Source organism: Daucus carota, chromosome 6 (assembly GCF_001625215.2).
Source record: "Daucus carota subsp. sativus chromosome 6, DH1 v3.0, whole genome shotgun sequence".
NCBI classification, from domain to species: domain Eukaryota; kingdom Viridiplantae; phylum Streptophyta; class Magnoliopsida; order Apiales; family Apiaceae; genus Daucus; species Daucus carota.
Window position 1 is genome coordinate 32554063 of NC_030386.2, and position 57824 is coordinate 32611886.

General features: G+C 34.3%; 8 protein-coding genes across 15 annotated transcripts; 2 read left to right on the forward strand and 6 right to left on the reverse strand.

Annotated features, from left to right (window-relative positions):
- The first annotated feature begins 2103 nt into the window (after window positions 1-2103).
- LOC108227482 (protein BIC1) lies at window positions 2104-5731 on the forward strand. Of its 6 annotated transcripts, XR_010284030.1 has the most exons (4): window positions 2108-2953; window positions 3208-3283; window positions 3463-3572; window positions 3902-5731. XR_010284030.1 is itself a non-coding variant. In XM_064078844.1 (2 exons), the coding sequence occupies exons 1-2, from the start codon at window positions 2442-2444 to the stop codon at window positions 3975-3977; spliced, it is 588 nt and encodes a 195-aa protein (XP_063934914.1). In that variant the 5' UTR covers window positions 2104-2441; the 3' UTR covers window positions 3978-5731. The 6 variants fall into 6 exon arrangements, 1 of the variants encoding a protein (XP_063934914.1); XR_010284029.1 differs by lacking the exons at window positions 3208-3283; window positions 3463-3572 and having other exon boundaries at window positions 2104-2953; window positions 3902-4165; window positions 4391-5731; XR_001807970.2 differs by lacking the exon at window positions 3463-3572.
- LOC108227480 (protein CIA1) lies at window positions 3660-11215 on the reverse strand. Of its 2 annotated transcripts, XM_017402636.2 has the most exons (12): window positions 10803-11214; window positions 9753-9905; window positions 8949-9161; window positions 8786-8844; window positions 8437-8502; window positions 8212-8271; window positions 6782-6844; window positions 6541-6607; window positions 5082-5171; window positions 4870-4935; window positions 4637-4729; window positions 3660-4032 (listed from the first exon to the last, which is right to left on the reverse strand). In XM_017402636.2, exons 1-12 carry the CDS (start codon window positions 11025-11027, stop codon window positions 3961-3963), a joined length of 1227 nt encoding a protein of 408 aa, XP_017258125.2. In that variant the 5' UTR covers window positions 11028-11214; the 3' UTR covers window positions 3660-3960. The 2 variants fall into 2 exon arrangements, with proteins under 2 accessions (XP_017258125.2, XP_063934911.1); XM_064078841.1 differs by lacking the exon at window positions 8437-8502 and having other exon boundaries at window positions 10803-11215.
- Window positions 11216-14426: 3211 nt separating this feature from the next.
- LOC108227481 (protein CIA1) lies at window positions 14427-19309 on the reverse strand. The gene is made up of 7 exons (XM_064080187.1): window positions 19085-19309; window positions 17995-18150; window positions 17407-17528; window positions 16860-16925; window positions 16620-16694; window positions 14711-14780; window positions 14427-14459 (listed from the first exon to the last, which is right to left on the reverse strand). The coding sequence occupies exons 1-7, from the start codon at window positions 19307-19309 to the stop codon at window positions 14427-14429; spliced, it is 747 nt and encodes a 248-aa protein (XP_063936257.1).
- Window positions 19310-27374: 8065 nt separating this feature from the next.
- LOC108225440 (protein CIA1) lies at window positions 27375-34932 on the reverse strand. Its single transcript, XM_017400296.2, has 10 exons — window positions 34644-34932; window positions 33984-34127; window positions 33259-33480; window positions 33094-33158; window positions 32768-32833; window positions 32524-32589; window positions 30558-30620; window positions 30167-30236; window positions 28290-28373; window positions 27375-27688 (listed from the first exon to the last, which is right to left on the reverse strand). The coding sequence occupies exons 1-10, from the start codon at window positions 34830-34832 to the stop codon at window positions 27617-27619; spliced, it is 1041 nt and encodes a 346-aa protein (XP_017255785.1). The 5' UTR covers window positions 34833-34932; the 3' UTR covers window positions 27375-27616.
- Window positions 34933-36500: 1568 nt separating this feature from the next.
- On the reverse strand, window positions 36501-39254 carry LOC108226936 (iron-sulfur assembly protein IscA-like 2, mitochondrial). Its single transcript, XM_017401929.2, is given in 6 exon segments — window positions 36501-36906; window positions 37701-37784; window positions 37787-37817; window positions 38015-38139; window positions 38878-38909; window positions 38912-39254. Coding segments are annotated over 6 exon segments (471 nt in total). The 5' UTR covers window positions 39048-39254; the 3' UTR covers window positions 36501-36843.
- Window positions 39255-39512: 258 nt separating this feature from the next.
- Window positions 39513-46325, reverse strand: LOC108225472 (uncharacterized protein At5g03900, chloroplastic). Its single transcript, XM_017400341.2, has 13 exons — window positions 45789-46325; window positions 45322-45429; window positions 45134-45234; window positions 44912-44992; window positions 44067-44124; window positions 43915-43980; window positions 43564-43650; window positions 43162-43227; window positions 42675-42808; window positions 42501-42587; window positions 42351-42414; window positions 40882-41025; window positions 39513-40117 (listed from the first exon to the last, which is right to left on the reverse strand). The coding sequence occupies exons 1-13, from the start codon at window positions 46179-46181 to the stop codon at window positions 39848-39850; spliced, it is 1659 nt and encodes a 552-aa protein (XP_017255830.1). The 5' UTR covers window positions 46182-46325; the 3' UTR covers window positions 39513-39847.
- An 853-nt stretch (window positions 46326-47178) lies between these two features.
- LOC108224692 (uncharacterized) lies at window positions 47179-51746 on the forward strand. 2 transcript variants are annotated; one of them, XM_064079703.1, is made up of 13 exons: window positions 47179-47585; window positions 48163-48227; window positions 48629-48701; window positions 48906-48924; window positions 49114-49233; window positions 49591-49660; window positions 50017-50060; window positions 50155-50196; window positions 50511-50570; window positions 50741-50808; window positions 51129-51186; window positions 51277-51375; window positions 51493-51746. In XM_064079703.1, exons 1-12 carry the CDS (start codon window positions 47299-47301, stop codon window positions 51364-51366), a joined length of 996 nt encoding a protein of 331 aa, XP_063935773.1. In that variant the 5' UTR covers window positions 47179-47298; the 3' UTR covers window positions 51367-51375; window positions 51493-51746. The 2 variants fall into 2 exon arrangements, with proteins under 2 accessions (XP_063935773.1, XP_017254872.2); XM_017399383.2 differs by having other exon boundaries at window positions 47180-47585; window positions 51488-51746.
- A 400-nt stretch (window positions 51747-52146) lies between these two features.
- Window positions 52147-53154, reverse strand: LOC108225471 (uncharacterized). Its single transcript, XM_017400340.2, has one exon. It carries the CDS (start codon window positions 53097-53099, stop codon window positions 52341-52343), a length of 759 nt encoding a protein of 252 aa, XP_017255829.1. The 5' UTR covers window positions 53100-53154; the 3' UTR covers window positions 52147-52340.
- Window positions 53155-57824: the final 4670 nt, after the last annotated feature.

Genomic DNA, 57824 nt, shown 5'->3' on the forward strand with positions numbered 1-57824 from the left:
ACCCGGCAAACCAGACTGGGGCACTTTTACATATTTGTAACAATTATAAAAATAGGAAAAAACAGACCGAAGTAGAGCAGCTCTCTCTCAAATTACGGGTTTTGAGAGTCGATTCCCAAAACTAGCCGTCACTTTTTCATTCTTCACCTTCATCCACCAAATTCTTTTCGCTCTCTCATCTTCTCGACTATTTACTAGTTTTTTGTTTTTCAATAAAATCGAGTGTTTGCTTAAACCTCGAAAATTCCAATCGAGTTTTATTCTCGGATCTGTTTCGGATTTGAGCTTGGACTTGATTGTTTTCTGAATAAATCAGATCTTTTGAAATCAAATGTCCGATTGTGTTTTCCCGTCTCGCCTTTTGGCGTGTGTTGATTTAGTACCCAATTTTTGGGTGATCTGCGTTATTATATTTGTGGTTATGTCTTTCTGTGTTATTAATGAGAATGATTGGGATGGAGTTTTGGGAGATCTGACTTATCGCATCATTAATACTTTCGGTATATTTATAGCTGGCTCCCGGCATGTAGATAGCTGGGGTATGATCGGAACGGTGACGATCGCATGTGCTCACCTTTCACAAATTACAGTTGTTCATTATTCGAGGACTCTTGTTCCTCATTACTTAGTTTTTACAACTGAGTCGCCTGAACACCGCAACAGCCATGAAACTATTGTGAAGGTCAATTGTGAAGCTATCATTTTTGGGATTGATGTAGGCTGGATTACTCGAGAAGCCTTTGTACTCATTTTCAGTTTCAAGATTTAGTGTGTTAAGCAGTCTGGAAACAATGCGGCTATTTGTTTAGCTCGTTTTATTGTTTATCAACTTGATTGCATTGTCAATTGGGGATTTTTCCCGACTAGACTTGTTTTAATTTAATGGAATGAATTTGCATTTTGTCAAAAAAAAAAAAAAGGAAAAAACAAACAATATTTTCAGAAGAATACGCTGTAATCTTTTTCTGAGTAAGCCACAATGCAGCGACATAAGCATCTAATCTTGGGTGAGGAAGAAGCAGAATTATTAACATGGTCATTGGGCGGCCTAACTGATGGTCATGGTGCATTGCTTGCCAACATAAAAAAGCAGAGCCAGAGAGTAGTTGGACCCAGATTGATTCATTATGTTTTACTTCATCTTTATTGCTTAGCTACATGTCATCATATTACACCCACTCAGACTATTATATATCTCAAAGACTCCCGGTCGACAAATGTTTAGCCCTGCTTTCATTACTCCATTTTGTATTCAACTTGATTAGAAACGACGCTTGCCTAACAGACTTACGCTTACACATGTTAACATGTAGGCCTACCTTGAAAGCTTCACTAATCAGACAATCAGACTAATTAACCTATTCTTTCTTAGATCTACTTATCTACACAAACACTGTTATCATCAATTTATCACCATCACAGAGGCCATAAATTCGGGAGAGAGATGTTTCAACGCCATGAAAAGATAGATTTATTTAAGGAGAGTAGAATATGAGGGCGATCTCACATGCCGAATGATAGCAATAAGTGCTATACTATCAAATTTTCAAAATATCTGGTAGACCCCTTAGTTTTCCAAACAAGTCTTCATCATACATTGTATACGGGATTAACGAGTGCGGTATCAAATATGTGAATCCAGCTCAGTGAATACATTTTGGTATGAGAGAGCATGCAAGTAATTGTTCAACGCTCTCCATAGTCGTAAAAATGTCAAACAATTTAACTTGAAAAAAATTGCAAAATGGTTGTGGGTACAGTTTTCAGGTTGAAAATTGTTTTCAGTTTGAACTATGCACTTCTATAAGCATATTTCTTATTTGGTACTCCCTTCGTCCCCTTGAGTTATATATGGAGGGAGAGCGACTCTAAAGTATAGTTTTATAATTTAGTTTCCTGGAAGTTTAAGAAAATTGTAAAATTTAAAATTTGAATAATTAGATTAGATTAGATTTGATGTAACCTAGACATAGGCTGTATGTAGGACAGTGATTGGGCAAGGTCGCAACTGGCAAGACCTAACATTCACAAAGAGGAAGACTAGCAAGTGAATGATATCAACCTCAGAAATGTTAGTAGTAACAAGGAGAAGAGGCGGCCCTTTGATTTTTTGTGTTTCCTCGAAAAGCAAGAATGTAAGGAAAAGAAAAGAGACACCACACATCTTACAAAAGACACGTACTCTTGTCACTTACCATACAAAAAGTGCAGCTCTTGTAAAGCCTTGACGTGTTAACTACCATCCCATTCATTTCCTCTCTTTTTATTTATACACCACTCCCATTCTTTCTCTACACTCCACATATTATCATTCTTATTATTATTTCTACTTGCATTCTCTTAGCCTAAGCTAGCTAGCATCAAGATTATACATACAGATCAAAGAAAAGCTACTTAGTTTGGCCCCAGACATACATACATTTTGATACATATATTTATATATGACATTACCATCTGCAAGAATGGCCACGTCTGAACATTCACCGAAAAAATCTCCTTCCAAAGATGATGGTGGTGATCAAGAAATCCGACTGGAGAAGCTTGAAGAACAAGAAGAATCCTCATTAAAGAAGATCGACGATATCGAAAGCGAGGTTGCCAAGGCTAGTGATGAAATTACAAAGCCGAGCACAGCTGTGGCATCAGAAGAAGAAACCGCATTGAATACAGTGACAGCTGATACCACGGTGGTGGGTGGTGGTGACAGCGTGGCGGCGGAGGAGGAGAGTGGAAGAGAGAGACTGAGGAAACACCGGTTGGAGATGGCGGGTCGGGTTTGGATACCGGATACATGGGGTCAAGAAGATCTACTAAAAGATTGGATAGATTGCAGTGCATTTGATGGATCATTGGTGAACAACACTATACTCTCAGCTAGGGCAGCTTTGATACAACAACGTTCTACAACAAGTCCTGCTAATAATCCTACGCTTCTAACAGCTATAGACAACAGGTGTTAGTTTAGTCTTTATTTTATTTATTTATTATAATAATTAATAATTATAACTTGTTCACTCTTTCTCTGTTTAGATTCTATATTTTACTATTTTAGGCCATAGCTACCTATCTGTGGACTGGTAGTATTATTATCTTAATTGTTGTTGATATTACAGGAATTAATAAAGCAATTATGGAATATAATTGCAAACTTTTAAGAACATATGTTCAGAACTGATTGTTTTTTTTTTCATCTTTTTAATATTCTAGCGATGAGACTTCAAACTAGCTAGAAGATTGACAAACGAAGTAGAAGAAGTGACGGAAGAACTCAAAATCGGACCAAGTATGTCACTTCCCAAACTAAAACTAATGATCACCAACATACAGTTACGTACTAATTGTGAAACTACTTAGCATTACTGATTTAAAATGACTTTATATACCAAGTTTTCACTTCATATTACTATATCTTCCCAACCATTATCACTCTAAACATTTGTTTCAAACTTAATATAATAACAGGCATGTATATAGAGGCACTTTACTTTGGGGGCAGTACCTTTGTTTCCATCCCAAGCTGCTAGAAACAATAATACAGCTCACCAGATAGAGAAGCTCTGGGATTCGTAAAGGTCAGGAAGGTTCCGATTTTTATAAAATTCTTGACGCCAACTCCTGGACCACCCGAAACACTTTCATTTCCTACTGCACTTTAAAACTGGATATATTAAACCATTCGCCATAGTAATCAATGTGTGAACGTTGATGGAAACAAAATAAAGGTTGCGAAGAACAGAATTCTGTTACCGTGATCCAATTAAAATTTACAAATCCACCGTATGCTATTTGCTCTCATTCTGTCTGTCGCAAAATAACAAGTAACCAACATGTTTAACCGTGAGATGCACAAAATTACTTTCCTGTCACTTGCATTAAAATCTATAGCTGCGGAATCTTGCAGATTACATATGTCAATATCGCGCAACAACGAATGTACGGTGTATTCTCAACATGTATATGTCACTGGCGAGGAGTAAACTCCCAGATCTTGATGGTGCCATTATCACTGGACGAGGCAAGCAGCCTACTCCCCTGGAAAAACAACCAATAAACTGAACAGATATTCTAACAGAGATTTTGGACCCCAATTGAAAAGTGCCAGGACCCACAAAGTTATCAAAATCAACTTTAACCCTGATCCACAAGGTAAACCATAGCAGACCAGGTATACCTACACTTGTTTCGAGCTTTCATGAAGCCAGCTTAGTACGTTATTAGTGAAATACAACATAAAAATCAAAATTTATCATATCTTGAAAAGTTCGGAGTTGAGAATTAATATTGTAGTCAAATTACTCCCAAATGTCACTCTCTTAGTTTCCAATAGAAAGTTTAATCATTAAAATCCAACCTATTTGATTTCGGACAAGTGAACATGAAATGCCATTAGGAATAGCAGAACACTTCATCTTTAAAAATGTAGTACCACCGATGAATTAACTAGCTTATAGATCTTAGAAATGGGCGAAATTTCGACTCCTAGGTATGAGCAACATATAGAACATAGATCATGTACTTCCGCCAATAATATGAGCGGGCATGTAATGTGGAGATAATATTACTTGTCAGATCTCAGATTTTAACGAAGACCATGGAGCACGTTTGGGGGATGGGGGCGGGGACGGAGGGAAATTACCTTGGGGCTCCACTGCACCGCGGTGACCTCCACTTTACGAGCCTCCTTCTTTGGAAAAAGATATTGCATCATTTCATCTTGTCTTTCCCGTAACTAAAAGGACAGTGAAGATTTCTTGTTACTAAAAGTCAGTTAAATGAGAGCAAACATGTTAACAATCATCCTTTAGAAGCAGAAACTTGAGTAAATCATCTCTTTGATGGATGATCACCTCAGGGACCTGCTGCACTTACATTCATTACATCCATCCTCTTCTTTGCCAATGGCATTTCAAGCATGGGTTCACTTTTATCCTGTGACTAGAAAGACAGTAAAGATTTGTTGTTACTAGAAGTCAGTTGAGTGAGAGCAAATTACAAGAAGTCAGTTGAATGAAAGCAAGTATGTTAACAATTATCTTATAGAAACAGAAGCTTGAGTAGATCATATCTTAATGGATGGTCACCTTGGGGTCCAACTGCCCCGAGTTAACATCCGCCTCATGAGCCTTCTCCTTTCTCAAAAGCAATTTCATAGCTCCTCCTCTTTCCTGTGACTAGAAAGACAGTAAAGATCCATTGTTACTTAAAGACAGCTGAATGAGAGCAAAGATGTTAACAATTATCTTTTAGAAGCAGAAACTTTAGTAGATCATCTCTTTGATTGACCAGTATATTTGGCCCTTGTATGCGTAACAGAGAACACAGCAACCTCTACCAGCTTTTCCAGATAATCAAGTTTGAGTAGCAGAACAGACAGATGTTAAACTGCTTTGTTTAACAAGTTTTGAAACAGCCTGCATTGTGACACTACGACTGAAGTCAAGATTCAAGAATAATACAAAATCCGCTATTCGATTATATATACCACTGCTTAGTATTTAGTCCTTTGTAGTTTTTAGAATAAGACTTGAATCTTTGTGTAGATCTTAGAGTTCATCTTTACAGGAAGGACTACATTTCAACTAGCTTATGTAATATCTAACAAATATTTGTACTGGAATATGACTTTGTCATCTTCAACAGTATAAGCTAGTATCTGGAGTTCTTCTGTAATGATGAATGATAGTTTAATCATTTCTTGCAAATTTAATACATAAACTTCATTCATTCCATCCATTCCTTTATCAGTTTCTCCCATTCATCAAATATCATTCCATTTACTTTTCTTGCACCGTAACTTCCCTGAATTGTTTTTGTCTGAGTTTTGGCATCTGCTTAGCTAATATAATAATTCTGCTTAACCTACACCTTACTAAAAAAGTTAATTTAGGCTCTTAAAATTGTTTTCACTACCAATATACTAGAAGATTGCTCCGAGAACTCGATGGTAATACCCTTAAAAAATTAAACCACAATCCCCTTCTATTATTGAAGTCCATAGGACTTCTAAACTCCGTGCGAATTCAAAAAAATAAAATCAGAAGCATAGTAATGAGAGACCATGGTACTGGCTTGCAGTCACAGGACATATGAGCCAACAACAAAGATTCTGTTTCCTATGGCTTGTGCCTAGAGAGAAAATTATCTTTTAATCCCATAAGGAATGGTTTATAAACACATAAAATGAATGCATATGTCCGTGTATAACTTCAGTTATGCAGTATGGGTGTATGATATTATGAACCATAATATCCTCAAAAATTACAGCTCCGGAAGGACTGCACTGAGACATTAACTCAAATTGAGAAGTATGACTTCCTTGTATAATGTAAGCGAAGGGGAAACACATGATCACAATGTACAAGAAGAAGGAATACTATAGCTACTAATCTACTATACTTCCAGATGGTAAAGAAAGGACAAAAGAACACCTTGTAAGTAGAATTAGAAAGAGGAATAACCAAACCAAACCATCCTTAAGAAGGAACGTGCAAAGATAATGGAAGAACATGCAAGGAGAATGAGATAGACGTAAAAACATACCCCCTCCTGATTTTCTACAAATAAACAAATTGCGCCATCAGCAGCTCCACTAGCAATTATTCCTTCGCTGGCAAAAGTCGCATGTGAAAGATACAAAAATCAAAACAGGAAGTAAAAAGGAGATGCAAAGTTACATTTACTGAGATCTGAATGGCCAGTGCAGTTGCCAAAGATACTCATCCAGTCATCCTACACATTCACAAACTTACAATACATTAAAAGCTTGCTATTGATCCAGTACCTTGACCAATGGACTGAGTAAATTGGAAACTCATGATAGCCACGTAGAGAGTGAATATTTTTCCTGTAAACCCCAAACACACATATTTCATCAGCATTTGTATCGTCAGAAGTTAATCAAGTAGTGATGCTACCAAAAAAATGATCTCTACCTCTCTCTCTTTTTATTTGCTAAATTATTTCTACCTTTACCTGGCTTTAACCAAATACTGTGTGCTTAGGGCTTCTTCAAATAGAAAATGGGCAAATTTCAAGTATCCAGTTTCAGATAATTAACTTGTGTGATGATCTCAAAAAGGGGAGAAGCATGTATTTCAAGAATAAAGGTAAACGTTTAGTAGAATGTCTACCCCAGTAACAGAAGCATTTAATTTGGCCGATGATATACTCCTACAAGGTGTTCGTGGTATTTCAGACATTATCACCGTATTATTACTTGGATAACTTGTTCAAAAGGGCTAACATTAAGCACTGAAAATTTCAGTCTCTAACCCCACGCCACACTTCAGAAGCTAGGCTACGTTAACATAAAATTATAATCCATCTATATTTATGCTGTTTGAAACTGGCATCTCTTTTAATTTTCCTTCGTTAGTTGCATTGTATATTGTAATTGACAATCACCTAATGTATGACATAGCAAGTAAATTGTTTAAGGTGATGATGGGCTGGATTATGAATGAAGATCTTTTTTAATACAGGCAAATGCTTTATAGCTTACCCATCGCGCAATTGATTGCCATAGTTTGCTTATAAGTTTCTGATTTTATCCTTTTAATGGAAAATTCTAGATTTATACATTAATATTTTTTTAAATAATTTTGTGCCAGTGTAAGTGCCTGCCACACACCCTACTTTCATGATCACCTACCCCCATCTCGTATATCATACCACCATCCTCATCCACCCCCTGACTACCGGCTACAACCTTCCTCCACCACCTATATATTCACTAAATATAATAGTGATAATCATTGATTTCTAGTTTCCAGTGTAAATGGGTTTCTAACGAAGTAATAAGGCCATATATATTATCAAATATAAGATTTTGAAAATAGTAGATAGAATCAAAATACCTTGGATTGGTCAAAATATTCACACTTTATTATTTTTCATGGAGGATTAGATCCAATAACCTGGGGTGTATGGCTGACCGATAAAAACAATTAGAGAAAGAAAAGCTAACAGTAGCTATTACAGAGAGAAACATATAGTAAGACTACTCCATTTTACTGATTTATAACTTAATAAAAATGACAATTAATATCTATATATACACATAAATTCAACATTATCACGAATCATGGACATCCACCATGTAACCAGAACCTAGAACTAGAAGTCAAATTACTTGTGGAGATAAAGTATTTTAAGTTATGTCAAATTGTCAACAAAATAAGACTTGAGACCGTGAATAATCAAGTTCATTACCAAGTTACATAGTCATCATCAGGCCACGACCTCCCCCATACCTTTATGGTAAGATCAGCACTGCATAGGTAACAAGTACCATTCAGCCCAAGACAATTAGTATCATGATATTAGAAACTCATATGCAAGAATCATCTTTAGAGTACCATAAACACAGCAGGACAACACACAGTACTGGTTTAAACATTCAGAAAGCACAGTGAAAGAAAGCAAGAAGATTTGTACCTAGAAGTAACCATTTTGTCTCCAGTGGCATTAAAAGATATAGAGCAGACTTTAGACAAGTGTCCGCTACAGAAAGGGATGGTATAGCTTTATAAGACCAAATTATGAGTGCAATACACCGAAAAATCATCTTGATTCAGGTGTTGTAACTAATATATAGATTTATCTATTGGTATTCTGACTAGAATTTAAAGTTAGTGGGGAAATATTATATCAGTTTCGAGAAATCCGGAAAGACTAGTGGCAAAGCCTCATCCCCCACCTCTCCTTTTTACTCAAAAGACTAATTTCTAAATGAAGATATAATCTGCAAACTGATATTTACTAAGAGAAGGGTTTCAGGTTGTACCCCAAAGTTTGAGCACACTTAAACTTAAACTGATCATCTTCAAGTGATCCTTGCCAAACCTGCAGATATGCATGCAAAATTTTCATATGATTAATACTATTCCAATCAGTTTAATAAGAGCACCAAGTGCTGGAAGAACAAATTTTCATAGTATCAATTATACCTTAATAGTACTATCACAGCCACATGAGAACAAATTATTTTGGTTTGGGTGCCATTGGACCATTTCGACATCTTCTGTGTGTTCTTCTAACGCCGGCAAGCTTTCATATCCTTCAGACTCTGAAGAAGGTGACCAGATCCGTACACAATTTCCGCTGCAAGTGGCCAGATCCCAATGTGGATTCCAGGAAACACTTACAACTTCCTCGTCATCCTGTAGAAATGCATAAATACATAAAGAGTTCTGTACATTATAACGTCACTGTGGAAAAAGTTTATGTATAAAAAATCACAAGGTACATAAGAAGATGGACTCTAAGGCCATGTCTGTTTCGAGGTATTACCATCCCCGGACTATAATCTTGTCTGCTCATATTCATACTGTCTTTTATCTCTGAGTTATCCCATTGACTAAATTTGCAATCACTTTCTAGTTCATTTCTATTAGATTACTAAGGAAGAGGGTGAAACTAATAGCCTCCCCCCCCCCCCCCCCCCCCCCCAAAAAAAAAAAAAAAAACACATAAAATTTGGAAGATAAAAAAAATAGTCCATATATTGGGTCTGTTTAAGAGATTAAGTCTGACAAAATAAGTGCAAATAATAGATAGCCCCGGGAATAAAATGCTTCCAAGCATTTACGGCATATCATCCATTGCCATTCCTGTCAAAACTGGAAGCATTTCTTAAAACAGGTAGTTTTGCTTGCAAAAGAAATATATGAACAGAAATTGACTGAAGTGCTGACAAGACTTGCCTTTACAATTAACTGGTGATTGTGACAATAAACTTGCCGCTACAATACCTTTTCCTGTAAGATGCACGATTGCTCAAAGTCATCCTCAATCATTTTCCATATAGAAAAGCTACCATCATAGCTTGTAATTGCCAACATATCACCATCTGGAGACCAGGAACATGATCTACCAGTTCTAGTACCACCTCCTTCAATAGTTGTCTGCACAAACATGGACATAAGTATATCCTCATGCATGATGTCTTGTGAAGATAATTAGTACAACATGCTGATATAAAATATAGGAGAACAATTCTTTCATTCCATGAATAGCTGGAACATTGAGGAGTATCATCAGAATATTAGATAGATGATAAACCTTGATTTCTATGTTACTAAAATGGAAAATATCAAATTGTAGCACGTGGCATGATTCCTTAATATGAAGTAAATTCCAAAAAACAAATAAGGAAACACTAATCTGAATTCGCTTTCAGATAGGCTTGACCACATAATAGCCACTTCAATGTACTTAAACTAGCACCTGACTATTGTGTGCAATGTAGAGGAAAGCTTCTATGCTCATCACTACTCGGATGTACATAAACCACTACAAGGTAGGCATGTGAACACAAACAAAATCACATGACATGTATAATTTGTTAAAAAATTAAAATGTACAAAAACACAGTTTGCAGTAAAACAAATAGACTTAATCAGACTGATCGATGAATCTGGTTCTAGTACTTGAGGTAATTACTGTTAATCCTTAAACCTAAATACACATGCTAAATCAAATTTTAATAAAAATTTATGTTGAAGCAAAAGCAAACAGTGTAGATTACATAGAGATTCTAACAAAGTATAAAATCATACAGCACATAAACAGTCAGATTTGATATATTATGTAAAGAAGGAAGAGAGAAAGTGCAAGTATTATACTGTACTACCATATCAGGATATTACATTTCTCTTAATTTTACATCATAATGTTGTGTATAATCTCCGTTGATGCAAGTTTAATATATCATAAAAACAGAGAGAGAGAGAGAGAGAGAGAGAGAGGGAGCGAGGGAGGGAGAGAGAGAGGGAGGGAGGGAGAGAAAGAGAGAGAGGCACCACGCAGACGAAAGAAGAAGTATCAGGATTTTGCTTCCATATACGAACGGTCTTGTCAGCGCCGCAGGAAGCGAGAATCGCCGGTTTACCGTCGGTGCCGGAGGCAGGGTTCCAGGCGACGCTCCACACCTTGCTTGTGTGACCTTCGAGCATTTGTATCTCCTTGAGTTGATCATTCTTCTCAGCCATTTCTCTCTCTCTCTTTCCCTTTCCCTTGCTCTCCATATTTTGTGAATTCAAACAACAAACTCAAAGTGTTACTACTGGTAGACTTTGATTCTATTTATACATACAATACACACATGTTACATGTATGTATAACTGTGTAAGTAGTGCCTGGAGTTCACAGCTAGAGCCACTACTCTGAGGCTAGTAGCTAGGTGCCTAGGTAGTAGGCTACTTATTCTTCACGTTTATCAGAGAGTGATGGAGTGCGTACCTGCCAGCTGTCACTAAAATTTTTAAACCTGCCTTCGAAGAAAATCTGTAAACCTGTATTTAAATTATAATAAAATATTAAATAAATCATAAGTTAGAAAAAAATATCTCAACCCCTTTGACATAAATTAAAAAATGTTAATTATTTATAAATGTTAAGTTAATTATAAGTGAAAAATAATTTTTATTTATATGTTTGAATAATTTCTTGTTTTTTTAGCGTTTACAACTTATTGAATATAAAAATTATTATTATTATAATAAATTAGCATAAATTATTTTTTAAGAGTTCATCTGTAAAGTGAAATCTCACAAATAAAATAAATCAAAAGGGTATGATTTTGACTTGTATGTTCAAAATTGACTTGCAGCTTCATTAGACAAAAAATTATAAATTTTAAGCTCAGCTTAAAATAGTACTGTAGAATTATATTGCCGAGTCCAGATATTCAAGCACGAACGGTCAGTTGTAACAGATCAGGAAGGTTCCGACTTACATATTTCTCATTGATGGGGGTGCTCCCGGACTAATTAGAAACACTTGTTTCATTTTCTACTGCACTTTAAAAGTTTGAAACTGAGCATTCACAATGATAATCAATGTGGAGAATGGATAATGAACAGCACAGAATTCTGTTACCATGACTCAGTTGAAAATTTACAAATTCACTGTAAGCTAATGCTCATTGCTCTCATTCTGTTTATCACAAAATAACAGGGAACCATCATGTTTAACCACAAGATATACTAATCACATTACTGACAGTTGCATTAAATTCTATAACTGCGGAATTCTGCAGATTACATATGTCAGATATCGGGCAACAATGAATGTATGGTGTATTCTCAGCATGTATATGTCACTGGAGAGTAGTCAACTCCCAAATCTTGATGGTACCTTTATCACTCGACGAGGCAAGGAGATTAATCCCCTGGAAAAATATCCAAGAAAACACATATTAAACAGATATTCAAAGAAGATTTTGGACCCCAATTGAAAGGTGTCGGGATCCCCAAAATTATCAAAATCAAATTTGACCCTCATTTACAAGGTAAACCATTGGATATCAGGTATTCCTACACTTAATTTAAGCTTTCATGAAGCCCGGCATAGTATTTTTTGTGAAATACAACATAAAAAACAAAATATATAATATCTTGAAAAGTTAGGAGTTGAGGATTAATATTGTAGTGAAATTAATCCCAAATGTCACTCTCCTAGTTCCGAATAGAGAGCTCAGTCATTATAATTCCCACCTATTTAATTTCGGACAAGTGCTAATGGAATGCCATTAGGAATAGCAGAACAGTTCATCTTTAAAAGCATAGCAGCACCAAAACAAACTAGCTCATTTACTTTAGACATGGGTGAAATTTCGACTTCTAGGTATGAGCAACATATAGAATATAAATCATGTACTTCTGCCAATAAAATGAGCGGCGATGTAACGTGGAGAAAATATAACTTATGTCAGATCTCAGATTCTAACAAATACCACGAAGCACATTTGGCTCACCTTGGGGCCCCAGTGCACCGCGCTGACTTTCTCGTTTGGCACAAGATGTTTCAACATGTCATTTTGTCTTTCTTGTAGCTAAAAAGACAGTAAAGATCCCTTGTTACTAAAAGTCAGTTGAACAGGAGCAAACATGTTAACAATCATCTCTTAGAAGCAGAAACTTGAGTAGATCAGATCTTTGATGGATGATTACCTTGGGGACCTGCAGCGCGAAGTTTCCATCCATTTCATGAGCCCTCTTCTTTGTCATTTGCATTTCAAACTTGGCTTCGCCTGTTGCCTGTGACTATAAATACAGTAAAGATTTGTTGTTACTAGAAGTCAGTTAACAAATATCTTTTAGAAACAGAAAGGTGAGTAGATCATATCTTAATGGATGATCACCTTGGAGCCCCACTGCATAATATCCACCTCATGAGCCTTCTCCTTTACCATAAGCAATTTAAACATATCTCTTCCTCTTTCCTGTGGCTAAAAAGAGTAAATATCCATTATTACTTGAAGTCAGTTGAATGAGAACAAACATGTTAACAATCATCTTTTACAAGCAGAAACTTAAGTATATCATCTCTTTAATGGACCAGTGTGTATAGCCCTTGTATGTATAACAGAGAACACAGGAACCACTACCAGCTTTCCTCGGATTATCAAATGTGAGTAGCAGAACAGACAGATGTTAAACTGCTTTTAACAAGTTTTGAAACAGCCTGACACTAGGACTGACGTCAAGAATTATATAAGTCTGCTATTCAATAATATATTCACTGCTCAGTATTTAGTGATGACCAACAACGTTAAAATTATATTTTAGTCTAATAGGAAGTCCTTTGTAATTTGTAGCAAAGGACTAGAATCTTTGCGTAGATCTTAGAGTTCACCTGTACAGGAAAGACGAATTCAATTAGCTTATGTAATATCTACCAAATATTTGCTTGTGTAATATCTAGAGTTCTTTCGGGATGAATGAAAATTAAGTCATTTCATGCGAAATTTATACATAAACTTCATTTATTCCATTTACAAATGAATGTCCATTCCTTTATTGGTTTCTCCCATTCATCTAGTCCATTCCTTTATCAGTTTCTCCCATCCATCAAATTTCATTCCATTCACTCTTCTTGCACTACTACAAAACTTAATTTAGGTTCTTAAAATTGTTTTCACTACATATTTAGAAAAAGAATGACTCAGACAACTAGTTGGTAATACCTTTGAATAATTAAATCACAATCCCCTTAGACTATTGAAGCCCGTGCGAATAAAAGCAAGATCAGAAGCATGGTAATGAGAGACTATGGTACTGGCTTGCGCTTGCCATAACAAGACACATGAGCCAACAACAAAACTCTATTTACAAATTACAATGGCTTGTGCCCGTAGAGAAAATTATTGTTACTGCCACAACAAAGGGTTTATAAACACAGAAAATCAATGTGTCAGAGGAGGATCACTACTAAATAGCAGCATAGCATTTTTCTAATGAGAAAAGCCATGCATGAACTGGAGAATGTAGCAAAAAAAAAAACAGCAGGGTCAAAAAATTATTAATTTCATTTCTCTTTTCCTTTTTCTTTTGTGTGTGGCAGTTAGGGAGATGGAGAGATATCAGATGTATCTGTCAATGTACAACTGCAGTTACGCAGTATGACACTATGAAACGTGATATCTACAAAATTCCAGCTACAAAAGGAATTTCCAGCTACAAAAGGAATGCACCGATATATTAACTCAATTTTAAAAGTATAATTTCCTTCTATAATGCGAGCAATAGGAAAGACATTGTCACAATGTAGAAGAAAAAGAAAGAATAGTATAGCAACTATACTTTATAATGGCAATGGAAAGGACAACAGAACACCTTGTGAGTCTAATTAGAAAGAGGCATAAACAAGCCAAACCATCCTTAAGAAAAGAACATGTGAGGAGAATGGGGTACACGTATAAACATACCAAACCATCCTGATTTTCTACAAATAAACGAATTGCGCCATCAGCAGCCCCACTAGCAATTATTCCTTCGCTGTAAAAATTGCATGTGAAAGATTAAAATATCAAAACAAGAAGTAAAAAGATGGTAAGTTACATTTACTGAGATCCGAATGGCAAGTGCAGTTGACACAGATTTTCATCCTTCTAGGCAGCATTTACAAACTTACAATAAAATAAAAGCTTGCACTCCTTTTTATTTGTTTCTAATGTCATATTCTAAAACTAGAATTTTTTCAAGGTACTTAAATCTTTTTAGTTTGGAAATGAAAACTAATATTAGTTGTTAATTATAAGAGTACTATCTTTCGGTCATGAAATGCATTCCAGAACATACTTTGAACCATGAAATCAGAACTGGACGAAATACTTTCTAATGATCCAGTACCTTGACCAATGGACTGAGAAAATTGGTCGCTCATGATGGCCACGTAGAGTGTATATATGTGCCCTGTAAACCCCAACACACATATTTAATTCATCAGCATTTGTATCATTAGAAGTTACCTAAGTTGTGACGTTACCAAATAAAGATTTCTACCTTTATCTGGCTTTAACCAAATAATGTGTGTTTAGGGCTTCTTCAAATAAGCAAATTTCAAGTATCCGGTTTCAGATAATCAACTTGTATAATGATGTCTAGTAGCGGGGAAAATATGTAACCTCAAGAATATATGTGAATGTTTAGTAGGATAACAATCCACTTAGTGAAGGTCAATTCTAGTATAACTGAACAAGTTGGCAAGTTCTTCTATTAATACTAAAATGTAACTGTCACTTTTTAAATTTAAGTATGAGTAAATTGGAATAGTTCCACTATTTGTTTCTCTCCATAAAAGCTACTGTTAGCTTTTCTCTCTCTTAACTGTTTTTTTGATTCTATCTACTATTTCCTAAATTCTAAATTCTGTGTGATTCTTCCTGCTACAATATCATCCCTATCTCCATAATCTGTTCTCTTCTGTTGGACCTTTGCTACATATTGAGTCTCAACTCTCTCTCAGAGGGAAGCAATTATCATTTGGATTGATACGAAAAGAATTGTGCAACAGGAGCAAATTACAATAGTTATACTCTGCCATTGATACTGCAAGATTGCATCAGGCATTGGACTAATACATGCTGTTGAAACAGGTGATAGAAAGATGTATACCCTTGTTTAAGAAAATTCTACAAAAACAAAGGTAGCCACTAGCCATAATTAATGTCTTTTAAGGTTTGATGAATTGGCTGTTAAGAAGCCAGCAATTTAAAAAGATATTCTAGCTGATACACCATGCTAATGGATGGAAAACTAGACAAAAGCGGAAAGAACATGACCAAAGAAAATTGTTGGAAAATTCATCTGGAAACAACTTGAAAGATGAAGGTAATTAATTAGGACAAGGCGTTTTTAACACTTCAGATGTAGACTTCTATATGCACTTGTTAAAAGTATAGATAGGTAAACAAGAAAGGAGCAAAAGATAAGTTATTGATAGTAAAGTTACATAAATAGAACATACTCTCAGAAGTTTTCTCATGAGCATGACCTACGATAGATTGATAGGGTCGTAGTGCAACTAATTAATTTGATTAAAATTGTCTTTGGATGTTCTGCCACAATGAAATTGTATTTATAAAAGAAAAAAGAATGAACATGTTAGAATACTTGCATGAACTTTACAAGCAATAGACTCTAAAGCTGAGGAATCAGAGCACAATCATTTCCCAAGTAATAACAATATGTACACATAAAATTTAACATTATCACGAATCATGGACACTCGCCATGTAAATAGAATCTAGAAGTTAAATCACTTGTGAAGATTAAGTAATTTTAAGCGATGTCAATCAAATAAGACTCAAGACTGTGAATAAGTTCGTTCATTACCAAGATACATACTCACGACCAGAGTCACCAGACAGCTTCCCCTCTGGACCCCATACCTTTATGGACAGATCTTCACTGCAAAGGTAACAAGTGCCATTCAACCCAAGACGATTAGTATCATTATGTCAACGATTCATATATGAAAATATCCTTTCCAGTACCATAAACACAGCAGGAGAACACACAATACTAGTATAAACATTCAAAAAGCATTATGAAAGAAAGCTAGAACATTTATACCGAGACGTAACCATTTTGTCTCCAGTGGCATTAAAAGATATAGAGAAGCCTTTAGACGAGTGTGCCCTGCAGAAAGGAATGGTACAGCTTCATAAGAACAGATTATATGTGTGAGACACAGTAAAATCAACTTAATTCAAGTACTGTAACTTGTATATAGATTTATTTAGTGATAGCCTAGTGGCAAGGCCTCATCTCCCCCTACTTTATACTTAAAACGTAAAAAACTAATGTTTAAATTAAGATATAATGTGCAAACTTATTATAAATTAGAGAAAGGCTTCAGGTTGTACTTGGTCTCATGATCCAAAGTTTGAGCCATATACCACTCCTGAAAGTCATATTTTGCTCAAATCTGCAGATATTAACATGCAAAATTTGCAAATGCTTAGTACTACTCTATTCAGTTCAAAAGGAGCACCACATGCTGGAAGAAAAAATATTTCGCATAATTTATACTTCAATAGTGTCATCACGGCAACATGAGAACAATAAATCCTCGGATGGGTGAAATTGGACCATTATGGCATCTTCTGAGTCCGCTAACTTGTCAGATTCACAGTGTGGAAGCAAAAGAGTTTCCCAGATCCGAACAGCAGCTCTGCTGCAAGTGGCCAGATAGCAGCCCGAATGATCCCAGGACACACTTAATACTTCCTCCTTGTCATCCTGTAGAAATGCATAAATACAATTAGATTTGCCTACAGCGTCACTGTGCAGAAAGTTCACGTATAAAAATCACAAGGTACATAAGAACGTGGACTTTAAGGCCATGTCTGTTTCATGGGATAATTCTCCAGACTATTATCTTATTTGCTCATAATTATACTGTCTTTGGTCTCTGAGTTATCTTCTTCACTGAAGTTTCAATCATTTCCAAGTTCATTTCTATTAGAATACTTAGGGCGAGGATGGAACCCCCAAACTGAATGAGGAAGTAATAAAATATAGTCCATGTGTAAGATTTAATTTAAGGATTAAGTATGACAAAATGAGTTTTATTATTGATAGGCCAGCGATTAAATTGTTTTCAAGAATGCTTTCAAAACTGGCATCATTTCTCAAAACACGTTAGTAGTAGTACTTGCAAAAGACATAATTAGCTGATGACTGTTACAAGTTGCCACTATAATACCTCCTCTAGGTCTAGATCTTCCATATCATGAACTTCATCCTCATTCTTGTCCCATATGTAAGTGGTGCCATCATAGCTTGGAATTGCCAAAAATCTCCCTTCTGGTGACCAGGAAAAAAATCTACCAGTTCCAGCATGAGCTCCTTCAAACGTTCTCTGCATAAGCATGGGCATAAGTATATGCCTGCATGATGTCTTGTGAAGATATTAAAAACAAAGATGCGATTACGAAATTTAAGAATACAATTCTTCAATATTATTCAAAAATCAGATAGATAACAAACTTTCATTGTTCTTAAACAGTTGTGTTCCTCTCCGTAATTACAATGCAACATATAAAAATGCAGGATGTGGCATATTTCATGAATAAGAAGTTAGTTTTAGAATACAAATCAGAACAAATTAATTTGAATTTGCTTCCAGATGGTCATCAAATCCAGTGATCCCCTGTATGCTTCATCTTCAATGTGCTACAACTGGCATATGACTACTTGTATGCAATGTAAAAGAGAACAAAGCTCATATGTTATCATTACTGGTATAGACAATTATATGATATTATATTGCATATCAACACAAACAAAATTACATAAACCTATAATTGTTAATATTTTAAATTCTACAGAGAGTGTGCAGTAAGACTGATAGACTTAAATAAGAATAATTAGTGAATGTGTTGCAACATACATATGCCTAATCAAATACTTATGCAAAAGTAGAGTAGTAAAAGTTGAACCAAAAACAAACAGTATAGATTACATTGAGAATCTAACAAAGTATAAGAACATAGAGCAGCTGACAGAAACGAGTCAAGTTCAATTACAGTATATGTTATAGGCAGAGAAAATGTAGATATTATTTGAAGTAACATAGAAGATCACATTTCTCCATAATGTGTGTGCGTAAGATACAAGTTCAATACATATCATTATTTCAACATATCATAAACCGAGAGACAAACTCAGAGAGAGAGAGAGAGAGGAAGGGAGAGAAAGAGGGAGGGGAGAGAGAGGGAGAGAGAGAGAGAGGGAGGGAGGGAGGGAGAGAGAGAGAGAGGGAGAGAGGGAGAGAGGGAGGGAGGGAGAGAGACCGAGCATTCGAAAGCAGACGTTTGAGGATTTTGCGTCCAGAGACGTAGGGTCTTGTCGACGCCGCAGGAAGCGAGAAGTGCCGGTTCGCCGTTGGTGCCGGAGGCTGGGTTCCAGGCGATGCAAAATACCATGCCTGCGTGACCTTGAAGCTTCTGTATCTCCTTGAGTTCATCTTTCTCCTCAGCCGTTTCTCTCTCTCTCTTTCCCTTTCCCTTGCTCTCCATATTTTGTGAATTCAAACAACTAACTCAAAGTGTTACTACTGGTAGACTTTGATTCTATTTATACATGCAATACGCACATGTTACATGTATGTATAACTGTGTAAGTAGTGCCTGGTTGTTCAACCCTCGCAGGTTCCCGAACACAATAACGATTATGCGATGTTCGACTACGTTTTCTTCTTCTTTTTTCACCATGTGATGTCCAAACGGTATAACCCTCAAGCATCCCCTTAGCAAGTAAATGGAATCTAACATCATCGATACTTAACCAATTCAAATTCCTACAACGTTTACAAGGACACTTCATTGTACCATCTTCTTCCATTCCATTTTCACTTGCAAATTTTAAAAAAGTTTCTACATCATTCCTATATTCCGGAGTTAACGAAATTTTATCACTTTGCACTTGATTATTAATCAAACTTCGATCCAAGTTTGTCATCTACACACACATTTAACACACATTTAACACACACATACATTCAACACACACATACATTTAATAACACATACATTCCATACACACATACATTCAATACACACATGTAATAACACATACATTTAACAAATAATTTCACATGAATTTCATACATTCAATACAAGCATTCAATGTAATAACACACACATTTAATATAACAAACACATTTAACACACCCACCACACACACATTTAATGCAAAGAAATGAAAATCACTTACTTGAAATGTTTGCAAGCAAAAATTCTTTCCCACTTTAGCTCCTTTCTTCTCCTTTGATTTTTATTTCAAGTGAATGTGAGCTCACTACTAGATAAAAAGTGATATAAAAACTGCAGCTTAAAACCGACCGACCGACCAATTGGTCGGTTTTAGTACCAAACAAAAAAAACGACGTCGTTTAAGGGGCTGACGCACAGATATTTTTATTTAAACTAGTTTTTAATTATTTTTCCGCGAAAAATAAAACCGACCACGAAGAATGGTCGGTTATAACGGTGCCATGTCATACATATAACCGACCGTCGTCACGACGGTCGGTTTTATTTGTTGCCACGTCACCAAGAGCGTCGTCGTTTTGTGATTTCGACGAGTTAAAACCGACCACGCGACCGTCGGTCGGTTTTAAATGCTACGGTCGGTTTTGTGCGGTCAGTTTTGATCTGTTTTCTTGTAGTGGCTAGAGCCACTACTCTGAGGCGAGTAGCTAGGTGCCTAGGTAGTAGGCTACTTGTTCTTCACGTTTTATCCGAGGATGCGAGGATGTGTCTATAATTTTGTTTCTTTAAGTATGGTTTTATAATTTATTTATAAAAAATATTTTTAAATAAAATTTAGTTATTAAATTTTTATTTTTAAAAAATCTTGAATAAATTATAAAATTATATTTTATAAAAATAGTAAGATACATGTTAAATAATGAATTATATAAAATTTAAAAAGACGGAGGGAAGTAGGTTTTTTATATTTACCTATTAAAGTAGCTGGAATATTCATAAACCGTGGACAACTCAAAATTTGACCCCGTTTATTACTCTCAGACCAGAATTAATATAATTATTATATACGACACTGTTTTAGAAAGCATTAGATGAGGCCCCGTTTGGTTCAGGGGGATGGGGAATCAGGTATGGGGTTACCTCATTCTAAACCCATACCTTATGTTTGGTTGGGCTTTTTTTAATTTTTATACCCATTCCTCATACCTCCAAAATTTAGGTTTTCAAACCCTTGGGGGGAGGTGGGTATGGGCCAATCCTTAACGTCCAGGTATAAAGATTATACACGCAGGTATCATAATAAAAACGCACGCTTTCATCTCCTCTTCTCCTCTGCTCTCTTCTGCCGCCAAATTACAGGTATTCACATCTCCACTCTATTCATCACAGAGCCACAAAACCATATACCTGGTTCATGCCTTGGATGTTATGTGTATGAAACTTGAGAATACATTGTTCTTCTTGAATATACGTGATCTCTTGTTGACTAAACTGCATCCCTTGCTTAATTCAATGCATTGTTAACTGCAGATCAGTATCTATAACTGATCTTATTCTATAATTCGAAAAGAAAATTGGTGGTTTGTGTTTAATAGACAGCTTGCTATTTGCTATGTGTAAAATCTAACTGTCATCTTCTTTGACTTTGTCATTCAATGTCGATGTGCTGTAGTTTAAAGTAAGCTTTCGGTTGCTACCTACTGGATCATATATATCCCAAGTTGACTTTTTTTATTTCTATACTATGCTTAATGTGAATTGAATAATTAGTTGCAGTAGCGAGTTTGCGTTAGTTAAAATGTACTTGTTCATATCATTTTTAAAGATCATATCACCCCTGTGGCCTTATATTGAGAAGAAAAGATCATCCTTTCCGTAGCACTCCCCCAAAATCTCAAGGTGTTATGAGTCTCCCACAAGCTTCAGTTTTGATACAATGTTAAGTGACTAATTCATTTTTCTTTTTTTTTGGTTCATGTATAGTCAGTGACGTATGCTTTGCATAAAACATATGAGCACAATGTTTATTTTTTACTTCTGAGTATGTGAATGTGTATACAGAATGGATCAATGTGGATTGTCCTTAACCAAGAGGAGGAGGAGGAGGAGCCAAAACGAACATTGGTTCTTATGGTCTTCTGAGTTTATGATTTGAATTTTTCATTTAGGATTGAGTTTTTGTAGAGATAATACATTGAGATGTTATAGAACGGTCCGCGTACCTTTTAGTGGTTAATCAGGAAATTGAAAAAATCGAAAAGATTATCTGGAGTATCAATCAGACGTATATTATTATTATTAAATTATCATAATTATATATAATTTAATAATTTTATCTATTTTTTACGACTAGTAGAGGTAAAATAATATCATATCACGTATTAAATAAATACTTCGATACATATAATATAATATATACACGATCGCTGATTAAATAAATAGTAACATATATCAATTAGTCTCTTATACACAATGTAAGAAATATTAAATAAAATTAATTATTTTATATTTTTTATAAGATATCAAGTTAAATACAAGTGAATACTGAATTTTTTATTATATAATCAAAACTTGAGATTTTATCAATTAAAAATATATTTTTATTATTGGCCTGCTAAACTGTCTAGAACCAATTTTTGTAAAAAGAATGACTACCGCTCAAAATGAAATCGAGACGTTTTAATGTCACTTAGTGTCTAGACATCGTATGTCCACCTACTCATTGTGGCAAATACTAAACGTTGATATGACATGGCTTTAATTTCGAAAGAATAATTAGGAGTTGAGCTCGACTGGAATTTAAATGAATTGTTTATAATATTACCTCTGTCCCATTATTTAATTTTATATGTTTTTTTTCAACTACTTAAAACGCATTTCAATATTCTTATAAAATATAGTTTTGTAACTTATTTTTGAGGTTTTTTTTCCTGAACTAAAATTTTACATCTAAATTTTAATCCAGAAACAAAAAAATTTAAAAATAAATTATACTCCCTCCGTTTCTTTTTTCTTTTCCTATTTGTAATGTCGGTACTGTTCATAACATGAGACAAATTACTAATTTACATCTAATCTATAAAACTAAATATAGTCATGAGTGATCTTGTTAGATTCGTATTCACGAGTACTTTAATACGGTGAAATTTTTATATTTAATACTACTACGAAATGAAAGATATTAACGATCAAAAGTGTGCGTTGGCAAACGTGAAAAATACAAACAGGAAAAGTATTTAGCGACGGAGGGAGTACAAATTTTCTTTACAGGAACATTGAAGTCCGTGTCGGAGACTATAGTAGGTGATGGAGGGAGTATATGTAATGATTATATATGATTTGCCTTTGATTCTATTTATACATACAATACACACATGTTACATTTATGTATAACTGTGTAAGTAGTGCCTGGAGTTCACAGCTTGAGCCACTGCTCTGAGGCTAGTAGCTAGGTAGTAGGCTACTTGTTCTTCGCGTTTTATCAGAGGAAGCGAGGGCGTGTACCTGCCAGCTGTCACTAAAATTTGGCTCCTTCCAATTTCTAACCACCCACAACAGATCATTTACAAAACTAACCACCTTTTTTACAAATGTAACCACCCTAATTCTTTACAGCGCGCGAACACAAAAGAGAATGTTCGCCCTTGCCAGGGGCGAACACCATGACACTTATACGTTGTGTACGCCCTCGCCAGGGGCGAACACAATGACACTTATTTGATGTTATGTGTTAAACTGTAGTGTAATAATACTGGCTAGTACACTTGTCTTGAGTCTTATTGTTTTTGTGTCACATTCTTTGTGGGAAGTTTTCGTGTCACTTTACTACATTAGTACCGGACTGCATTCCATCACTAAATTTTCATTATAAATATTGTGGGTGTTTGGCGGGGATTTTAAGCCCCGTTTCTGGACTTTTAAGTTATAAGCAATTATTCGTACTGTTTGTGTAAAAAGTTGAGAAGCACTTATAAAAAGCTACGATTCCTAACTTTTGTTTCATGACTTCCGCTTTTTTCCCAAACACTTTAATCAGTCTTAACTAACTTCTAACTTCTACTTCACTTTTTTATTTTAAGCAAGAAGCACTTATTTTAAGCTCACTCAAACGGCCCCATTGTCAAACTATTCATTTTCTTTGACTGAACTATATATGTTTGGGTTCAAATTGTTTATAAAATATATTTCTTTTATTATTTTAACATTTTATATGCAACATAAAAATTTTATATATAAATTTTACATTTGGAAACAAAATTTTTAAAACAAAAGTATAATATCAAATTTTATAAAAAAGTTTAAGATACGTGGGAAAAGAAAATAAAAAGTGAATGGGACAGGAAATACAACGTACGACCACAGATTTTAAAAAGAAAATAAAAAGTGAATGGGACAGGAAATATTTTTGTAATTTTTTTTCTGAATAAAAATATAACATAAATATTTTTGTTCAAAAAAAGAAAATTTTAGAATATCAATTTTAAATATATGGTCAAACTTTCTAAAGATACGTGTAAAAAGTCAAACGTCCTATACAATGGACCGGAGGGAGTACACGAATAAAATTCGTTAGTGTTTTAATACAAAAAAATCTTGAATTAACTAGAAAATCTTGACTAAATATCACTATTTTTTTTGAATATTCTAAAATCACAATTAAATATCTTAATTTTTATTTTTTTAATATTTGTTTTTAGTTCTAATTAGTAACATTTTTTAATTAAATATTGATTTTAACGATCCAAAAAATATACTTCAGAAATGTATTACACATAGTAAAGAAGTTATCACCACTTTTTAGTTTTTTGTCGATAACAAAAGAAATTAAAAATTATATGTAAAAGATATCTATCGAACCTAGTCGGCTGATCTACCGATATCGATTAATAAAAAATCAGGAATTAATCGGAAGGATTAATAAGAGTGAAAATAGTATCGTGTGTATTTTAATATTAAAATATTATTTAATATTTAGTTATTATTGTACTTGTTATTTATTAAGAAATATATATTTACATCATAAATTCTATAATTGTTCATATTTAAAATGATATAATATTTTAATTTTAATAAATAAAAAAACTTATAAAAATTAATAGGATTACAAAAATCAAATCAGTTAATAATATTACGGAAATTAATCAATTCGAAAAATTTTACGATAGTATGCATGAAACCTACCCATGAATTTCATTTTATAAACCGGTGTGCGCACATCATATCGATCCAGATCTTCTCTAAATTGATCCAGTCTGGCAAATATACTGACTAGCTAATATTATTACAGCACACTGTGTCCGCCCCAGCAGCGGCGTACACAACATATAAGTGCCATGGTGTTCGCACCTGGCAAGGGCGAACATTCTCTTTTGTGTTCGCCTGAGCCGTAAAGAATTAGGGTGGTTACATTTGTAAAACGAAAAAAAGGATGGTTAGTTTTGTAAAGAAACTGTTGTGGGTGGTTAGAAATTGGAAGGAGCCCTAAAATTTCGTACATGTCAGTTTGTCACAAACTTTTAATCTATTTTTTTCTATTTTTATTTAACTAGATTCGAGGTATATACGGACAAATTTTTCCTGCCCAAAACATAGAGATTTTAGCGTCTTAAGTTGCTTGTCAAAATGAATAAAACCAACTTTCAAAGAAGAATATTTAAACCTGTTTTTAAAAGTGGTCGATAAATTATTTATAAAAAAAAAAAGTGGTCGATAAATCTGATAAAAAAAAAAAAAATCAGTGCTGTTATTTACAAGTGTTTCCATGTTCTTTTATTATCCGGCGATTAAAGTAGCTGGGAGATTCATAAACAAGGTAGAAGATTGGTGGAAGAACTCAAAATTTGACCCCGTTTGTTACTTTCAAACCCCAAACTAATAGAGTACTTCTCTTGTCCTCATCATTTTTTTACCATTTTCTTTTATTATGTTATCTAATTCTATATATTTCAAAACTTATCATAGATAATCAATGAATCTCAGTACTTGTCCACTTAATTTTCTTCCCTTTTCACACTAATTTTATTTAACTATCTTCTTTTAATACATTAAAAATCAATGAGTTCCATCACTTCACTCACTTTTTTCGTGTTTATTATTTTATACATATTTTTTAATATTCATACTCAACTCATTCGATAAGAAATAAGAGTTACGGGGGAGTAGAATCACTACGCACAGTATATAATTACTCAATGTAGCAATACTAATTGTTGATATTACATGGCTTTACTATGAGCTTTTTGAAAGAATAATTAGGGGTCGCCATCGACTGTAGTTTAAATTAATTATATATAATATATTTAAATTGTGGAAAATTATATTTGATTTTTATATACTACGAATTTTAGATAAAATGTTGTGGAATTAATGTAGAATCTTTATATTTAAATATAATGCTTCAAAATATATGTATTAAAATTCATTAGTTTATCAGTTCAAAAATATCTATTAACATTTGAATGTCATCAAATCTTAATGACTTTTAAATAATCTAATTGGATATCATCAAATTTTTGAACATAATTAAATCCCTATTAAATTGGACAGGATTTTGTACGATAATTTAAAAATATAATTGAATATCTCAATATTATGATATATTTCTTAAAATTAGAGATGAATATATCTGAATTTCATGAATGAAAAAATTATTAAAAATATCACATTGACCAAATTAGATTAAAAAAATGGTTATAAATTGACCCATATCATATATTATTAGTTGTAACTTAAATAATAAAATAACAAAAAAACTTTTTAAGAATTAGGGTCTATTTGGTAGTGCTGTTACAAATTGCTGTGTTGTTACAAATTGCTGTGTTGTCAGAAAAAATGCTAGTAAAAGAAGTGTTGTTGTAGATATAGATAACTGTTTGGTATTTTTTTTTATATAAGTTTATTTTGAAGTATGATATAATAAAATAATGTTTTTGGTGAGTTTTGATAGTGAAATTAACATGTTCTTGCAAAAGTTAAAAACAGCTTTTTCCAAAAAAGATTTGCTTTTTTTAAAATTAGCTTTTCAGTTAAAAACTGTAGTTGAGAAAAGTTGTTTTTAGATTTACCAAACATTTTTTTCATAGGTTTTTCAGCAAAAAATTGTTGTTAGTGTATACAACAACAACCTCAAACAGCAAAAAGTTGTTTAGTTGTTGTTACAGTATGCAACAGCAACCTACCTTAAATTACACCATAATTCGTTCCTAATGGGCCGTTCATTACAAAGATCAATTTTAAACACAGATTCGTAGTCCACTAGCCTAGTGACTATCCCAATCAACAAATATCTTGCCCTGGGTGGCAATAATTTATCGTTTGATGAGGATCACCTTTTCGTCACTGTTGTAAAACCCAACCAGCTATTAATGTCTGTGTGTCCATCCTAGCCCTCAAGCCACTGATGAAACTGTAACTGTGAGTCTGTGACCCAGGGACACTTGACGTGGTCTCCGATTTTACATAATACTCTAAGATTGTGGTGCCAAATCCTGACTATTCGAAACACTTCATTCATTTCTACTGCACCCTGTAACTCGTGATATCAAATTACTGGGGACAAAAAAATTATTTGAAAAACAACGAAGAAACATATTAGATAATGAAAAGGCACGGGATTTTGTTACCATGACTCAAAAGTCAAAATGCACTGTATGCTATTAATCTTTCTGTTTATTCTCAGAAAATAACAGGTAGCTAACCATCATGTTTGACCATTAGATACAGAAATCACTCAGCTGTAAGTTGCATCAGAATCTATCACTGCGGAAATCTGCAGATTACATAAGCTGCTATCGCACAACATTGAATGTTCGACGTATTTACTAAACATGTATGTCACTGGGGAGAAATCAGCTTCCATATCTTGATGGTTCCATCATCACCTGACGAGGCAAGTAGCCCAACCTCCTGGAAAATGATACAGTAGAACATAAATGAAAGAGATATTTTAAAGAAGATTTTGGACCCTGATTGAAAGGATTCAGACCCCCCACAAAATTATTCTATTAACTTAAACCCTAATCCAAAATGTAAACAGGAGGATACCAAGTATTTCTACACTTCAATCAACCTTTCCTGGAGGTAGCATAGTAATTTATTTTGTGAAATATTCTGAGAAAAGCATTTACTTAACAATTATAAACAACGTAACCCCAAATGTAACTCTCTTAGTTCCAAGGGAAAAAAATTCAATTACTGGAATTCCTGTCCATAAACTGAGAAAAAGTGAAAATGGAACGCCATCACGAATAGCAGTACACTGCAAGATTTAAGAGACACAGTTGCACCAATGAAGTAAGTAGCTTTGGGATCTTAAATACCGGGAAATTTGACTCTTCGGTATGAACAAGATACAGAAGATAGATCATTTAATAACCAGTAAAATGAGTGACTGTAATGCGGAGAAAACAGTACTTATGTCAGACCTCCAGAAGATTCCAACACAAGACCATGGAGTATATGCTGGGGCTGGGGGTGGGGGTGGGGGGGGGGGGGGGGGGGGGGTTACCTTGGGGCTCCACTGCACCGAGTTTACATCTCTTTCATGAGCCTTCACCTTCTTCAAAAGCAATTTATAATTTGCTCCACTTTCCTGTGACAAAAAAAGGCAGTAAAGATCCATTGCTACTAGAAAGTTAGCTGAATGAGAGTATGCATGTAAGCAATTATCATTTAGAAGCAAAAATTTAGTAGATAATCTCGTTAGTAACCAGTACACATGGCCCTTGTATGCGTAACAGAGAACACAATAATCATTTCCAAATTTCCTCAAATAATCAAACTTGACTAGCAGAACAGAAACGTGTTCAACTAACTTGTTTAACAAGTTTCGAAACAGCATGCCCCTAGAACTAGGACTACAGTCACTAAGTCAGGAATCATACATAGTTTACTATTCGATTAAATATACTACTGTTCAGTATTAAATGAAGACTACAATACTAAATTACTAATAGAGTATATGTTTCAGTCTATTACAAAATTCTTTGTACTTTGTAAAGGATGACACAGATCTTAGTGTTCAGTTGTACTGGAAGGACTCGATTTCAACTCGCTTATGTAATTTTTATAACATTTTCGCCTTGGACTATAAGTTTGTAATATTCAACACTGTTAGTCTCTTATCTGAAGTTCTATTGGGAGGAAGGAATGAAATTTCAGTCATTTCATGCAAATTTATACATAAGCCTAACAAATTATAATACAAGGTAATGTCTGTGCAAATCTATACATAACCTTATTCGAATAATTTAAGAGAGAATGTCCATTCCATTATTGGTTTCTCCCACTCATTTAACTATCAAATATTTCACATTCTTCTCATTGCAATCATCACATTCTTCCCACGCACTAGAGCATTTTATTCACTCTTCTCCCTCCTTCCCATCTGCAATTTTCTTCACAATTCATTTCATACCATTTACCCTCCCTGCCCTCTAAATTTACCGAATTGCTTCTATTTACTGAGTCTTGGCATCTGCTTAGGTAATTAAATAGCTCTGCTTAACCTCCACTTTACTACAAAACTCAATTTAGGCTCTTAAAAATATTTCCACCACAGATTTACTATAAGATCGAATCAGTCAATTTGCTGGTAATGCTTTTTAAGAAAAAAACGAACTAAGATCCCAATACCCTTAAATTATTTAAGTCCAAGGGACTTTAAACATCAAAATGATTTAGAACAAAATATTGAAGCAAGTTAATGAAAGACTATGCTACTAGCTTGTCATAACAAGACACGGGAAGCCAAGATTGAAAATTTCATTTCTAAAGCTTGTGGACAGAGATAAAATTATTGTTGATCTCTTATAAGGAACGGTTTATGAAAAAAGAAAGTAGACGTGTCAAAGCAGGGTCACTATTAATTAGCGGAGTAGAACTTTTCTAATGAGAGAAGTCATGTATGTACAGGAGAACATTGCCAGGATGAATCAGTTAAGGCAAAATTCTTAATTGCGGGGGTTCTAAAATCCAGCACTTAAATCACAAAATTAATTTACCTTTCCCTTAGTCCCTTTTTCTTGTGTGTATGTGTGTGTGTTTCGGTAGGGGAGAGGGGTAGGTATCAAAAGTATCTGTCCAAGTACAACTGTAGTTATGTAGTATGACATCAAAAACCATTATCAAAAGAAAAAACTGCTTCAGAAGAAATGCACTGAGACATGAACTCGCCTTGAGGAGTATAACTTCCTTCTACCATGCAAGCAAAGGGGAAAAACACAATGTGCAAGAAGAATAAGGCATAGTATTGCTACTATACTTTCTAATGAGACGGGTAAGGACAAAAGAAACCCTGTGAGTCGATTTAGAAAGACGTATATGCACCAAACCTATCTTAACAAAAGAACATGCAAGGAGAATTACAAAAAAGTATAAACATACCAAACCATCCTGATTCTCTTCAAATAAACAAATCGCATCATCCGCTGCTCCACTAGCAATTATTCCTTCGCTGTAATAATTGCATGTGAAAATTAATAATATCAAGACAGGAAGTAAGAAGAGATGGACAGTTACATTTACTGAGATTTTACTTACAAATGCAGTTAACAAATACTTTCAACCTACTAGAATGCAGTTAAAAAAGATTTTCTACATTCATATTTCAAAACCCGATTTTTTTATATTACTTACAGTTACACTCTAGTTAGAAAATGAAAATTAATATTAATTTTTGTCCATAGGAGTTTCTTTTGAATATTATAAAATGCATACAAGAACATAGTTTGAACCATAAATCGGAAGAGAGCAGGACATTCTTATGATCCAGTACCTTGACCAATGGACTGAGGAAATTGTTTGATCATGATTGCCAGATAGAGTTTGAAGATGTTTCCTGAAAATCCCAAATACACATGTTTCATTAGCATTTATCATTAACTAAATGTAATCTGCACATCCTATCTCTGAGCTGAAAACTGCCATTTGTAGGACATGACAAGTAAAATTCTTTATTGTGGATATTAATATTAACTAATCCACGATTATCTTCATGCAAGTGCATCACATAAATTCAATACTTTCTGTCAAATCCTTAAAATCTCTGGCTGTACCCTATCAGGCTACCACAAGATACTTACAAGTAAGACATAAGTTCCTATGGAGTTACTTTTTTCAATCTACAACACAAACAGGATCTCAGTGATACTGAAGATCTGGGTAGGAGTGAGGGTAAAAGGCGTATCTAATATTAAATTTTGTGAGCTCTCAATTTGCACTTAAATTCTGAACAATCTAGTACTTTATGAAAATGTTAGATCCAGCAAGTAGTATAAAATATCACTATATCGGTTTTGACAAGATAGATAGTGATGTTACAAATATTCAGAAAAGGATTTTTCTAGTGTGCGCCACCACTTTTTGATTATGTGGAGCATTTTATCGGCTCCTATCTCATAAATAATGATGTCCCCCTGCAAGCACAAAAATCTCCACCAACAAAAATCTGCCACCTAAGTAAAAAGTCGTTGTCAGGTTACAGAACTTAAGTCAAAAAATTAAGCTCAGCTTATTTTCTCTGGTCAGAAATTACCTAAGTTGCAATGCTCCCAAATAAAGATTTCATCTATCTTCAACCAAAATATCAATTGCTTAATGCTTCTTCAAATAAATGATGAGCAAATTGGAGTGTCCAGTTTCAGATAATCAACTTGTGTCATGATGTCAAATAAGAGGAGAGGCATATAAATTCAATTATAAAGGGGAATGTTAATAGTATATCAATCAAGTTAGTGAAGGTTAATTCTAGCATAGGTGATCCAGGCTAGTTGACGAGTACTATAAATACTAAAATGTGTAATTGTCATTTTTATTAATTTAAGTATGAATAAATTGGAGTAGATCCACAGTTTGTTTATCGCTTTAATAGCTACACTGTTAGCTTTTCTCTCCCTGAAATTATGTCGATTTTGTCTACTATATTCAATTCCTATATTTTATACATATCTCTTTCTTCATCTCTTATTACTCTGAATTTTATGAGATTCGTCCTCTATATTATCTTACCTGTCTCCCTAATCTCTTCTCTTGTCTTTGGACCTTGGTAATATCATGAATCTCACCTCTCTCCTGAGTGAAGAAGGGCCTTTCCTCTTCTCTCTCAGTTCCTAACAATGCTTCGGACTTATTAGAATGAAAATTTAGGTTGTCGAATGTAATTTTACTTGCAACCAAGCGAGGAGGGAAGCATTTATCATTTGGATCAGGGGCGGGGCAAAAATATTGGGGGCCTGTGCGAAATTTCAAATTAGGGGCCCTAATTTTTACTTTAATATAAAGTTAAATAATTTTTATTAAATAAAATGAACTTTAAAAACATGTTATAAGCAAGAAGTATATACCAAATTTTAAAATTCACCAAAAATATGTTGTTCTTGCATATTTTGTAAAAAATTCATTAACTAACTTTTTTTAGTAAAATTTCTATATGTATATATACATGGATTTATGAATTTAGGGGCCCTTCATCTTCGGGTCACCCTGCGCGGTCGCTCCCCCAGCGCCGTCCCTGATTTGGATTGACAAGATATTACTACAAAATGGGTAAACATGTTTGAATACATGCATAAAATGACTCCAGAGCTGAGAAATCATAATATAGTCATCCCCCATACGAATATGTACACATAAATTCCATTAACAGAAGTCCTAGACAATCAACATGTAAGGAGGACCTAGAAGTCAAACTGCTTGCAGAGATTAAGTATTTAAGCAATTCCAAAAACATAAGACTTGAGTACCAAGGTCCATAGCTACCACCAGACTGCCTCCTCTCTGCACCCCATACCTTTATGGAAAGATCATCACTGCAAAGTCAACAAGGACAGTATCATTTAACGAAGCACAACTAGTATTATTATATAAGCAACTGATACGGATGTATCTTTTCCAACATCATAAACACAGCAAGACACAGCCGGACAACACAAAATAGCGGTAAAAATATCCAAACAGCATTGTGCAAGAAAGTAAGAAGATCTATACCTCGAAGTAACCATTTTGTCTCCAGTGGCATTAAAAGATATAGACCAGACAGTAGATGAGTGTCCCCTGCAGAAGGGATGGCATAGCTTTATAAGACCAGATTAGAAGTGTAATACACAGGATCATCATCACAATTCAAAGTATTTTTACTTATATGTGTGTGTGTGTGTGTGTGTGTGAGTGTGTGTGTGTGTGTGTGTGTGTGTGTGTGTCTACTGGTTTCGGATTAGAATATAAAGTTACTGGGGAAGTATTATATCAGCTTCGAAGAATCAAATATATAATGTGAAAACTTATATTTAATTAAAGGAAGGCTCCAGGTTTACTTTTTTGCATGATCCAAAGTTTCAGTACAATTCCACTCATCATGGTCAGAATATCTTGGCCAAACCTGCAGATGGAATCAAGCAAAGTTTTCAAATGTATACTACTCCATTCAGCTCAACAAGAGAAACACCTGCTACAAGAAAAATATTTAATATAATTTACACCTTGATAGTATTATCATAGCTACATGAAAACAAAATCTCATCGGACGGGTGCCATTGGACCATTTTGACATCTTGCTTGTGTTTTCTTAATTGTGCCATCACTTCAAATGTGTATTTATCCTCAACACGCCAGATACAAACAGATTTATCTCTGCCACAAGTGGCAAGATGAGCGCCAGAGGCATCCCAAGAGACACTTTCAACTTCAATATTCTTGTCACCCTGTTATGAATAAAACAATAAGACTTCCCTTATATAGAAAAATTAAAGAGGTCACTAAAATATTGACTTCAAGGCCATGTCTGTTTTATGGGATTATAATTTCTGGATTATTGTCTTATTGCTCATATCATACTGTATTCGGTCTCTGAATTATCACATTGGCTAAAATTTCAATAACTTTTTAGTTTATTTCAATGAGGATAATAATACCTAGGGAGAGAATGGAATTAGTCGTGCCCCCAAAACGAACTAGGAAGTGATATAAAAATTATTTGTGTATAGTATTAAATATGACAAAATGAGTGCAAATTATAAATAGCCCATAGATTAAAATGCTTCCACAGGTACAGCATAACATCCATTTCAAGTCCCCCTAAAATTGGCAATATTCCTCAAAACAGGTAGTGGTACTTGCAAAAGACAGATATGAGCAGTAATTGACTGAAAGTACTGGCAACAATTAAGTGGTGATTATGACAATGAAGTTGCCACTTCAATAATACCTTTAAGAAGTGCCAAAACTCAAAGCCAGTTTCAGTCTTGTTCCATATGGAAACCTTGCCGTCAAAGCTTGCCACTGCCAACAAATGACCATTTTGTGACCAGGAACATGATCTCACACTTTCAGTATGAACTCTCATTCTTCCCTGCATATTCATAAGCATGGACATAAGTAATTTCTTATGATGATAACAAGAACATCATGCTGTAAGGAATAAACAGAAATACATATGTGTGTGCAAATACATATAAAAGTCAGATCAGACCTAAATACATATACCAAAGCAAATTATACTTGTAAAAGTTGAAGCAAATGCAAACAGTATATATTACATTGAGACTCTAACAAATGATGAAAAGCATACAGCAATTAACAGAAACAGAGTAAAAGAATAATTATGAGTTTAGTGAATGAAGAGGATGAGAAAATGTATGTATTATATCTTAGGATCCTATATCAAAATATGTGCGTGCGTGTGCGTAATCTCCGGTGAAACGAGTTCACTGATCATAATGCGTGTGCGTGTGAGAGAAAGGGGAGAGAGAGAGAGAGGCCAGAGCGAGAGCGAGAGAGAGACCGAGAGGGGGAGAGAGAGAGAGATAGAGCGAGGGAGAGGGAGGGAGAGGGAGAGAGAGGGGGGGGGGGAGAGAGGGAGGGAGACCACGCAGTTGAAAGCAGAAGTTTGAGGATTTTGCTTCCAGATACGGACGGTCTTGTCGGCGCTGCAGGAAGCGAGAATCGGCGGAGTGCCGTCGGTGCCGGCGACAGGGTTCCAGGCGACGCTCCATACCCTGTCTGTGTGACCTTGCAGCTTCTGGATCTCCTGGAGTTCATATTTCTTCTCAGCCATTTCTCTCTCTCCAAGTTTTGTGAATTCAAACAACTAAGCCAGTGGACAGACTTGTATTCTATTTATATACATATATAGATACATGTATGTAAGTATAAGTAGTGCTTTGCGTTCACAGCTATACCCACTACTCTGAGGCTAGTAGCTCCGTAGGCTGCTTGTTCTTCACGTTTCACCAGAGGGAGTGTGCCAGCTGCCACTTGCATTTCCTGACTGCTGTCACTAATTTTTACTCCCTCCGTCTCTAAATACTTTTCTTGTTTGTACTTTTCACGTTTGCCAATACACATTTTTGATCGTTAATATCTTTCATTTCGTAATAGCATTAAATATAAAAAGTTCACTGTATTAAAGTACTTGTAAACACGAATCTAACAAGATCACTCATGATCATATTTAGTTTTATAGATTAGATGTAAATTGGTAATTTGTCTCATGTCATGAACAGTACCGACATCACAAACAAGAAAAGAAAAAAGAAACGGAGGGAGTAGTACTGTGTCTGTTTTCTTTCCTTTTCTTACAAAATAATTTCGATGTTTTTACGGACATTTTTTCCCCGACTTGTGCAACAAATGGATTTAAACTATTTTCTAATTTTTTTTAGAAATAAACAAGTAATGAATAAATATGCACTCGCGGATTTTATTATTAATTCATGTCACACATTTCTTCAACTAGTTTATTAAATGAATAATTTAAACTTTCATATTTGTGTGAGTAATTCATACTACGGTCTTTTTAATGTGTGCCTAACGCACACAATAAGCACGTATTTTCATGAAAAAGCCTTGTTTTGATTGGTGGAATTGGTGTGAATGCAGGGGGCCAGAAAGCTAGTATTTTCATGAGAGTTAGTGGGCACACAATAGAAAATTCGTTCATACTATTACCATCACAGACAAAAAAACTTGAACTATTTCCAATCTAAAAAACAATGATCATTTTTCTGTATAACAATATTTTTTAACTTATTTTATTTTCTATAAAAGTATATTCTATACAAAATAAAAGAATTATAAAAATTATAAATTCATCTTTCAACATTAAAGTGTGCGATAAAAAAGTGGCGTACTTGTACCTAAGAGCATCTCCAACCATACAAAACTCTTGGCTAAAAAATGAGTTGGCATTCCAAAATTAAAAAATATAGCCAACGTCCTGAAAAAATAGCACTCCAACCACACTAATCTGTTGTCTATAATTTTAGCCAACCTCCTATGGACTATATTTGTCGAACCTCTACAGGTCTGTAAGAAATCTGTAGGAAGATTACACATCATTTATTACTATATTAAACTGATATATTCTATTTTAACAATCTAAAATATTAATAACATACTATTTTTAAATTATAGCCAACCAATATAGCCAATACCATTGAAGCAAAATGTCTTACAGGTTCAGCAAATTTTACATAATGTTTTACAGGTCCCATTTAGCCAACGATTTTAGCCAACACCGTTGGAGATGCTCTAAGCCATGTAGGAAAACTTTCTTCAATGGACAGACCGTTCGATATATGATTGGAAGCATGACAAATATACTATAAATATAAAAGTGAACTATACTGAGAATGCGTGTACTTCCAAGTTCCAAGCATTGCACCGAGTAAAAATATTCAACATAAACTTTTCTTATCTTACAACCTAAAAGAAAATAGTCAGGATTAAGTTCCACGTAAAACAAATTTACACGAGATTTAAAATAAATAATTATTAGGAAAGTTTTAAATTTTACACCCGATACTCTGAATATTCTTGCACTAGATGAATCAAGCCAGACAGGTTTACTTTGGCCATCTTGCACTAGAGGAATCATATGCTCAATCTTACTTTTTACACTTTTAATATCAGTTTACTCTGCATCCTCTTGCACTAGATAAGCCATTAGCCCATATTGTATGATCCATTGCGGTTCGTAGTTATCATACAAATATGGCAAGTCTCTCACAAGTGAAGGCCGCCTATGATATTTTAACTGTCATGCTCTTGAAAAAGTTGCTTCCATGTTATCCCACGGTGAAGGAACTTTTACAGCTGCATCCCCCAACTGCACTTGGATTGGATGCCACCTGCACCAATACCACAAAGAAGGTAAATATTCAAAGATAAAGATCAATTGGTTTCTAGAATTTACAAGAAAAAGAGCAAATGCAGGAAAAGATTATCTCATCATGCAATCTCTATTGATTTCTACGTAGCTTCTTACTGAGAATTCTTTCTGTTCCGGTTTTCCTTTGTCTAAGAACTGGAGAAGATTATTACTTATACATGTTCAAATGTTCGTTATGCCCAGAAACTGAAGAAAATCGTGATTGTTTATACATGTGTGCGCGCGCGCGCGCACTTTAAAAAATGTGGAAAAGATGATAAAAAGTTAACAGAATTAGGTTGAGTTTACTTGCATGGAATGAAGTGCGGCAAGAATGAAACGAAATTTTAACAGACTTTTTTAGTGGTATTGATAAACTTAATATATGCGTCGGCATTTTGCTTTCTTCATTCCATTTTAGGCGTAGACCATGGTTAATTCTGTCTAGTTTCACATTGAATAGCATTTCTTCCCTCCACTCCATTCTTCACAATTCTTATCATAAGAAATTTGCATTGCTCTCATATACTTTCATTGCACATAATTATCTTTACCAATATACCAAGACTAGTAACATACATTGTAATTTTGCAGTAATCAAATAGATGACCTACAACATGTGCCACATAAGGGCTATGAGCATATAATCCGCATACATCATGATGAGACATTGATAAATAATTATCTATACCAAGACGAGTAACATGCAGTGCAATTTTGCAGTGATGAAATTAAATTATCAACAGTATGTGCTATGTAAGTCAATTAACTTACTTGAAATGCAGAGCGTGTAAGTTCCTGTACATAGTCAACAGTTGATCCTTTCACAAAGTCATATGAGATATTATCTACTACCAGTCTAGCAGTTTAACACCGTCTCTCTCGAATATCCTAGAAATAGTAGAAACATATAAGATTTTGAAAAATAAAACAAATCAAATTCAAGGAAGAGTATTCAATGCACTATGACCCGGGGGGGGGGGGGGGGGGGGGGGGCAATTCTGGAATAAATACTACAGAGATCGGTTAACCTAGGCTCTTTCGATTAGAGTAAATTTTAGTAAGATACTACGATAAGCTGATGTAACCTGTCATCTGAATTTGTCTCATCATCAAGTGAAAATTTATATTGGAAGCCAGAACATCCACCAGCTTCAATGCTTAATCGGAGCATCTTCTCTGTATCTTCACCTGTTTGTAACTCTTGCATCCGCTGCAAGCATTTTTTATGTCAGTCGTATCGAATAACATATCATTGTTAAAAAGTCAATGCGACTTTTTATTTATCGAAAATTATCACATTCTACATAATTCCTTGTGCAACCCAACAAATTCTATCCGCCATTTTTAATAAATTATAAATTATTCTAATACATCATCACATCTTTATATAGGATACAAACTGTAAATTGAAGACACTGTAATGTTATATGAATCAATTTTAACAGATTGTGTGCATTCTAACACACTATAGTCGAAACCCCAAATATATAATCACTTCCTTTCTCTTTAGATTGATGATAATATATAGTAACTAGAATATTATCCATTTTAAGGTCAAGCTTTTAATACAGCATTCTAGGATCATAAAAAGAAAAACGCTAATCACATTGCTTCTATGTGGCCGATAGTAAAACAGTTTTGGCAGGTTCAAATAACCAATAAGCAGATGCAGCTACATTAATACATCAATAGCATATACGGTGGAAAAAATCAATAGCAGTACGCGTTAGTAAACAAAATCATACATAATAAACATTTGTATTGCCAACAGGCGATATCAGATATAACATTTTTTATACATCAATAGTAAGTAGCAGATACAAATACAGTCATCAACTATGACAAAATCGTGAAATGGAGTTTAGAGAGTGATTTTTTATACACCAATAGTAAGTAGCAGATACAGATAAGAGAGAGGGAGAGAGGAGGGAGGGAGGGAGAGAGAGACCCTAACAAAATTATCTATCAAGTGAACGCAAATGGGGAATGAGGTTGAGAAACAGCAGCAGAAGATGAATTTCTTCTTCTGATAGTCAAAATTGTACAATTGTGAATTCGAGCTGCCAAAAAAGGAACAGCTCGCTTTATCAACGAACTCGACGAAGAAGAGGGATGCATAGTGATTTGTGATTGAGAAAACAACAGTGTCTTCTTCGCTATATTTTCATTATATAACTGTTTGTTGCTGGTGGTGTTTCTGCTCGAATCTCAAATTACAGTAAGAGTTGTAAAGATCGAGGACCATGATCTTTGGTTGTGTGCCTATATATGTGTTCGTATGACGTTTGATGAAATGTTTGAGCTCCCTGCTTTTTTCTTTTTCGCCTTTCCTGTGCTCATCATATTGTGATCAATTAATTTTTACTTAAATAATTGCACAGCTCTGGCAAATCTTTTCTAATAAAAGAGTTAATCTGAGTGTATTTTTAGTTTTTTAATAGGTTGATTAAATACGCTTACCAGTAACTAGTAAGTACATATATTTGCATTTGATATAATTATTAAGTTTCGTAAAAAATAAATTGACAAAAAAAAAAGTTTCGTAAAAAATTTAAGTCAAAGTTTATCTATTGCACCAATATATTGACAACTTCATGATGGATATATCATATATAAGCCAAAAAAAGCAGAGGAAAATAAGACAATAAATAGTATCCCCAAATCTGGCCATCTGCATGGCTCCCGCTTCACAGCCTCCAAATGAAGCTGATAAAGGGTAAAAATATGTTGCACACAAATCCTAGGAAAAATCAGAGTACAGCAAAAACGCTCCTGCATATTACCATCATCTTTAGGGTAAGTGTGGAAAGGTCGTGTGATATCATGCCAATTCTCTTCATAAACTTTACATTACCTCTCCCTCTCATCCCTCTCGATTTTGTCAGCATTATAACTAATTGTTTGTAGTATCATTTTAGTCAGTTCTCCCCAATTCCACTGTCTGAGTTTTCCTGCTCCAATTCCTTTGCATCTATATCTTGACCAAATGAGGCAACGCTATTGTTGCCAATGGACTTCATCTTTGCAATCTTTATTATTCCCCTAACCTTCAAGTTTCTCCCTCTAGATAATTTCCGATCCCATTCATCAGCCTCTAGGTTTTGATAAATTGAGTCCTCTTTGGTACTATAGACAACCTTCTTGTTGCCAACAACATTCCCCTTAGCCATGTCTCGAGCATTCTGAAGCTGCATTAGTACAAAGGAACAAATTTACAGAAGCCAACGAATTCAATGTAGTAGGATTTTTGACGTAAAAAGGATGGCAAACACTTAATTAGTCGCCCAGCCAAGTATAGGACAATGGCACAACTTGAAAGTTGCATAGCAACACTTAATTAGTAGAGACAACATACAATATCTTCGAGAACCCTTGCTTATTACCATTCCTATTAATCCAAACACCGTGATAATAAAAAAGAAGCAACCTGTAAAATACAAGTTCTTGCCATCACCAGAAACCACTATACTATACAAAGAAGGCTTACAATAGAATTCATATATATGAAACACAAGTGTTACTAGCTTTTATATCATTTATTGGGGTTGTCCACCCAGCAGGCATCCTCATTTTATAGAATATTTACTTGAATCTCTTTTTCTTTTATAATAATTAAGATAGATGAGGTTGATATAGTTAAGGACTGTATGTTATTGTTCAAAAGATAGACCCATACAGCAAGAAGATTGTATTACAAGGAACCATAATGGATAAAATCACCTCTGCTTAAAGCATATTGGAATTAAAATCTTTGCAAGAAATACTACATGATTCCATTTGGTCATGACTCAAATCATGATGCTACATTCTTCACAAATTTAAATAAATATGAAAGACCTTGACAATAAAACGATTTTTTTCCTTGACAAAAAAAATAACAAAGAAATAAGATATAAAAATAAAGGATTCCGTAGTATCCTTGCATTGTACAATCCTAGTTTTTTATTTTTACCTTCCGTCTTAGAGACATATCTGGAAGTTCAAGTCCTTGGGCATGTTGCTCCCGTGCTTGGTTCCTCCTCTTGATGTCAGCGTTTATCTTGAGAATGAAGATAACTCGGAAGAAAGGAATTACAAAATAGGATACAGCATAGATCTGCATAGGTTATCATATTTCAACAATGTGTAAGATGTAAATAAGCAAGAACTGCATCAATATCCAGAGATCAAATGCTCAGATCTAGATCCTAGGAAGCACCGACTCGGGTACGGCGACACGGGACACATGACACGGGATACGGGGATTCGCCAATTAGCAAAGAGTCCTGGATACGGGACACGGCAAAAAATAAATAGTATTTATAAAATATATAATTTATATATGTTGAATATTAAACAACTTCACACTTGAACTCATTGTCCCACTCGTATATTTATATAATCAAGTGATCTTTAGCAAATAGATATATAGAATGTATTTATATATAGGCTTTTGCGTATGTATATCAGATTAAATGATGAAAAACAGGGAGAGATAGCTAAATAATTATATACATATAGAATCTATATACATATAAAAAGACGTCTGGTATTAGGCTATAAACATTACTGGGCCTTTTTTAAAGTTGGGCAGAGGTTTTGGTTGCATGTCGGCTGCATTTGCGTTCCGACACGCCACATGGCGTATCGGATACGTACTCAGCCGTGTCGGTGCCGTTTCCCCGTATCAGCCGTGTCCGACACGCATACGGCAGCCTTTTTTCCGTGTCCGTGCTTCCTAGTCTAGATCTGTGAAAGTCGGTGCTTTCAACCTAAAAAACTATCAAATAAATAATTAATATAGAAAGGAGAATGTGGTTAGTTACTAAATAATGGGCCAGCAAAAAAAAACTCATGATATTCGTTAACGCAACAAGGTCCAAGGAAGCTTGAATAATAGTTTATCTTTTAAATTGGAGTAGGAACTAAACGGAATGGATATGACTGCTAGAAAGGATGAAGATGCATAAGTGTGCAAGGAGTAACTAATCTTTAAGAATATCTGGTCTTAATAATTTTAGATGAAATAATACACGCAAGCATCATATGCAGATCTATACACTCATAACAATCACCATATTACACCCACAGGTATGTTGTTCAGGTCATAATGCACTGCTCAGTTTTTGCCGTGTTATAATATAAGATATCACATCATTGCAAACAACCATTGTGTCTCGACTCTCGGGTACAGATATCACTAATTACAAAATTACAGATCAGTTTGCAAGGAATCGAGAACGAAAAAAAAATAACAAGAAATTTTCTTTAAGTCTAAAAATCAACATCTTTGAACAGAATTTGCAAACTCACTAATGTATAATCTATTAGAAACAAATAACATCATGAACTTGTACATATATACTAATCATCAAAGTGCATGAGATGTGCGATAATAGTAAAGAGCATCTTTACAAAGGCAAGTGAGAACCGAAAGAGTACCTGAAGTAAAGGATATATGTAGGACACAAATCTGATGTATCCGATCTTGACAACTTCCTTATCTCTTTATTAACAAATGAAATAAAAGTGTCAATGTATGTTACAGTTAACAAGGAAATAGTTAAAAGAAAAAAAAGTTATCTCACATACCTCAAGAGGGCCCCAAGAATAAATACACCAAGGTTATTAAGGACACCCAAGCCCACGACCATTACCTTCTGGTGCGTAGTGGTATTACTACATTGTAAAAACACTAATTGCTTCAGGGAGAGACAAAAACAACTTATAATCTCTAGTTGAAGTAAAAGTATCATATATAGAGACCTGAAATTCCAGTAATTCTCCCTCATAAACTTCTCATTTTGCACAACCTTGTCAGTGCCCTTAGTAAGACCTTTTCCTCTCCTGCCTGCAGAGGCAGTTCGTTGCAGTGATGGAAACTGATAAAGAATACTTCCCTGCATAAAATGATTGCATAGTATCATGTAGAAGGATCGAATTTGGAATGATCATGTGCAGGGCAGAAATTCTTGACTGAACACCTATTTAAAACATTAGAATTATTAGAATGCCAGTGCTACTTCAAGTTTCATACGACTATACAAGCATGTAAGCTTTTCAAACAGACAACTTTTTGAGTGAGAGATGAAGGGACCTGACAAATTTATCTAAAAAATTTGAAACAGCATACCACTTTATGCACATAAATACAACTTTTGTCGTATTTTTGATACATAACAAGATAATTAAACTGAAATCAGTGAAGAGTAAAGATCTTAAAGTGTTTAACAAATACACAATTCGAAGTTACCTCTTCATCTACTTCTGGTTGGCCATCAAATCGAATAAGAACAGGTAAGATATATCCCTCATCGTTCTGCAATATACAACAAGGACGTGCAGATGTTCAGGTAAGGAGGATTGTTGCTGAAGCAATTTTTTGATGGGCACAGTGTATAACTACATATCAACTTCTACGATTATAAAAAGACGTATATGTTACCGTGCCAGGTAAACAGGGTAGAATAAGAGATAAACAAGAATACATTGGTCCACGAACATGAGACATAAGAATGCTCTATATATCATTAGACGTGGTGAATCTATTTCATTGACAAACCAATTGAAATGGCATTTGTGTAATAGAAATAATTAAAATGGAGGCCATACGGCTTGCTATCATTTACATTGGCTAAGCCAAGCCTGCATATACCTTCTCCGCTTTGGTCGTTACGTCTAAATACGGGGCAAGCTCTTCTGCTGTAGTAACACCTCCAACTGATGCTATGTATTGTCCAATCTGCATATAGTGGACACTTGGAGTTATCAGATACTATTCCATTCCTAAAAACTGTCCACATGGGTAATGTTCCAGTCAAATTGAATTTTTATATTGAAATTGTAACATTTATCGTTTTAAAAATGATACTTACAAAGATTCAATTCCCGAATTGGTCCATTTACCAATAAATTATATTTGACCATAAAGAAAATAGTTGATAGCATTAAAGAAGAGGGGGAGGGAGAGAGGGGAAGTGGGGGAGGGAGGGGTGGAAATAATTACCAATTTCCACCTCTTTTCTTCAAAATCCTGATTAGGATCACCATCACCAAATACAAAGGAGTAAACCTACAAGACAAAAAGTAACAGAGTTATATATTAATAAAAGCAGAACATACAAATGAAGTAGGCTCTTTAAAGAATTAATAAATTACAGCTTCTGCAAAGTTCATTCCATTGCTATCAGCTTGCGGTTCAAGTGCATCCAACCACCTAAGAGAAATCATAGAAGTGATTTTTTTTGTAAAAATTCCGAGTCAATGTAGAAAGAAGCAGGCTAGCCACATCAAGTTTATAGTTAACAGGCCATATAAATTGCAGGTAATAAAATCCTTACAGCAGGTTCTACCTATGAAATTGAAATTAAATCAAGATTTTAGGATCTCCAACAATCTTAGTCCTCATTTTAATCATCACTGGTTGATACTGGTAACCAGTATAGTCAAGATATCAAGATCAGTACTGGTTGGTACTTGTAACAATTATTATCAAGGTCAGGCTAAAACATAACAAAAAACATGTAACTGCTAGCCTAGTCCACATGGACCACAGAAACAAAATGTATTTTGAATTAATTAACTTAAATGACTAACAAAGGAAGTTACTTAAGTTGGTATAATTTTAGGTTAGTGATCATTGATTTTAACTTTAAAGTTTAGATATTCTTCAAAGTATTCCAACATAGTATAACAGTTTAAATTATAAAATTTTCAATGTATATTTAAAGATCTGAGTGTTAGACTAAGTGATCTAATTTTAATCATTCAATTATCAATATCGTAAAGCACTTAACATAGGTACTACAGGTACCAATATATCCTTTGCAAGACTTACCTGAATACTGTCCATGCTATTGGCTAAAAAATCAATGTTCATCATCATGTAGTTCACAAGGAAATCGCATTGTTTGCTTCTATGCAGGCTTATAGTTATGAAGGATTTCGCTAACGAATCTGCAGCTACTCTATCAATTGACATAATAAACACAAACACACATTACCTAAAGGTATTAGGTGATGAATCAAGAAAAAACAGGTTACTGCTGCTTGATTTACTTTTACTCTTTTTGCCATCATCATCACTGATACATAGAGATATCAAATATATTTCAATGTTAGTACCATTCTACCGCTTATAATATCACAAAAACATTTAATTACAAATGAAAATTTTTCAGAGCACAATGAAATGAAATTCTTTTATTGCTAGCTGAAATTGATACCTTTTACTTGCGAGTATAACAACAATTGCAGCAGCAACAAGAACAATTGAAACAATCAATGTTGCTCCGAAGGCAAACCGTACTGCACGATCAGCTGCAGACTGTCATTTGAATACATAATTTGGTTTACAAACATCCCTTGACATCAATTCTTCCAGAGAGAAGATTGCAAACAGTTACAAAAATACCTTAGTTTTTTCAACTAGAGGTTCATATCTTATCCTAACTGACTTGGCTGCAAGCTTCAAGCGATAGTCCTCGGGAAAAACATAAAGAACATCACCTTCATCTGAAACCTGTTACGTATACAATTTCTGTAACCACTTCAAACACATGCAAACAGACCAGAAATAAACACACATGAAGTGTTATCTGTTACTTGGCAATTATATTAGTCGCAGTTTCAGTACCACAGATTCAAACTCAGCAACTAATTCCATAACAGTCGTAATTCCATTTTCATCCACCAAACATTAATTTAAGCTGAATTCCCTTCGGTATTCGAAGATGATTAACGAGAACCTGACTACTTTCTCCAAAATGACACATAACAATGCTACATTATACTACAGTACAACAAGAAATATACATTCTATTTAGAATTGAACTCAAAATATCAAAAAATAAACGAACAAAGACGACCAAGGATACTCACATCCAAGTAGCCATCAGAGTCAGCAGCAACAGCCTGCAACGCTTTCTGAGCTTCATCCACCTTGATCCCGGTCTTTCCAGCAACGTCACCGACGGTGACTTTCCGGCCACACAAATCGACGGCGTCCAAAATCCGGTTCCGTACATCGGACGACAACTTATCGGTCTCAGAGGAACAGAAGGCATCATTACTAGCCCTAATTACAGGAGCGTGAGCGGAGAGGCTGTTGTGTTTGAGAAAGTGTGATTTGCTGTGTAGAAATGGAGATGAGTGTGACCTAAGAAATAAGATTGGGGAGGGTTTGAGTGGGAGAGAAAGTGATGGAGGTTTGTTATTGTACAGCTTGGTGGAGAGAGAGAGTGGTGTCCTGCAGCATGCAGCCATCAACACCATAATGATGAATGATGAAAGTGAAACTGTGAATAATAATGCGTGTATGTTTCTATTTATTTACTCTGATTTCAGCCACGTGAAAGAGGGTTTTCACCTTCATGTTTGATAAGGACGACCAATTTACCGTACAGGAGGTTATTTTTTGAAGGCGAGTCCGGGTTGGGTAACTTAGGTTGGGTGTTTAGTTTTATTTCTCCCTGTGTTCTTTTGTATTCTTGATTCCGGGCGTAAAAATTATAATGAAAATCCTTTTTCTAATCAAATACGATTAAATATCAAATCAGAAACTGTATGATGAAAAAAGATTTTTAATTGTTCATCAGTAACTATATAATGAAAAATAGTTCTTGACAAAAAAAATAAAATGAAAAATAGTTTAAATTAATTATGTGGGATTAACTCTAAGAATGCAGATGAAACAGATAATGCGTCTCATGATCTGGGACGACATAGAATAAAAAGATCTCTAATGACGTTAATTATAATCGTTGGTTAAATTGGACCGGTAAAACATAAGATAAAATTTGCTAAATCTGTAAGAGTATCTCCAACTGTGTTGGTTAAAAGTGGTTGACTAAATTGAAGCTGAAAGACATTAGATAAAATTTGTCGAAGTTGTAAGCACAATGTTTATTTTAATCAACGGGAAGAAGGAAAATAAACTGCGGGAAATAACATGGAATTCACTGCATATTAATCTAAAATCACAAGAAGACGGGAGCATGAATCTAAAATAACAAATTTGATCGATTAATCTGATTAATGATTATAAAATATTTTTAATCGATCATGATAACTTTTATCACAACTAGTATTATAAATTTAAGAAATTAAAATTATTATATTATCTTAATATATTCAATTGACATCTCAATTAATTAATTTCCAATTATTCAATTAAGTATTACAAGTTGCTTCCCTATTAATTTTTTTAAAAAAAATAAAAATTGCTCTAGCTATTAATTTCATCAGTTTTAGCATTTTAAGACACCGGCTATAAAACAGAACCACACTACAGTGCTCTCATAGAAACCACCTGTTTTTAAGACCGTGCTGTCTGCTTGTTACCCTGCCAATCCATCCACTCGTAACACTAACTACCCGTCATCACAAAATCATGGCCGGAGCTCTTAACTTTACTCCCTCACTCATATACCGCCCAATTTTCAAAGCTAAAACTAATACCTCTATTAGTAGAAATTCATTTAGCATAAGGTCGTCGTCAACACAAACACCAGTCACCTCCAAAGACGAGCCGCCCAAGACGACGACGTTCTCTCCCCCACCCAATTTCAAACCTCCGGAACCAAAGGCCTTCTCAATTAGACCTGATAAGATTTTCGATATTCTGGGAGCTTCTCTCGCTTTGTTTTTTCGCCTTGGCACCGGTGCTTTTGTTTCTGGGTAGGTATCTTTTTACTTTACACATATGCTTTTATTTATTTGCGAAATTGTTTAGTTAACTTATGGGATAGTGTGTTTGATCAAATTATTTGTTGCTATATTTTTTGAAATTCATTTAGAACAAGTCCAGTAGGTTACCTGTCTCATTACTTATTAATAATATAAAATAATGAATAGCAAGTCTTAGTGATTTAAGTAATCTACTTTTAGTGTCAACTCCGATAGCAATCCCTATATTTGTTCTCCTAAAATTATTTTAATAATAAATTTGAGAGAGAGAATGGGAAGACGAGGGACAAGACAAAGAAAGAAGGAGAGAGATTATTATTTTATTCATAAATATTAAATAGGTAATGGCCAGAGGTTGCTTATAAATAGGTAATGGCTAAGAGATTTGAGGTTGTGCTAGTGATTTAGGTAACCACTAGCATAGTGTTGGAGTGCATTTTTTTGACACATTACCTAAATGTGATTTTAGGACATCATATAGGTAACCTATTGGACTTGCACTTAGTTTCTTTTTTCAGTTTCTGCGTGTTCTTTTCCGTAATTGTTGTAGCTTGCTGTAACGTGACAGGTATTCAGCTTCAGTTGTTTCTAAAGACGAGGTTCCATCTGATCAGTATGCACTCGGAGTTGCTGGTAATCTTGTTGATCCTACTTCCGTATTACATTACCCAATTTGAGTTTTGAAGCATGATTCGTGCAGAATACAATTGTCAATTGGCCCTTCTCTGAAACATTGATATGTTTATGTATATATTATTGAAAATACAGAGCCACATCTTTTGAGCATAATTGGTCAATTTTGGCGTTGTTGACACTGGTTGACAACATCATACTCAACTGTGATATTAAATTTGTTAAGTTCTAACTAGAATTAGAAGTAGATGTGTAAGGTATATATGTTAACTTGCTGATTTTCAAGACACGATGTTGTAAGAGTTTTTCTTTACTCTTACTGATGAAGCTTGTCCCCGTTTCTTTAGCAGATGTTAATTTAATATTTTGGTTGATTTATCGGTCAATTTGTGCTTCAACAGGTTATAAAATCAAGGAGACATCAAAGCCAGGTCCTCGACCTGAGTTACCTATTGAGTTATATGAATTTGAAGGGTAACTAAAATTTTCCATTTGTCATTTGTTATTCTCTGAATAGGATAGCTAGCAATATTATGTATATATCTTAGAATTTCACTTGTACCCTTAAACTAGAATAATTTTTTTTGGTTATAACCTTCTGCATGATTATAATGAGTTAAGACTAAATCTCTGTTGCTTTCCCACTGTGAATTACCATTGAATGCGTGGAATCATCAGCTGTCCATTTTGTCGAAAGGTAAACTTCCAATTGCTCAGCAAATTTTGTTTAAACCAAGTGTTCGCTTTTAACATGAATGCCACCATGTTTGTCTGATTCGTGAGCATTGTACATGATGTCCAAGATTCGAACCCCTTTCATAGCACAATATGTTAATGGTATTGAACTTATTTCTCATGCCTTAACTTCCGGTCGATAAATTTGCAGGTGAGGGAGATGGTTGCAGTATTGGATCTTGATGTTTTATATTATCCTTGCCCACAAAATGGACCAAATTTCCGCCCAAAGGCTATACAGATGGGTGGAAAGAGGCAATTTCCCTACATGGTTAGATTATATCTGTTTTTTGTTATCCTTGTTTGTCACAAATAGTCTGTGCAGGAAAGGGTTGACTACATAGATATGGAGTAAATTTTTACAAAGAATATTTATCAATAGAATGTGGCAGGAATACCAATTCAACATACATAATTACTGTAGTCATGCATCAAATGGGTTCATAAAAATTTACTAGACATGCAATTGTTGACATTGACTAGTAAACTTATATTAAGTATTAACATTAAAAAACAGCATCTAGATTGGTATTGTCCGGCATTTTTTTCCGAAAAGAAAAAATTAGAAGACTTCAGAGGTGGTGCTTTTTGAAATGGATGTTAAGCTTCTACCCTTTCCTCTCTGCAGGTTGATCCAAACACAGGAGTTGCAATGTACGAGTCAGATGACATAATGAAGTATCTGGCTGAAAAATATGGTGTGTTGGTTATAGTGATATCAGTATATTTGGAATTAATTTGTTGATACAATATACGATTGTAGTAATGCTCAAAAAACCTAATCAAAGAGTACTGCTTATTGCTTTACGCTAAGGCTATGCAGTCTTAAACGCGTGCTTTTTAAGCTTTATTTCTTTGTTTCCAGATACTAACTATATTAGTGGACAGGCAATTCGATTTTTTTTTTCTAATTCCCTACAGTATTTATTTATTTAAATTGTTTTTGAATAGTTTCTTCATTCCTGTTTCCTGTAATCCTGTTTTGTTCTCACATTGCGCAGCATTGAACAATAATTTTCACTTTTTAAGCATATTCAATTCTTTCTTTTAACAGGTGATGGAAATGTCCCTTTGTTGTTGTCACTTGGTCTTGTAACGGTTAGCTATTTCCTCTTTGACTAATTTTTCCCCCAAAGTGCTGCATAATAAAGGCAAAATATATTTATACTTTTTATAACTATATCTCTTGCAGACTTTGACAGCAGGCTTTGCTATGATCGGTCGAATGGGAAAGGTATATATTATGGTTTCCGAAAAATATTTATATGAGCTACCTCAAATTGTTTTATATTTGTATATAATAATATTTTTCCCTCCTTTTTTATTCCCTTTGTAATCTTGAACTCTGGTATGCTCCTTTTGGCATCTGAAAAGGCCTTTCCCAAAAGGTTATCTACTGCCAGTAGTACAAATCGGCACTGCTAGTAGAAGATAACTAACATTATAAATCTAATGATCCTTTATGAATTCACTTGCAGAATATATATGTGTTGGCATCAGCCCTCTCTGTTTTCTAGCCATTGAACAAATTTTTGTAACTTTCTGCAGGGAAGTTCATACACCCCATCAAGACTACCACCAAAACCTCTAGAACTATGGGCGTATGAGGTAATATTGTGGATTGTCTGCTAATCTAGAAATTTCTGTTCATACACATGCCAGTTTTAGTCTTTTAGATTCAGACATTGGAAAGATGAAATTATATGACTGTTCCTGGAGTTTTTTCCTACTTCCTTAGGCATACATTTTCTAACAGATCGATTTTGCTTGTCCTTCAGCCATCCCCATTTTGCAAAGTTGTGCGTGAGGTCCTCGTAGAGCTAGAGCTACCGCACATTCTTCATAGGTAATATTAGAACTTCTTTACTCTAAATTTGAGACATTTCAAGCACTTAATGAAGTGTAGAATATTCATTAATGTCTTGGAAAAACTATAGTCTTCAGACAGGAACTATGGGTAGTTGGGTATTGATATGTAGACCGAGGATGGTTGTGGTGGTAGTAAGAACAATAGTTTAAGATGAGGCGATCTAGCTTTAATAATGAGTGGTTGATATTCTCAACTTACAGCTGCTTTTTACTAAGTTTCCGCTTCTTGTTTGGCTCTTTATATTTCCATGCAAAGTCAGTTCATTCCTTCTTAAGAGCTTAAGTTATTTGTTGCAGTTGTGCTCGTGGCAGCCCAAAGCGACAGTTAATCTATGAGAAAGCTGGACACTTCCAGGTTATTCTCTTTTCTTTCATGTACAGCGGTGGTTATAAGATTACCAATACATTCCGTCTCAAAATAATGACTACTGACTACAATTTGCAGGTACCCTATCTGGAAGATCCAAATACCGGTATCCAGATGTTTGAAAGTGCAGAAATTGTCGAGTATATTAAAGCGACTTATGCACTTTGAGAAGCTATGGTACTTGTCTTCATCTTTCTTGTCACAGACTGATAGAACTATCCTGTCATCACAGTGCTTTACATATCAATGTTTCGGTCTGATGCTTCTGTATTTTTTGTGCTTTTGTCAGAGAAGGAAATCAGAAGCCTTGTTCTGCAAAGGCTCGAGAATTTTATCTATATACCGTGCTTTTATACCCAAAAAATTGTAATCCTTATTCTGATTGAAACTTATGGGATAAAATGTCCTGCAATTGGCAAATATTTGTTGTATAGTAGAAAGAACATTAATTTCACAAAACCTAAAATGTAAGAAAATCTGTCATCCACTAGTTATAAGAGGTGACAATTGTTTGCGAAGGTAATTTATAGTTTATAGTTGATCATGTATATTTCAATATGAGTATATGACAATGTATTTAAACTTGAGAAGCAGTATTGAAAGCAAGCCTAGCAGATATATACTCCACTTTTTTAATGGTCTCAAGTTCCTTTATATGGATTTCTACTCATCTTAAATTACACATTACTCCTCGCGAACATTTTCTCATCAAGAAAGGGGTAGTAAACCCTGAAGCAAAGAAAAGAATATCTCAACTCCTACTTTAACGTTTTTGACCGCCGACCCACCCCTTAAAACCTGGTTTTGTTTCGTGTTTATAAATTTATGCTCCCCGCATAAAAGCAGGAGTATTTGGATGCAAAGTCCTTCTCATCAGACAAAGTTTTATTAAATTAAATACTTCTTGGTACACCAGAACAATATCAAACTTAAAACTAGTAGGATGAGTTTTCACATGATGCCAAATATTATATTTCAAACAAAGCTAAGAAACAGATTCCCAGCTCCACTCAAATAAAGAAAACAAAGACAAATTATTTACAACTTCAACCAATATATAATTTAAAATAAAAATCTATAAAACCGGCGAGGACGCCAGCTCAGCTCACCAAAAACACGCCTAACTACCTAACCCGTTCATTCTATGATTCTATTTCACCCCAAGACTCCATACGCCGACCGGACACGAACCGCTTCATTCCACCTAAACCGGCCGGTTCGATCACCGGTTCATTACTTACAGAAACATTCTCACACCTTTTACTCCTATTCTTCTTTCTATGTGAAGACGATTTCACCGATGAATCTTCACTTTTCGCAACCGCTCCACGTCGATCAGACCGAAACAACGAAAATAAACCGCCGCAAAAACCTACACGCTCCGGTTCAGTCCTCACAGCCGGTTTTCCATCTTTCTTCTCCGGCTTACGACGGCGAATCCTCTTCGACCGGACTCGTCCTATACACGAGACCTTCGGCGACGACGGCTCGTTCATATGCGCCGTCGACTTCCCCACCGACTCCGGTCTTTTCGGCGGAAACAAGCGAACATTCAGCGGCTTACACCTCCGCCGCTCGCAAAAAGTATTCTTCTGCGTCTTCGGCAATCCAATAATCGCCGCGGCCTTCGACTTGGACTTCAAATTATGCGAAAATCGCTGCGAATTCGAGTTCGAGTGACTAGAATTCACGACGCTTCCTTTAGTTGATTCCTTGCGCTCGAGAAACGCGTTACGATCGAACCAGTCGAACTCGGCGTCTTTAGACAACCAAAACGACTCCGGCGGCGCATCGGCGGCGACGACGGTGGGATCGTCGCCGCCGAGTGGCTCGCAAGCGACTTTGCGACCACTGGTACTGCGGACTGAGGCGAAGGCAGCTTCTATATCAATTGATGGCATGCTAGAGAGAGAAACAATGTTTGAGAGATTTTATTTGTTTTTGAGATGAGGAAAGTTAGAGTTGCATGAAACGTATTTATATACGGAATGACACGTCAATGATTTTTATTTTCTGCTAAATGGACGGGGAATATTGTGGGCGGGCGGATTTTGTTATGGTTGCTTTTGTATTTTCATATATTATTTTCTTTTGTTCCGTATGGTAGTATTTTCTAAGTCCCCCTCTTTATTAATATTGTTTTACATTTCTTGGCACGTATCTTAAAATATATAAAATATTATTTTATAATTTATTTTTAACTTTTTATTTTTTAAGAAAAATCGGATATTAAATTTTATTTGAAAGAATAAAGATAAAATAATTTATCAAATTGTACAATATAAAAAGACTTAAAATATGTGTCGGACGTTCGCTTTCAAATGTTAAGGATCTTAAAAAAATGGAGAGAATATAATTTGATATTTATTCTATGATAATTTTCATAATTTTCAGGGTGTTTTCAGAGTAAGAATATCCCTATACGTACATGATCACAATACTAAAAATGTTGTGATATTAATATCGAGAGATATCTACATTTTTTAATATTTACTCTCCTCGATGTGCAGAAATTTTTTCTACTCAAATTAAATGTATACAACAAAAACATGTATAAACGGTACGTATCCTATCAAAATTGAAAATATCGTCACACAACCACAAAATTATAAGCTAAGATGTACCCCTCGTATCCAATTAAAATTAAAAATAGCGTCAGACAACAATAAAATTAAAATAAGCTAAGATGTGTCTCTTCTCTTCGAAATAATATTTTTGACTCGCTGTACATATTTTGAGGTGTGAGGAAAATACATTTTTATATATCATTTTCAATTTTTTTTTCTAAATTAAAATTTAACATCTACAATATTTTAGAACAGAAAATTTGAAAAATAATATATGAAAATATATTTTTTCACATAACAAATTACGTGGGGAAAAAAAATCAAAGCGACTACTATTTTGTAATACGGAAAGTATATGTTTATTGACTTGAATCTGGAAATAAAATATTCAAGAAAACTTCCACCGACCGTATATTATTTTATGATTCTAGCACAAAATTACAACTAAAATCAAGAAAGATATTAAGTTTTCAAATAACATAAGTATAGAACTCTCATAACTAATTCAATAATGGAACTCAGTGAATTTACCAAAACATTGTAGGGCTCGAATAATTTCTTCTTGAATTTGAAATTGAATTCCTAAGCAATTGATGCAACTCTCAGCTGATATATGCAAAATTGGCTCATATTTTCTAAAAATATTTTTTTTTTCTGTTTTTGCAAAATTGCATGTTTCAGCCGAATGAATTATTAGTCGATTAAAATATAATTTCAGTACTATTCTTTTGATAAAATTCTACTCGTATATTACTGATAGAGCATAAAATGTGTGCCAAGTTGATTTGTTTAACTTATTTATGTCCGTCACATGACTAAAACTTGGGTGTTCCATAAATTTTGAAAGAAACAGTTTTGGTCAAAGGTGATCCACGCAAGCTGAGAACAACGGAGAAACTGAGAGACAAGGATTACACATCTACACATCGTCATCCACTACGTTCATTTGGAACATTCCAAAATCCCGCTGTCTTTTCCATCAGTGATCAGTCTTTACGAAACCCGATGTATAAAATATCGACAGACTTCGCGAGCAAACGGATGATAGTCGATGAGTACTTAAAAAAATCGGAGTGCCCTCTTGACAAATACTTAATTACGAAAAATTCTGGCAAAAAAAAAAATTACGGAAAATAAATTTTAATTTTCTCTAAAATTATATGTCCTCTGTTTTTTATATGACACATTTGACTTGGACGCGTAATTTCTTTACATATTCTTATTCAAAATTTAATTACATATTTTTATTCAGAAAAAAAAAGAAAATTTCAAAAATAATATTTTTAACTACCGCGTCAAACCACTTAAAAGTGCGTGTTAAAAAAACAAATCTCATGTATTAAAAAACAAAGAGAATATTTGCTTATAATTATTTTGAATATTAATGTTAAAAAGGTGTTTCTTATTTGTTATTTCATTAATAACAAATAATTCGAATTCCATATTTCATTTAAATCCAAATTGGGTTGAGGCGTTTTTTTCTACATGTTCACCCCTAATTGGTATACATTATACAAACACATCATGCTTTTTATGTATATATAAATCAAAGGTTGTCGATTTTAAAATAATTGTAACTTTTTTACATATAATATCGATGACAGAGATTGCTTACAGTTATTTTATCAAAGAATTAGATTGATTCAAATTATTAAAATTTAAAAAAAATATATATGTTTTTATTTTCATGTGATAATCCTATCCGTACGAGTTTCTATTATGAATTTCAGGAATATCATGTCATATATTTAAAGTGTTATTCCCTCTTACCCCTATTTTTTTAGGTTACTTTTTGGCACATTTTCCCACGTTCATTTTAAATATAAATTTTCTTAAAAAGAAATTCTGAATAAAAAATTGAAAAAATATGAAACTATACTATAAGAGCCCTCAAAATGTGTGTACACGGACGGAGGGAGTATAAAAGGTACAAGTACTTTACTCATCGAGATAAAGTATAAAAAAAATTACTCATCGAGGTAATTTATGTGTACTTTATCTCGATGAGTTTGATATAAACAATTATTTTATCTTTTATTATCAATATCTTAAGATCTTAAACTAAATTTCTATTAATTAGAAAAGATACCTGTACCGATCTGGCGTTATTGTGTGAATAATTTTCAAGGTGGTTCTATTCCTAGTCCACCATGCCGATAAACACAAGGAAAAGTAGCATTTCAAGGTTACACACCATATATATTAATTAGCCGGTAGGTAGTCAATTAAGAGCTTTATATCATGAGAGCTTTATGTCTAATCTTGACCCAAGGAGATTAGGTTTATAGAGTAATCAGATGATCTTGATTTCAGCTTGAAAACAAAACTCTACGACTCTGTAGAAATTAACTTTATTGTTGTCTTGGCCATAAATGTTGACCAAATATCAAATTTAAAGCATATCTGCTATTCTTTTAACCGGGGAATAAAGGTGATAAGGAGTTTAAAAAAAAAAAACACAAATACAAGAACAAAATAAAATCACTTTCGATTTAAATAAAATTATATATTTGAAGCGCTGAACAATTAATAATTTTAAACTATAAAACATTAATTATGTAAACATTTACAAGCAAAACTAGAATTATATATTGAAAATTTAAATTGCAGATAATTTCTAAAAATTTATGCAGCACTAAAATGGGTCAACAATTTAAGTATTAAGTCCACGCTCATGTTTGATGAAATGTATGAAAATGGTCCGGGAGCACACAGACAAGGATCCTCAATAAATCTATGGGCCAGCTGAATACGTTTACTTACCCTTTGAAAATGCATACAAACACAAACCAAGTTTGTAAAGCATGATTCCCTCCCTGTTTACGTTTGCAAGTACATGTGAGTGTACATTTCAATGGCAGGGGTGTATGACCCGTTTTATTGTTCTAGAAGCTTATGATACAGAGATTATTGCATTGAGATAATTATTTGTTGACGAGAGATTTATTATTAGTAGAAATATGGACTTTTTTTATATTACAACCATTGAGTATCACCTCATGTTTTTTTCCAAGTGAGTATCACTTCATTTTATCTGTGGCAGACGATTTTTTTTTTTTAAACAATAATAAATGGAAGTAACTTTTACATAGATGTTACTCCCTTCGTCCCATTGAATTTATACGTTATTTTTTGGAACACTTTTTAAGGCTCTTTTAAAATATAGCTCCATAATATATTTCTAAATTATTTTTTTAATAAAAATGTGATGTTTAAACTTTTATCCAGAAAAAAATTAGAAAAACGTTATAGAACTATAATTTATAGGAGCTTTGAAATGCATGCAAACAGTGAACGTATACAATACACCGGGACGGAGGGAGTAAAAACCAAGAGAAATAAAAAATTATATATTACTATTAATACACATGAATTTTTGCTAATAATTTCTTTTACAACTGTGATGAACTTACTGACGATGGGGTGCTCCCTCAGCCGTCCTAATTGTTTACGTTCACTGTTTGCACGTTTATTAAGATTCCTATAAAGTATAATTACATAATTTTTTAATGAAAATTTAAATGCCAAACTTTTATTTAGAAAAAAATAAAAAATATTATGAAACTGTATTTCATAGGAGCGTCAAAATAAACGTAAAAAAATAACGTAAAAAACCTGCTAAGACAGAGGATATATATATATATATATATATATATATATATATATATATATATATATATAGGCTAATGATCAAATAGAAACCAATTTTAAAATAAAAACTAGAAACCAATACAAGTTAGTGATATTCTCAGTACAATTTAGTGATATTCTCTTTAGGATTTAGTGATATGTGTTGCAGGAATTAGTGAAAATTTAATATCCAGATATGTTCCAGCTTAAAATCTCTAGATCTGTTCATGTTTTCAATTCAGATGGTGGTGATAGTGGTGGAGATGGTGGAGGTGAAGGTGAAGATGGAGGAAGGATGATTGTAGCGGAGGTTTGAGCGGCTTGAAGTGGGGGGTTGGAGCGTTGCCGGATTAGTGGCGGCTCCGCGTTTGAAGTTGAGTCGAGTGGAGAAAGAAGTATGAACATGGTTGAAGGAGGTTGAAGCAGCGA

Bases quoted from the DNA above. Each gene is read 5' to 3' on its own strand.
- LOC108227482 (XM_064078844.1), top strand. From the start codon at position 2,442: ATGACATTACCATCTGCAAGAATGGCCACGTCTGAACATTCACCGAAA. The intron at 2,954-3,901 runs GTGTTAGTTTAG...GGAATCTTGCAG, and splicing joins CTAACAGCTATAGACAACAG to ATTACATATGTCAATATCGC.
- LOC108227480 (XM_017402636.2), bottom strand. From the start codon at position 11,027: ATGGAGAGCAAGGGAAAGGGAAAGAGAGAGAGAGAAATGGCTGAGAAG. The intron at 8,503-8,785 runs GTACAACCTGAA...CCCTTTCTGTAG, and splicing joins AAGTGTGCTCAAACTTTGGG to CGGACACTTGTCTAAAGTCT. The intron at 8,272-8,436 runs GTACAAATCTTC...TTACCTATGCAG, and splicing joins GACAAAATGGTTACTTCTAG to TGCTGATCTTACCATAAAGG.
- LOC108227481 (XM_064080187.1), bottom strand. From the start codon at position 19,309: ATGGAGAGCAAGGGAAAGGGAAAGAGAGAGAGAGAAACGGCTGAGGAG. The intron at 16,926-17,406 runs GTTAGCGGACTC...TCCTTTCTGCAG, and splicing joins CCACACTGTGAATCTGACAA to GGCACACTCGTCTAAAGGCT. The intron at 14,460-14,710 runs GTATGTTTATAC...TTCCTTTTGTAG, and splicing joins TAGAAAATCAGGATGGTTTG to CTGGAAATTCCTTTTGTAGC.
- LOC108225440 (XM_017400296.2), bottom strand. From the start codon at position 34,832: ATGGCTGAGAAGAAATATGAACTCCAGGAGATCCAGAAGCTGCAAGGT. The intron at 30,621-32,523 runs GTACTCAAGTCT...TGGGATTTTCAG, and splicing joins GGTGGTAGCTATGGACCTTG to GAAACATCTTCAAACTCTAT. The intron at 27,689-28,289 runs GTAACCCCCCCC...ATCATTTTCCAG, and splicing joins CGGTGCAGTGGAGCCCCAAG to GAGGTTGGGCTACTTGCCTC.
- LOC108225472 (XM_017400341.2), bottom strand. From the start codon at position 46,181: ATGGTGTTGATGGCTGCATGCTGCAGGACACCACTCTCTCTCTCCACC. The intron at 45,235-45,321 runs GTATTTTTGTAA...TTCAAATGACAG, and splicing joins CTCTAGTTGAAAAAACTAAG to TCTGCAGCTGATCGTGCAGT. The intron at 41,026-42,350 runs GTACTCTTTCGG...TAACCTATGCAG, and splicing joins ACATATATCCTTTACTTCAG to ATCTATGCTGTATCCTATTT.
- LOC108224692 (XM_064079703.1), top strand. From the start codon at position 47,299: ATGGCCGGAGCTCTTAACTTTACTCCCTCACTCATATACCGCCCAATT. The intron at 50,571-50,740 runs GTAATATTGTGG...CTTGTCCTTCAG, and splicing joins TAGAACTATGGGCGTATGAG to CCATCCCCATTTTGCAAAGT. The intron at 50,809-51,128 runs GTAATATTAGAA...TATTTGTTGCAG, and splicing joins CTACCGCACATTCTTCATAG to TTGTGCTCGTGGCAGCCCAA.
- LOC108225471 (XM_017400340.2), bottom strand. From the start codon at position 53,099: ATGCCATCAATTGATATAGAAGCTGCCTTCGCCTCAGTCCGCAGTACC.